This window comes from Balaenoptera ricei, chromosome 1, assembly GCF_028023285.1.
Source record: "Balaenoptera ricei isolate mBalRic1 chromosome 1, mBalRic1.hap2, whole genome shotgun sequence".
NCBI classification, from domain to species: Eukaryota; Metazoa; Chordata; class Mammalia; order Artiodactyla; family Balaenopteridae; genus Balaenoptera; species Balaenoptera ricei.
Genome location: NC_082639.1, coordinates 174,290,830 through 174,362,043, shown reverse-complemented (window position 1 = coordinate 174,362,043; position 71,214 = coordinate 174,290,830). Strand labels below are relative to the sequence as shown.

The following is a 71,214-nucleotide window of genomic DNA, read 5'->3' as shown; positions in this document are numbered from 1 at the left end:
TGTGTGCTCATTGAAGAGACAGAAGTCCACTGGCCTGGGATTTCAAACAGGGCCCGTTTGCAGGGAGGTTTTGACTTTCACTTTGCACAAGGAGCAGCGGAAGGGAGCTTGGCTCTGGCTTCCTGCCCTCCTCTGCTCTCCTCCCAGCCTGGAGGATGGCCCTCTTCTCCAGAGGATGACCAATCAGGACTGTGGGACGTGGCCTGCTGGTTGTCTCCGTAAACTCTACAACCGTGCTGCAGGTTAAGGGACAATCTTTGAAAAATAAACAAAATAAACAAATGACCTCAAACCTTAACTCCTCTAAGAAAATCCACCGTTTACCAAAGAGCTTGTGTGAATGGAGCTGGTAAGGAGAAACAAAGCTGAACTTTTAGTAACAACAGATTTTATGCAGTAACTAATGATGAGCAGGGGAAAGAACTGAGCTCCAGCCCCGTGAATGCAGAGGTGACTGGGTTTTAAAGGGTGAATGAGGCGAGGTGGGGCTCAGGTGAAAACTGACAAGGGTTGGGTCGGGCCAGCGGTACTGATTACAGTTCAAAGGCATGGCTCTCAGGTCCTTGAGAAAAACACTTCTGAGTTGTAGGAGGTTCATACACATCTGGAAGGGACAGAGGGAGGACTCAATGGTAAACCCTTTTGAGTAAGTGCTCTAAGTGAGACAGGCTGGGACCTGGGACCCTTTGCTGCAGTGCTTGCACCTGGACAAACATCTCCTCCAGCGACAAAATACAAAGAAATTATAAGAGACTAAAAATTACTGCATCCCTGTGCAATTGAGGCAAATTATGAACAAGATACAAAACGAGCAAAAACCCAGCAAAAGCAGGGGACCGCACATGCCCCCTGCACACAGCACCACCAAGGGGGTGGGCAGATGACCTAAGCCACGCCTCCAGCGCTACCCCAGGACCCGCTCCTACACTCACCCCACTCAGGGAGGAAGCAAGGGAACCTGTTACTTGTTTTTGCTCTCTGGTGCTGCAGCTCAAGTCTCAAGAAAGCCTTGCCCGAATTTCTTGCCTGGCCTCTTAATCAGTTTCTATCGATTAAGGAGGCCAAGAACAAAGGTCCGTAACGGAAGGAAAGGGGGTGAGAGGCCAGTCCTGGATGTTGGCTGGAACAGTGAAATCTCTGGCAGCAGGGAGCTTTCTCAGGCAGGCATTTTAATGGGGAGCTAGGGTCATCCTTGGGACTTGGACTGATGCGGCAAGAAGCCATGCTCATATATGGAATCTAAAAAAAAAAAATGGTACTGAATAAAGACGCAGACGTAGAGGATGGACTTGAGGACACGGGGAGGGGGAAGGGTAAGCTGGGACAATGTGAGAGAGTGGCATGGACATATATACACTACCAAATGTAAAATAGATAGCTAGTGGGAAGCAGCCGCATAGCACAGGAAGATCAGCTTGGTGCTTTGTGACCACCTAGAGGGGTGGGATAGGGAGGGTGGGAGGGAGAAGCAAGAGGGAGGGGATATGGGGATATACAGGTATGCATATGGCTGATTCACTTTGTTGTACAACAGAAACTAACACAGCATTGTGAAGCAATTATACTCCAATAAATATGTATTAAAAAAAAAAAAAAAAGAAGCCACTCTCGAGTTTGTTCAGAGCGCATAAGTTTCCACGGAGCAGGTTATGGGCCGAAAGTTCTGCAGTTCTCAGAGCGATCTGCCAGTAGGAGCTCCTAAACATTTAAAATCACCCATACTGCAATCTACCATCCACTTGCACTGTTCCCTGCGCTCCAATCACGCAACAAAATGGGCAGTACAGGGAGCGAAGGGGCAGTGGAGAGCCGGGTAGCGTGAGGGCGGGCGAGGAGTTAGGCTGAGTCGCAGGGCCCCGGGAAGAGGGAGAAGTAAGGCGAAAGTGACCGTTCCAGAGAAAGTGGGCAGCCAGGCCTCTGGTGTGGGGCCTCCGGAACCGCCCCCAAGGGCACCTGAGCACCCCAGTTCGCTCTCGGCCTCGCTTCTCTCGGTTACCGCCTGGCCCTTGGCGCCCAGTTAAGCGTCCCCTCCTTGCGCACAGCCAGTCCTTTCGGCGCGCGGAAAGGGTGTCAGGGCCGGTGCCTGGGCCAACTCTGGCTCCTCCCGCTCGTCTGCAGCCTTGAGCGCCCGGGCGCCCTCCCCACGCCAATCGCTGCCGAGTCCGCCTCAGACCCGCGCCCGCGATCGCTGGGTCATGGGCGCCGCCGGCTCGTCCGCGCTGGCCCGCCTGGGCCTCCCCGCGCCGCAGCCCCGGCCCCGCTGGCTCGGGGTCGCCGCGCTGGGACTGGCCGCGGTGGCGCTGGGGGCCGTGGCCTGGCGTCGCGCGCGGCCCGGGCGGCGCCGGCGGCTGCAGCAGGTGGGCACCGTGGCAGAGCTCTGGATCTACCCCGTCAAGTCCTGCAAGGGGGTGTCGGTGAAGGCGGCGGAGTGCACGGCCCTGGGGCTGCGCAGCGGTCACCTGCGGGACAGGTAGGGCCGGGCGCGGCGACAGTGCAGGACCTGCTGGGGAGGGAGGGAGTGGGGCGGGGGAGCTGGGGCCTGTACCAGGGTAGGAGAAGAGACGTTTGCCACGTGCGTGTGCTGGGCTGCTTGTTGGATCCTCTGCCTTTGATCCTGAAGCTGGAAAGGTGAAGCTCGTGTCTGGTGCAGATTTGGAAAGGTAGTGGAGGCAAGATGTTAGCGCAAGTTCCTGTGCCCGAAGACACAGTGAGGCCAAACAAACCGAAAGGTTGGAGTTTGGAGCAGAGAAAGGTTCATTGCAAGTCTGTGCAAGGAGACGGGTGGCTCAGGCCCCCCAAGACCCAGAGCTCCCTGAAAGGTTTCGGCAAAGCATTTTTAAAAACCAGGTGAGCGAGAGGGGTGTCACAGGGTATGTGATCAGCTCGTGCACAATTCTCCAACTGGCTGATGGTGAGGTAAGAGGATGGTGTCACAGGGGTTAACATCATCATTCCTTAGGCTCCAGGAGGCCTGGGGCTATGCGCTTCTGGTCATCAAGTAATTAACATCTTCCATTTGATGGGAGGTTGTCACATCTGTAAAACCATTCAGGAAATGTGCATCAAATACTGTTATCTAGGTACGTCAGAGAGGAGCTAAAGCAGAGGGTATGGGGGAAGGGCCTGTCCTGGGAAGGCCTCAGAGAGTCCTGATCCGTTACAAAGCCTCTGCCCCTCCCTGGAGGAGAGGCTCTGTAAAAGGACAGGGTCTGATTGGTTATCTCCAAGGCTCCTGCTAGTTCTAAGTTTTCTGATTCTTAGTATGAGCACAATAGTAGAAAAATAAAATGTTATTGGCACTAGTGGGTAGATGGGAGCAATGCTGAAACCAAGTCTTATTCAAGGACACTGGCTTTGGCCTTGCTGGGGCTTGCCCCTCACAGCTTCTGGTGCTGGGGAAGGTGCTTGGGAGACGCAGGAGGTGGGGGCCTGACCCACTTTAATACAGAATGAGCACAGCGAAGTCTTCCTGTGGAGAGAGGAGGTGGCAGGTGGACTGTGCGTATAATACTTGCCATTAAAACAAAAGTGTGGGGCTTCCCTGGCGGCGCAGTGGTTGAGAATCCGCCTGCCAATGCAGGGGACACGGGTTCGAGCCCTGGTCTGGGAGGATCCCACATGCCTCGGAGCAACTAGGCCCGTGAGCCACAATTGCTGAGCCTGCGCGTCTGGAGCCTGTGCTCCGCAGCAGGAGAGGCCGTGATGGTGAGAGGCCTGCGCACCGCGATGAAGAGTGGCCCCCGCTCGCCACAACTGGAGAAAGCCCTCGAACAGAGGCGAAGACCCAACACAGCCCTAAATAAATAAATAAATAAATAAATAATTAAAATAGCTTTAAAAAAAAAAAGTGTGTCCCCTCCCTCCAGAGGCAGACTGCTCCTCAGTGAAGAACTCTAAAGTCCCCACCTACACAGGGCCTGGCACATAGAAATTTCATCCTCCTCCCTCAGAAAAGAAAAGGCAACCTGTCATTTTTCTCCCCCCAAAGGTGAGTCCACAGACACATACTCATGGACACAGAATGGTGCAGCTGGATATCGGGAAAGCACTCTTGACAGAGAAGGATGCTAAACCCTAAAAAGAGTGAACAAGGAAGAACGGAACCTTCTTTGCTTCCTTAGGATGCAGACGCTTTCCTGTTTGGCTTGGATGGATTAGCTGTGGTCCTGTGTCTAGGGAGAGGGAGGTTTGCCAATTGGTCATTCAGGGAGCCTTCTAGACAGGCTGTTTGCTGTCCTGAGTTCACTCCAGGACACGTGTATTCTCTCTTCTCTGGACACTGCTGTCCTCTTAAAGAAATGTGGGCCCCCACGGCACTGAAAAACTTCAGCTAGCTGTAGAGAACTGTTGTGTGTGCAGACCATGTAACTCATGGGGCATTTTCCATCCCCTTTCACCTCAGATTTCTGATCCTGGAGAGTTTTTTAAGACTATAATTTCCTGAGATTCCCATCCCAGACCTACGGACTCAGAATCACCAAGAGTGAAGCAAACTCATGTGGGGGGTGTTTAAATCTCCCCAGGTGATTCTGATGCTATCAGGAGAGGGTTTTCTCTGTGACCATTAAGAATAAGAGCATTTTTCGAGCCTATTCAAGTGTGAAGGCTTCGAAAAGTCTTCTGACTGCTGGGAAGACCTCAGGCAGAGTGAAGAGGTAAATTCTCAGGATGCACACCCAGAGAAAATGGACTTGTGCTCCTTCCTTCCTCACGTGAAGGACTGAGGTTATTTCACAGAGAGATTCAGTTCTTATCTGTGTTTCCTCTTTTCATCAGAATAACTATTGCTTTCCCACTGCTCATTGCCACTACTTTGCTGTGACTCTTGCTTCCATGGAAAGAAAATATTTGTCCTTTGCTTTTCTGCTTCTGTGGGCATCTGAAAATAGATGGGACTGTATCAACTTTCCCTTGTTTTGAACAATAAATGCTTGGGATGGGGTGGTGTGGTATGGAGACTGGGATGAGGTGGGGAAAAACAATGGAATAAACTTTTATTCAATGGTTCATATGCAGCAGATGCTTAACTAAGTTCTTTCAACAGATGATGTAATTTAAGCCTCAAAACAATCCTGTGGGCTAGGTATTGTGTCCACTTTGCAAATACGGTAACAGTATCAGAAAGAATGAGTATCTCACCCAGGATCACAAGACCATTATGTGCTGGAGGGATTTGAACTCAGATCTCTGAGTGCAGCACTCACGGCCCTCCTGTAAAACCAGCATGTGATTTACAAGGGCAAGGATTGTGCCGAGGATCAGGAGACCTCAGGCAAAGTCACTTAACCTCTCTGAGCCTCATTTTTCTTTTCATTTGCAAAAGAGGTTGAACTTGATGATCTCCAAGACCCTATCAAATCTAGATTTTATTTATTAAAGGATAACTGAAACTCGAAAGCAAGATGGAAAGAACTCTGCTAAATGCTGTTATTCTCTCAACTTGAGAGTTCAATCACAAAACTACAAATAGTCTAGAATGCAGGAAAAGCCTGCCTTTATTTATTTCCAATTTGAATCTGTGTCTTTGGAACTGTTCTAAGAAGCCGAGAGCTTCCTCTCTAAGGGCTCTGTGCCTTAAATTTCTAGAGCGATTTTGCTCAAAGCCTTTAGCATATTTGTGCAAATGCTTGGCCTGAGAGCTCTGAGCTTTGAGCTCGTTTCAAGTCCATCCAGCAGAAGGCTAACACTGGCTGATTGGTACAGATGCTGGGAGGGCATGACTGCCCACCTTGACCTTGTAAACCCTCACTCTCCGCACCAACCATGTATGACTCGCCCGTTGATAAACCCAGCCCTTCATTTCTTCTGCATAGACTATTACCTCTTGGAGACATGAGTCTGCTAAGTTTATTATCCCAAGTGTCATTCCCTCCTGCCCTTACCCTCCAGCTCTCTGTGGTAGGGCTCCTGTTTTCCCCCCTTTTCCAGCTCAGTCATTCCTACTTCCCAGGCCAGTTTGCCAGTTTAGAGATGAGACTTTCCAGCTGTCTTGGACTCTGCCTCCTGAACACGGCTGTTGGTTGTTCAGGGCATTGCTGTTCTTTTGGAGACTCTGAGCTCTGGTCTCTGCACTGCTCTTCAAGCCACATACTCATGTTTTCTGTGTAAAACGAAGGTGCTGGCTTTCAGGGTTGCAGACGAGAAAAAACTGGGTCGTGAAAAAATCTACACTCCAGACATATCCTTTCTTTCAGATTGGGCAGAACAGAGGTCATTATTCATTTCCTGGGCATCATTTGTGTGCAAGAGGTGAAAAATATCATCATTCCGGTTACAGGGTGATGGGGGTGGCTGGCTGGGGTATGTTGCCGATGGCACCTTTGCATCTTTTATTGTGGTCTTCGTCCTACCGCAGTGTTGGGCTGCTTGCAAGTTGCCACTTGCCCCTTCCATTGCAGGATAAGCACAGAACCTCTAGCCACCACTTCTGCTACATCCCAGGGCTTAACCCCCAGGTGAGTATACAACAGGCAGGAGCTGGGGGCGTGGCTTGAGAGCCAGAGTGAAGGGCTAAAGTTGGGCGATGGATGGCAGGTGAGAAGACTCAGCCCAGGGACGGGGCTGACTGTTGGAAATAATGGGCCATGGCGGGGGGCGACTCCTGTCTGGACATGTGTCTGGTCATGTGCAGCTCTCAGGGCGAGCCTTGTCTCAGAGGGGGACGGGCCATGTTGGAAGTTCAAGTGCAGGCTTTGGTGGAGTTCATCAGAACGGGGTCATCCAGGACTCTGCACCCAAGGATGAGGCTGGAAATAAGGAACAGGGCCCAGGCCCGAGGGAATAAGGCTGTAACAAAGTAGACAGGAAATCCCTGGTCACAGAACCCACCCTCACCCGGTAGGTGAACGGGCTAGAGAACCCTGGGAACCAAAGATCCCTAGAAAGAAAAAGGTGGCCTCCTCAGAGGGTCGGAGACCTACGACTGCCCAGTATCCTCAGCTCCTGGGAAGAGTAGCCACGGCGGTTCCTAAAATGCCTTTGCACTCTCACCATCCCGCCGCTGTACCCTCGCACCAACGCACACGCCAGTGAGCCGGCTCGGGACCCAGCCCCTGTGTGCTGGCTCGGCTGCAAGGGAGGGAAGTTATCCAGAAGCTGGACAGGGATGGGTGCCTGACGGGGAGGTTCCAGAGCGCGGATTACCTGCCAGGGTCAGGAGGTGGCTTAGACCTGGTTCCCTGCGCTGCGATGATAGCGGCTGTCCTCACCAGGTTATGGTGAACATTCCATCTGGCTCCAGTCATAGTTTGAAATGTCTCCCTCCTTCTGGAAGCGGCTGTCCTTTTTATCCTGCTCACGTGTGGCAGGCCCCAGCGTTCAGTGGTGGCTCACTCATCAGAGCCCACAGAGTTCCTCACCCACTGCACTCGCTCTGTCTAAAATAGTGATGTTGAAACTCATTTCCCCTAGGGGTGGCACATTTTTCTTTTTTAGTCATCAAATCATTTGTGCGGTGTCACCCCAAAGACACGCTCTACTATCGATAAGAGCATAGCCAACCTAACCAGGTCGGCCTCCCATTCCATTCTTCAGCTCACCCCGCACCCCACTGTCCCCTTGGATGTGATACACAGCGTGTGAAAGCTGAGCCTAGAACGGGGGCGGAGGGAGGTGCTCTCTAGAAGGTGAGTGGAGTTCCTATCTAACACGTGATTTGCATGACTTTTTTTCTTCTCCAGCTCTATTGAGATATAATTGACATATAACATTGTGTGAGTTTCAGGTGTGCAATGTGATGATTTGATACACATATATATTGTGAAATGACTCCCATGATAAGGTTAGTGATCACATCCTTCACCTCGCGTAATTTCCGCTTTGTTGTTGTTGTTATGGTGAGAGCATTTGAGACTTTTCTCTCTTAGCAACTTGCAAGTAGACCATACAGCAGCGGTTCCCAACCTTTTTGGCACCAGGGACCGGTTTCGTGGAGGACAGTTTTTCCACTGACGGGGGTGGGGGTGGGGGTGGGGGATGGTTCGGGCGGTAACGCGGTCCACGGGGAGCGATGGGGAGTGATGGGATGGGAGCGATGGGAAGCAATGGGGAGCCGCAGGTGAAGCTTCACTCACTCGCCTGCCACTCACCCCCTGCTGTGCCGCCTGGTTCCCAACAGGCCACAGACTGGTACCAGCCCACGGCCCGGGGGTTGGGGACCCCTGCCGTACAGTATTATTAACTATAGTTGCCATAATGTACATTACGTCTCCGGAACTTTTTCCTCTTAGAACCTCTTTTTGCTCTTTGACCACCTTCACCCATTTCCTCCACCTCCAACTCCTGGCAACCACCAATCTACTCTCTATTTCTAGCAGTTCCCCCCTTTTTATATTTCACTTACAAATGAGATCATACAGTATTTGTCTTTCTCTGTCTGACTTATTTCTCTTATTATAACGCCCTCAAGTTTCATCTGTGTTGTCACAAATTGCAGGATTTCCTTCTTTTTTATGGTTGAATGACATTCCATTGTAGAGATATATTTTCTTTTTTAAAAATGGTGGTAACATTGGCTTATAACATTATATAAGTTTTAATGTGTGTATGAAGAAGAAAGGCTGTTTAGGGGTTTCCCGATCAGGGCCCACATGCCCCAGCAACTTAAACCCAGCAGAGGCTGGATTGCAACCGCTGGAGTCACAAACATTCAAGACCTTTCTCTAGAGTTTCAGTCTGCTTGGGCCATTAGTCGGTCAACCCCATCTTGTTCCACAGCAAAAAGACCTGGAAGACATTCCGCTTCAACCAGAGACAGGCTCAGGGAAGTCTCTGACCAAAGCAAAGACCCAAAGTAAGCAAAGTAGTTGCCCCAGCAGTTGAGAAGGTCCCTACACCAGCCTCACCAGAAGGATTTTCAGGACTGGGGATTTTCATACATTAGCCAGATGTTCTTTCCCAGGGCTGTTTGTACCAAACAGCCAAAGAATTTTGGACCCCCAAAATTTGGCTAGACCTAGATACTGTCTGGAAGAAATTGTTGGGTCCTGAGTTGGGGCAGAGGGAGGGTTTTGATGAAATAGAAAGCTAGAGGGAGGCTATGGAGAGGGTGGTAGAAGATTTTCTGAGTGTGCCCTTGTTTGTTTCTTGGCAGGTTTTGGCTGGTGATTAAGGAAGGTGGACACATGGTGACTGGCCGGCAGGAGCCTCGCCTCGTGCTGGTCTCCACTACCTATGAGGATGATTGCCTTATCCTCAGGGCACCAGGCATGGACCAACTGGTTTTGCCGAGCAAGCCACGTTCTTCAAACAAGATCCATGACTGCAGGTGCTCTGCTTGGGGGCCTCTGGGGATCTGTGACAACTGATTTCCCTTTAGGCTCTACCCTGCACTCTGCCTTGCTACACTTTGCATGCTAGATGATGAGACTGGTAAAGGAAATATTTAAGAGAAGTCTAGTCTATGTTGGGATCAAGCCAGTGGTCAGGTACGAGTGGGTGAAGCAGAATATTGCATTAAGGATATTTAGATTTGTTTTCATCAGATATGGCAAGACATGCAGATACAGAAATGACTGTCATGAAGAAAGAAGTCTTTTATATTCACAGATCCCTAGAAACAGGAGGGTTATACCATGCAGGGCCACATGGGGAAATACCAGGTCGGTCAGGAGACAGAGAGGGCAGGGGAAAATGTGAGCACGAGTCTTTATTCTGGTTTCTACAGGCTCTGGGAAAATTGGCTCTGGGGCAGAGGGGCTGTCCCCAGTTGTCTGGTACCTGGTCCTGGGTGATTAGAGCAGGGGACAGTGGCCAGAGTATAAAAGCACAACGGACGAGGTCGTTGGGGTGAGGGCTCTGGATTGGCTGGTCTGCCTATGAAAGCCTAGTGTTTTACTATCTCTAGGAATTGACTAGCCCTGGGAGGGGTAGTTCCTTCAGCATCACCAAGTCCCAAGATGTCAAAGCATCAAAAATATAAAAAGTAAAAAGTCATGATTAATACAAATATAGAGAGGATACAAAGGGCCAATCTTTAGGGTTTGTCTCCTTTTATTCAAGTAGGATGGACTTCTATTCAGAATTACCAGGCAGGCAAGGGCATTAGTGGAGATGTTACCACCTGTATCTCCTGATTGGAGATTGTGTTCCACCTGATTGGAATTGTATTGAATTGAACTTGAGGCTCAATTAGAGAAAATTGTAATGAATTCATATATTTATTTATTTATTTATTTATTTCAACTGTGCCTGGTTCATCTCAGGCACTTAAATAAATGTTAGTGCTTACATAGTTGATATCATCTTTATTGCATAGACCCTCCCTATCCATGAACGTGTTATCTTTCCCCACTTATTCATATTTTTTCCCCCATTTATTTATTTATTTATTTATTTATTTATTTATTTGGCTGCATTGGGTCTTTGTTGCTGCGCGCGGGCTTTCTCTAGTTGCGTCGAGCGGGGGCTACTCTTTGTTGTGGTGCGCGGGCTTCCCATTGTGGTGGCTTCTCTTGTTGCGGAGCATGGCCTCTGGGTGTGCAGGCTTCAGTAGTTGTAGCACTCAGGTTCAGTAGTTGTGGCTCGTGGGCTCTAGAGTGCAGACTCAGTATTTGTGGTGCGTGGGTTTAGTTGTTCCACGGCATGTGGGATCTTCCCAGACCAAGGATTGAACCCGTGTCCCCCACATTTGCAGTTGGATTCTTATCCACTGTGCCACCAGTGATGTCTCTATTTATATCTTTTTTTTTTAATGACTAATTTACTGAATTGTAGGCTTTTCGTTTCTTTTTTGTTTTTTTTTTCAAGCTTTTTATTGAAACCGTTTTCAGCTTGTTAGGAAGAAACATCTTAGTTTCAGATAGAAGTGGCCCACACAGTTGCAAGTTTTTACCTTAAACTGTTTCAGACAGGAACTTTTTAATTTATTTAATTTATTTATTTTGGCTGTGTTAGGTCTTCATTGCTGTGCATGAGCTTTCTCTAATTGCAGCGAGTGGGGGCTACTCTTTGTTGCGGTGCGTGGGCTGCTCATTGTGGTAGCGTCTCTTGTTGCGGAGCATGGGCTCTGGGTGCATGGGCTTCAGTAGTTGTAGCGCGCAGGTTCAGTAGTTGGGGCTTGCAGGCTCTAGAAAACAGGCTCAGTATTTGTGGCGCATGGGCTTAGTTGCTCTGCGGCATGTGGGATCTTCCCAGACCAGGGAATGAACCCGTGTCCCCTGCATTGGCAGGCGGATTCTTAAGCACTGTGCCACCAGGGGAGCCCCTACCCACTTATTTATATCTTATTTTACTTCTTTAAAAAGTTTTATACCCAATCAAAAAATGGGCAGAAGACCTAAATAGACATTTCTCCAAAGAAAACATACAGATGGCCAACAGGCACATGAAAAGCTGCTCAACATCACTAATTATTAGAGAAATGCAGATCAAAACTAAAATGAGGTATCACCTCACATGGGTTGGAATGGGCATCATCCGAAAATCTACAGACAACAAATGAGAGGGTGTGGAGAAAAGGGAACCCTCTTGCACTGTTGGTGGGAATGTAAATTGATACAGCCACTATGGAGAACAATATGGAGGTTCCTTAAAAACTAAAAATAGAATTATCATATGACCCAGCAATCCCACTACTGGGCATATACCCTGAGAAAACCAAAATTCAAAAAGACGCAAGTACCCCAATGTTCATTGCAGCACTATTTACAATAGCCAGGACATGGAAGCAACCTAAGTGTCCATCAACAGATGACTGGATAAAGAAGATGTGGTACATATATACAATGGAATATTATTCAGCCATAAAAAGGAACGAAATTGGGTCATTTGTAGAGATGTGGATGGACCTAGAGAGTGTCATACAGAGAGAAGTAAGTCAGAAAGAGGAAAACAAATATCAAATATTAACATATATATGTGGAATATAGAAAAATGGTACCGATGAACCAGTTTGCAAGGCAGAAATAGAGACACAGATGTAGAGAACAAACGTATGGACACCAATGGGGAAAGCGGGGCGGGGTGGGGTGGTGGTGGGATGAATTGGGAGATTGGGATTGACATATAAACACTAATATGTATAAAATAGATAACTAATAAGAACCTGCTGTATAAAAAAATAAAATAAAATTCAAAAATTAAAAAAAAAGTTTTACAATTTTCTCTATAATAGAATTGCACATCTTTTGTTAGATTCAGTCCTAGACATCTTATCTTTTTGTTCCTATTTTAGATGACAATTAAAAAATTTTTTCTGTTTATGTTTGGTAGTATTTATTCTTTGATCATTGGTGGAAATTTCCAGTAAAACTGCCTGGATTTTCTTTATAAAAATCCATTCAAGCTTTTATGTCTTCTTAAGTATTTTTAGTAAGTTATTTTGCTTTGTGAATTAGTAGATTACTAACTAATGTTAGTTCTATTGTACTCACACACGGAGATTCAGTTTTTTTCTATGGGGTGTTGATGATAGAACATTTTGTATCAGAACATGGAAGAAAGTAGACTTTGCATAAAATTCTGAGAGAACTTTTTTTTCTTTTTTGGCCACATCACATGGCTTATGACATCTTAGTTCCCTGACCAGGGATCGAACCTGGGCCCACGGCAGTGAAAGTGCTGAGTCCTAACCACTGGACTGCCAGGGAATTCCCAAATTCTGAGAGAATTGAAGAAGGTGGAATGGCAGAGGGATAGATAGAGTCTGCTGCAGGGGTGGGAGGGAGGAAGGATTAGGGGAGGGATAAGTTTCAGGAGTGGGAAGGGACACTGGATAATCAGTTTTCCCTTGCCCCACTGGATGCTTTCTACTTTTCAAAGTGCCCACACTAAGCTTATCTGAGTGGATGGAAGCTGAGGGTAGAAGTGTGTGCACTTATACACGAGGGCTGTGGTGAAGGGGTTGAGGGAAGTGCTCAGCCCAGGAACAGATACTTAAGGAGCTGGTGAACGGTGGGATCAGATCTGTGTGAAATAGTAGACTGGTGGGTTGAGGAGAGTTTTAGGGGAAAGGCTGAAGGCTCTGAGAGAGAGGACCATGAGATGACAGGGGGACCGAGGCCAAACAGCAGCTCCAAGGAGGGGGTTTACAGAGAAGGAAAAGGCCAAGAAACATCAGAAGAACAGCATGGAGATTTGACAGTAGGTGAGCTAGGTTGTCAGAGAATGAGGCGTGTGTAGCAGTCAGACCAGGACTGTGGGCCTCGGGGAGCGCAGGGTTGATTCCTGAGCCTCTCTGGGATTCCCTCACATACATCACATACATCACATACATACCCTCACATACATCACATACATCACATACATACCCTCACATACATCACATACATACCCTCACATACATCACATACATCACATACATACCCTCACATACATCACATACATACCCTCACATACATCACATACATACCCTCACATACATCACATACATACCCTCACATACATCACATACATCACATACATACCCTCACATACATCACATACATACCCTCACATACATCACATACATACCCTCACATACATCACATACATACCCTCACATACATCACATACATCACATACATACCCTCACATACATCACATACATACCCTCACATACATCACATACATCACATACATACCCTCACATACATCACATACATACCCTCACATACATCACATACATCACATACATACCCTCACATACATCACATACATACCCTCACATGCATCACATACATACCCTCACATACATCACATACATCACATACATACCCTCACATACATCACATACATACCCTCACATACATCACATACATCACCCCAGGAGCCTTCAAGCTGGGAGAAGCACTCACGCAGAGAGGTGCAAACGCTTCCTGTGTTACCTGAGGGCGGGTAAGGGAATCAATTTCCAGATCCTCAAATCCCATAGGTTCTCCCTCCAACAGTGATCTTAGCTGCAGGGGGCAAGTTCTCCTCTCCACCTCCCCTTTGTACAGATGAAAGGCTTGCCCACCCCATGTCTTAGTAGGGAGCACTGCTCTGGGAGGGGAAAACCTATGGGGCCCAAACAATAAAATATACTGGTGTTGCTAAAGGAGAATGTCTCCAGTGATGGGGTAAAGTCATTCTACAAGACAGCGGTTCGAAGTCTTTGTCTTAACGCTAAAATTAAGGAGCCTCTAATCAAATTTGCTGATAAATTATTAAAAAACACTTTTCGATGAATGATTATTAAGTGCCAAAGATCACAGAAGGGTTCAGAGGATGAGTGAAATTATTATAACTCAACTTCTTCCATTCCATCTATTAACACAGTGGATCCTTAGAGTTCTCATTATAAGGAAATAAAACTTTAAAAAACTATGAGATGATGACAGCTAACTGAACTTGTAATCATTTCACAGTATATGGAAGTCAAGGCGTTACGCTTTACACCCTAAACTTACGTATGTCAATTATGTCTCCATAAAACTGGGAAAAAAGTTAAAAATAATTTTTAAAATGTGGGCCATAAAATAAGACCGTAATCATTTATTTTTAAAAATAGATTGTTTTTAAAAATAGATATCAAACTAGCCTGGCATTTGGATTCCATTGCATGCTTTTAAAAGCATAATTTTATTTTATTTAATATAATTTATATATATTTATAATATTAAGACGCAGTATATAAATTATGATATAATTTTATTTTAAATGTTAATATTTATAATTCAATGGAAATTTAATCTTTCATAACAAATTAAACTTATAAAAATCATGGACAGACCTAGAGAATATCATACTAAGTGAAGTAAGACAGACAGAAAGACAAATATTATATGCTAACACGTATGTGTGAAATCTAAAAAATAATACAAAAGAATCTATATACAAAACAGAAACAGATTCACAGACATAGAAAACAAACATTGTTACCAAAGGGGAAAGTGAGGGGGAGAGGGAAAAATTAGGAGCGTGGGATTAATAGATACAAACTACGGTACATAAAATCGATAAGCAACAAGGATTTACTGTACAGCACAGGGAACTATATTCAGTATCTTGTATAGGGACTTCCCTGGTGGTCCAGTGGTAAAGAATCCGCCTTACAATGCAGGGGACTCGGGTTCGATCCTGTTCAGGGAACTAAGATCCCACAGGCCACAGGGCAACTAAGCCCACGTGCCACAACTACTGAGCTCAGGCGTGCTGGAGCCTGTGTGCCACAACTAGAGAGTAGCGCGCACCACAACGCAACTAAGACCCGCCGCAGCCAAAAATAGAAAAATAAATTAAATAAATAAATAATAAATAAATCTTAAAATAAATTTTGTATAAACTATAATGGAAAATAATCTGAAAAAGTATATATAAAACGGAATCACTTGCTGTACATCTGAAACTAACACAATATTGTCAATCAACTATATTTCAACTTTAAAAAAGAAAAAAGTTGACATGCCAACTTGCAATTCTGTGAGGGGTACATAACTTTTATTTTTTTGGGGACGCTCAAGCAAAAAAATCCTTGAAGACCATTTTGTTATCTGGTGGAATCTGTGTCCACCATATGAGGCAGGTGGTATATTATTATCTCCAATTTACAACTGGAGGCAGAAGGTCAGAGGAGTTTAATGATTTGCTAAAAGTCACAGACTAGAGATGGCATAGTTCCAGTTTTAACCGGGTCTTGCCAGACTCCAAGCTCAGGGTGCCTTTACCACACCACCGTTCTTCTCCCCTTCTGAAAGTATCCTAAATCCTTGCTACTCAAAGTGTGGTCCGTGGACCAGCAGCCTAGGCATCCTGAAGCTTGTTAGGAATGCAGAACCTCAGGCTCCAGCCCAACCTCCTGAACCAGAATCTGCATTTCAACGAGATCTGTGTGAGTTACAAGCCTATTAGGGTTTGACAAGCTCTTCCCTGCTCCCTCCCCCTCTGTTTCTGCCCAGCTTTGGCCCACAGACCACTTACTGGTCTTCTGGGAGAGTCAGGTCCCAGCAGCACAGCTGTTCCCTCTTGACCCCATCACTCAGTGTGTTGATGAAGAAAGTAACCCCACTGCTCTCTGTGACCCTTCCAGGGTGTTTGGTCTTGACATCCAGGGCAGGGATTGTGGTAACGAGGCTGCTCAGTGGTTCACCAACTTCTTGAAAACAGAAGCTTTCAGGCTGGTTCAGTTTGAAAAGAACATGAAGGGAAGACCATCGAGCAAAATTTTCCCTTCTGTTGTCCAGAATTACCAGGTGAGCTTGCAGAGAGCTGCCCTTCACTTCTGGCTTCCTTCTGGGCCCACAAAGAGCCTCTTTTGGGGCCTCAGTTAGGAAAGTGCAGTGATGGTCCAGGGGAGTGGTACTGAGCGTGATCCCTGGGCAGGTGTCAGGGATGGAGAGGGAAGTGGGTGAGAGCCTGGTGGGCTCTCCAGGATACGTGGAGGATGGAATATGGGAGGAGCTGTGGAGAGAGAAGTCAGGGGTGACTCCCGGGCAGATGGGGACTCAGGAGAGGATGGGCTGGGAGGCAAAAGTGAAGTTTGATTGGGACTAAATTCAGGTTTCCTAAAAGCACAGAAGCAGACTTTCTCCAAGTCCTCCCTTCGCAGCCAGTGGGGTGTGGTTGTTTCCAGGGCTGAGAAGTCACCTCCTCCTGTGTCAGCTACAGCCCCCAAACCAAAGCCTTTCATTCTGCCGTGAGATGAGATTCAAAATGCACCTCGGGGAGTCTCTCCTCATGATCCTTGGACGAAAATTTCCTTGAATGCAGGGGTTTTTATCTGCTGTGTTCAGTGCTATTTCCCCACCTAGAACAGTGCCTAATATACAGTTGGTGCTTAATAAATGCATGTGAGTGAACGGTGTTGATGAAGGAAATCATGGCTAGAGTATAGCTGATTGGCAGGAGACCCTTGCCCTGTCCGGTGATGTTGGTGATGTGGCAAGGGGCTCACTGCTGGGCGCCTGAGGGAAGAACAAGAGATGTGGCTGGAGGGTAACATTGGACCTGAGTCTGGCTGCTGCCTTCAGTGTGTGGATGAGGAGCCCCACCTGCGTCCAGGGTGGGCAGGAACCCTGACCTGGCCGTTTCCAAGCCCTCAGTGTCACCTATCCTTCCTGAGCACCACTCTCCCCTTCTGCGCTCAGGTGGTTTTGCTTCTGGGTTTTGCTCAGTTGTGCAGTTGGTCTGAGCCATTCCACGGGCAGCGAGGCATGATGGTGCTGTGTCCTTGTCACAGGTGGCCTACCCGGACTGCGGCCCCATTATGATCCTCTCAGAAGCCTCCCTGGAAGATCTGAATACCAGGCTGGAGAAGAAAGTGAAAATGGACAATTTCAGGCCAAATATCGTGGTGGCAGGCAGCAATGCTTTTGAGGAGGTAAGTGGTTTGCTGCTTTTATGCTTGATGCCCAGATGTGCTCCTTAGGCAGTGCCAAGTCAGACCCTCCGAGGTTGGCAGCTGGGGAGGCTCTCCTCCTCCAAGGATCACCTTCGCCTTGTGTGGAGTTGTTCACTTATTACTGCTGTCATCACCTCGCTGGCCTCAGGGGGCTGCTGTTCACTCTCTTCAGTGCTCAGGCCCCAAAGCAAGCAATGGCAACTCCACATTGGAGCAAGTCTGGGACAAGGTTAGAATGTCTAATCATAGCTCAGAGATAACTAATGGGAAAAAAAAAAGATGAAGAGAACAGCCATCTCTCCCTTTCCTATAGCATCCAGGGGTGCTCAAAGATTTGAGGCTTCTGGAAGCCCCAGACCCCAAAGTGGAGGCCAGGAGGATATAGGAGATCTGCCTGTGAACCAGGACCTGGGGACATTCCATGCTTGGCCTGATTTCTCTCCCAGAGGACCCATATACTCCCCTAAGTAGTTGAAACTAGAAATTTCCACCCTCCAAAGACTCAGCCCCTTGTAGCCGTAAAAGGACAGCCACATCAGAACCCAGTTGTAACCTGCGATCTGTACAAGAAATACATATAGCTGGGTGTTGCTCTGTAATAAGAAGGACCAGGAATCATATTAAACATTGGGAGTCAGCTCAACTTTGTAAGCACTGGAAATAACAACAAATACCATTTGCTGGGTGTTTACTGGGTGTCAGGCACAGAACCAATGAATGGCTTCATGCAAATTATTTAATTCGATCCTTAGGATCAAAGCCTACAGTCTGTGAAGTCTGTACTATTTTCTCCTTTTTAATAAGGAAACAGAAGCTTGCAGGTGTTACACAGCTTGTCAGGCGTGGAAGTGGTGGCTTTGGATTAGAACCCAAGACTTGCAACTCCAGCTTCTGAGGAGCGGAGGTCATGGTTCCAGTCTAGAGATTCCAAGTAGTTAACTCTGAGGGGAGAGGCTCTTGAATACCTTATCAATTCTTTGCTCCCTTGGGTGAACACACTTTTTTTTGTGTGAGTGAAATGTGCCCCTATGTGCTGGTAAAGGTTGCCTTTTAGGGTAAACCTTTGCATGGAGGCTAGTATAAATCCGTGCACATGGAGGTACTTCATATTACTTGATAATGAAAAAAATAGCAATGTATACAGAAGTTGTCTACTTGTTGATATTATCCTGTTGTTTGTTATCTAATTTCTTTAATTTCTCTCTACATTTAAAAAAAATGTTTCTTAATTGATCATCTCTCATGGGCCAGGCACTGTGGTCCATAATAAGGGCCCTGGATATAGAGATAAAAAGATACAGATCCTGCCCTTCAGAATTTCCCAACAGGAGAAGAATGGCCAGGAGGCAATGACAGCCCAGCGTGAGGAGTACTTTAATGCACATGCTTAGCAGGTGCCAAGGATGCTTAGAAGTAGGGATGCCTAAATCTGCCTGGAGAAGGGGGGTGTGGGGTCAGAGAGGGGTCAAATCAAGCTACCCAGAAGCCATGCTGTGTAGTTGTGTGTGCTGACGAGGGGGAGTGAGGGTCATGGTGGGTAAAGGAGGCCACCAGTTGGGAGGCCTAAAAGCACGACAGGCCATTACATTAAGGGTGCCTGGGAGCATTTCAGAATCATAGGGACACTGGGGGTAAAGGAGAAGTGGCAGAAGGAGGGTGGACCTGGAGCTGCCTGAAGGCCAGCATGCCGGGGAGTTTGGATTTTATACTGTGGTAATGATTTTGAATGAGGAACTAATTATTGTTTGCATTCATCCAAGAAATATTGCCGAATTGCATGGTATTATGATTTGCACGGTATGACTCTGGCCACTCTCTAGAAAGTGCATGGAAAGTTAGGGAAACTGAGGCAGAAATATCAGTGCCATGCTTCATCCCCAGAGGGAGATTAGCAGGACTTACCTGAAACCTGCATCAGAATCGTGATATGCCTGTGACTGTGTCGGCAGCACCATCCCAGGTGAATCTTGGGCAAACAGTGCCTGAGGAAGCGTTGATTTAGGAGAGGTGAGGGGGCAAGGGTTACGGAGGGGGTGGGAGAAAAAGGGGTGCTGACATTCTCAGACCATCAGCTCCTTGAGGGAAGAGACTTGATTTCTCCCTAGGAATAATCTATATTTGGTGTGACCTGAAGTGGATAAAATTTGAGGGTGCTCTTTAAGAAAAGAAAATATCAAAACCAAAATTAAGTGCAGGGTCTCGAAAGGGTCTGGGGCTTGAGGCTCAAGCCTCATTAGCGAAATTCCCAGTAAACCCACCTATTTCTCCCCTGTTCTCCTTTCCCATGCTGATGAACAGAGGGTACAGAAGTATGGACTCATTAGACACTTGTTAAACACCGAATGAAATTAGACTCAGTGTTAATAATGCAAGTTACTAAAGACTGATTAGAAATTAGTCCAGGAAGCAAAAATTCTTGCACAGGACTCCTGTAACTGGCCCATTCTTTTCTGAGAAACTTTCTTTTAGGGAATACAATTTTTCTTGATTTGTCTCCCCTGAAGATAATAATTTTAGTTTAAGATCTTGAACCAGAGGAATAAGAAGAAAAGATAATCCCATTCCTGGCTAAAGAATTTTTGCTTTTCTGTAACTTGTCAACTAAGAATTTTTGCTCACCTCTAACTTGTTAAACTGAACCTAAGGCTGATGTAAACCTAACCGTATTCTCTTAGGCAATTTGAGCGGGTGGAGTCTTTTTTTTTTTTTAATGTTAAGTGACCTTGTTCTCCCAAATCCGTTTGTTTAGTCCCGCATTGTGATGGATGGGCTTACAGAAATAGTGCATAAGGTAGAATACTCTTATTTGAATAGAAGAGTCCTCTGGAAATGCACATTAAAAACACTTTACTATAAAATGATGCTAATGTTGCTGATTTATTCTCCCTTAACTTAAGAAGACAAAGCGTTAAGGGCCTGATGAGTTAACCTGTCTACCTGGCACCATCACACAACTATAACCCTTCCAATTAGTGGGATTCTGTTAAATATTAATGTAAAATGATAATGCAGGTAAATATTTCATAGACCAACTAATAATAAAAAATATAGCAAACCTAAGCATGGTACAAAAATTCAGGCCATTATCTATTGCAGAATCATAGAGTGATAAGAGGATGCATTGTGCAACATTTACTCTTTGTGACCCAAAGCACTTTGTACTTTTACCGTGTAACTCAGAATAGTAAGCAGATTTTAAAAAGCGGCTTCCTTTGGTCCAGTGTAGTGTGTTTGAATTCTGGGAACGTAGAGCAATCAAGTTTGAAAGTAATAAGATTGACCAATGCTTCTTATCTCTAGTTGACCATTTCCCATATACACCCTGCCCTCACACGTGTAGCCTCCCCCATTATCAACATCACTCACTAGAGAGATACATTTTTTTTTTTTTTTTTTACCAAGGATGGACCTATACTGACATCATAATCACCCAAAGTCCATAGTTGACCTTAGGGTTTACTCTCGGTGTTGTACGCATGTGGTGGTCTGCAGGGGCTTCCCTCATCCCTTTATGGCATGCCTTTCAAGTAAGGGGTCCCTGTTCTCATCTGGGGAGCTTTTCTGACATCCCCACTTTGATAGGAACCTCAAGCAAGGACCTCAGGTAAATTAGTCCTGATTTAGAAAAGCTAACATGATGAGCACATGGGAGACAGGAGTCCTGGGTGGAGGGACTGTATTACTATACAGTCACATTCCTGAAGAATTTGCCAATGGAGTTAGTGCCTTTACTTAAGGAGATCTCCTTATACATTTGCTTTTTTTGTTTCCATCTCAGTAACTCGAAATATTTGCCACAGAGACTTTTAGGGGCTGAGAAAGAGAGAACAGAAGCATGTGAAGCCAAACCCTAGAGAACTTCGGCCCCTCTCGTATCAAGGACAAACTGGAGGACGCTTCTTGGGGCTTCTGTACAGCCTCACAGAGCCCTTTCCATCACTGCACCCACGCAGTAAATGAAACACCCCTGAAAGCCCGCAGCAGGAAGACAAGTGGACTTAGAGTGGGAGGGAATGCGTAGAGATCAGCTTGGGCTGTGGTTCCCACACTGGAACAATCCCCATCCCGGGTCCCAGCTGCAGTCTGAGCAGAGGAGCTTTGTAAAGCCCCCTGGTGACTCTGGCTTGAGCCAGGGCAGAGACCCTCTGGCCTGGGGTTTTCCTTGGGAGCAAGGTGCTAATCAGCAGGAGCTGCACGTGGCTGGAGACCAGGAGGGCCACATGGTCCTTCTGTCTCTGTGAGCTTGACCTTAACCTGCTTGAGCATCATTTTCTGATCTTAAAGTGGACAAGTTTTACTAAAGGATTTTAAAGGTTCTTTGCAGCCCTAGAGTTGTACAATTCCTGTTGCTTTTTTCTTCTCTCTGTTAATGTGTGAGTGTGAGTGTGTGTGTGTGTGTGTGTGTGTGTGTGTGGTCAAAAAGGTACTTTACCACAAAGGTCTCTCAGACCCCCTCTCTGACATGACCTCTTTTGTTGGCTTTTTTTTATTGAAGTATAATTGATTTACACTGTTGTGTTAGTTTCTGGTGTACAGCAAAGTGACTCAGTTATACACACATATATGTATATATATATTCTTTTTCATGTTCTTTTCCATTATAGTTTATTATAAGATATTGAATATAGTCCCCTGTGCTCTACAGTAGGACCTTGTTGTTTATCTATTTTATACATAGTGGTGTGTATCTGTTAATCCCAAATTCCTAATTTATCCCTCCCTCCCTTTCCCCTTTGGTAATCATAAGTTTGTTTTCTATGTCTGTGAGTTTATTTCTGTTTCGTAAATAAGTCCATTTGTATCATATTTTAGATTCCACATTTAAGTGATATCATATGATATTTGTCTTTCTCTGTCTGACTTACTTCACTTAAGTATGATAATCTCTAGGTCCATGCATGTTGTTGCAAATGGCATTATTTCATTTGTTTTCATGGCTGAGTAATATTCCATTGCATATATGTATCACATCTTCTTTATCCATTCATCTGTCAATGGACACTTAGGTTGTTTCCATGTCTTGGCTACTGTGAATAGTGCTGCAATGAACATTGGGGTACATGTATCTTTTCTAATTAGAGTTTTTCTGGATATATGTTAGTTGGCTTTTTTAAAAACAAACACTAATGTTGCACATACTATATTCCAACTTTTAAAGAAAAGTAAGTTAACAAACACGTTTTAATCTTCCTAACAATTGCATGAGGTCTATTTCTCAAGACTCGCCTCACTGTGATTTTTCTTGTTTATCCGTGGTCCTGAATGCACAAGCCCTTGAGTATGTAAGATCTTGTTGAACTGAATTCAACAAGGGGCAGGGATTTGACCATTGAATTTTGTTCATCATATCTTACCCACCTCTAAGTATGTTATTTTTCAGATCAAGGAGGAAATAAAAGCCTTCGATGACAATAGTACATGGGTATTCCCTTTGAGCAGGTATGATCGCACAGACATACACATTTGAACATCACAAGTAAGGAGTGGCCATGTGCTTTACAAAACAACCCTAGAGATGAGCCCATCGAAGACAGATGTTGAAGCAGAGAAGGTATTGTAGAGGCGGGTAGGAGTCATCGGATGGACCCACCCCCTCATACACCCAACCCTTTCCCTCCATGTCCTCCTGAAGGCTGAGATTCACACACCTGGACCCAGATGCTGAAGAGCAGCCGAGGCTGCTGCCCTTGGGAATCAGGGCTGGCGGCTGCCTCTCCCAGACTCTGCTGTTGGTGGGTGTGGGACTCCCAGCATCTCAGTCAGAAGCTGAACCCCAAGGGGAGACTAGGATCTCGTACTGTCCATGAAGCACTGGAATCCTCAGGACCCTAACCTCCCTGAGAGGAGCCTGGCGTGTGGATGGGACACAAGCAGCCACAACAGCCCCGCAAAGTATCCCTCCGTGAATACACATCAGAGAGAGAGAAAGAGCCACATCTCAAGGTCTCTCCTTTCCTTTTTTGTAGCCTGTTACTGGTGTTCCGAAAAGTAGGTGACCCCTCCAGGGAACGGAAGCTAGCTTTGCTGGCTTTATCCAGCTTTGGGAAGTCCTTCCCTCCTGCCTGGATTTTCCAAGTCCAAGTGCCTCCAAAGAGCAACTTCCTCCTGGCACATTTATTATGCATTTAGGTTAACAGAAATGAAATCTCCTGTAATTCTGTAGGAGCATACACCAGCCGCTGTGAGGATGAAGTGATTTACTTCTTTGCACGGGGTTGCTCAAACACGGGGTCAGGAGAAAGCCTTGAGGGCATCTGGAACCAGGGCTGCAGAGAAGTAGAAAGCTTCTTGATGATTTAATTCAAGAATCTTTTTAAGATACAGTTAATTTTTTTCTGATTATAAAAGTAATTTTTTAAAGTACCACATCCTCTGTATACAGTTAGAAAAATACAGAAAAATTTAAAGGAGTAAAACTCCCTCACCATCCTACTGTCAAAAAGTAGCCAGCAATAACATTTTATTGTGTTTCCAATATTGTTTGTATGATATTGTATAGATCATTTTGAATTCCACCATTTTCACTTCATGGCATGTGGCAAACACATCTCTTATCTTTACAAATTCCTCATCAGCAAAGTTTTCATAGTTCCATATTAGTGCATCACAGAACTATGCAATAACTTATTTAGCCATTCCTGTATCATCGGGCATTTAGGCTATTTTCCATTTCCCCTTACATGGATAATGAACAGCTCTGTAAAACAGTCTCTGTCTACATTTCTAAATTTACTCTTCAGAAATGCTGAATCAGCACTTTAAAGGCGCTCCATATACATTGCCAAATTGCTTTGCAGAAACCCTGCACCAATCTATATTCCCACAAGCTCAGTGGAAGTATGCCCTTTTTCTTGTACTCCTGCCAGCATTGATGCCTATAATCTTGACTTATCTGGTAAGTGAAAAGTCACGTCTCATGTAAGTTGGTGATTCTCAGTGTATCGCATCCAGTGTTAGTCAGTCTGTGAAGGAAGTTTGACCATGAGGTCGAGTTTTACTTCGGCTAAGGAAACATTTCCTGCAAGTTCATATCATAACCAAGATTCTGGAACATTCCTGTTGGCAACAAACATTTATGGAGGGCTTCCTGGGTGCTAATCTCTGAGATGGATGCTAAAATTACCAAAGTGACCTCACTGTGTCTGCCTACAAGGGTCTCAGGATGAAGCAGGATGTAGGAGAAGGGCTGTGGTACTGGGAACATAACCATGTTATGTTTCTCTGGAGCCCAGAGAGAGGAGCATGCAGTTCAAGGTATGTGTGTGTATAGGGATCTCGTTGTAGGAAGAATGCCATGGGGTTTCTTTATAGGGAGATTCGAACAGGACATTAAAGAATATCATTTTGCTTGTGTACCTTAAAAATAGAGAAGCAGATTTTGGTTTGAGACAGCTTAACTGTGCGGTGTAATGGGAAATATCTATTTGGTCTTTGTCCCCTATTCCTGTCACAGCTCCTAAAACCCTTGGAATTTCCTGACTGACAAGGGTGATAGAAACGTTTTTTGTTAATAACAAGCCCCTTTCAATCACACCTAAGTTTATGGTAATGAGGTGAGTGTCAGGATGGGTGAGGCAGGTCGATAGCTTCAGGAGGGAGCTTGGTCACCAGAAAGACCAAGACATGATTACAGTGTGGAACTTTCAGCCCCACCCCAGACTTCCAGGGAGCGGAGAGGGGCTGGAGGTTGAGTTTAATGATTTAATCAATCATGCCTAAGTAATGAAACCACCATAAAACACCTAAACGATGGGGTTTGGAGAGCTCCCTGATTGGTGACACATCAGGGTGCTGGGAGGGCGGTGCATTTGGGGATGGCACAGAAGCTCTGCCTGTGCCCTTCCCCCATACCTTGCCCTGTGCATCTCTTCCATTTGACTGTTCCTGAATTGTATTCTTTATAATAAACTGGTAATTGTAAAGCACTTTCCTGAATTCTGTGAGCTCTTCTAGCAAAATATGGAACCTCAGAGGGGGTCATGGGAACCCTTGATTTATAGCTGGGTGGTCAGAAGTATGGGAGACTTGAGACTTGCAGCTGGCGTCTGAAGTGGGGCAGTCTTGTGGGACTGAGCCCTGAACCCATGGGGTCTGTGCTAACTCAGAGCAGTTAGTACCAGAATTGAGTTAAATTGTTGGACAGCAGTTGGTGTCAAAGAATTGCAGAATTGGTGTTGGATAAGACACCATGTATTTGTTGTCAGAAAGAACCTGAGAAACTTTCTAGACTAAAATGATTTTTTTAAATGTGTTGTTGGGATTATAATGCTTCGTATAAAAAGTAAAATGAAAAAAATAAAAGAAACATTTATTATAAAAAGCAAATAATACTATTTAAACTTGAGGAGCCTTCCAAATATATTGCTATAAATATATACACACAGGTATTCATACAGATTTTTTTTACATAGATGGAATCATCCTACATGTAGTATATATATCTAGGTGTGCTTTTTTCCCTCAGCAACATCTTGAACATTATTCAGCGTTAATAAATGTAGATTCACACCCTCCTTTCTAATGCCCAAACAGTAAGTCTGCATGCATATAGCCAGCCTCTAGTAGGTGACTTTCTGAGCCTATGGTAATCTTGTCCAGTCATTGATACCAAGCCAGAAAATTACTTAAAGATTTCTAGACAAAAAAATTTTTTTTAATTTACTTATTCATTCCTTCGAATTATCCTAACATAGCTTAAAACTTCTTCTAACAATTGTGTGTATGGCACAGTATACTGGCTACTGATGAGTAGCCATTAAAGAATCAGGGGTAGCGGAAGGAAAGCACCATTCATGTATCTGAGATTTGGGAGGGGAAGGGCTCAGGTGGTAGTAGGCGAGCAGGGCCTGAGGTGTAGGTGCCCAAAGGCTCTGTAGCTGTTGGTCTGATTAGAATTGCTGATCTGATCTGTGCTCTTCAGAAGAATTCCTTTGTAGACCACGGAACAGCAGACCCACTCAGGCTTTTGCCCTCTGTCTTTCCTTCTTACTTTCAAATGTCTTGTCTTTCTATGGTTAGTTGGTTATTCAAGAGCTTACCTGGGCCTACATTCTCACCTGGCACTCTCCTCTCTCTCTCTCTATATATATATATATATCCATAGAGAAAGATGGAATATATAGATATATATCTATTTCCTCTCTACAAATATATGTATATATCCATGTATACATGTGTATGTGTATGTATAGCCACAAGTATATATGTATATAATCATAAAACATATATATAGAGAGAACCATAACATATATAGAGAATGATGGATAAATATTCTCTCTATATAGCTATTACCTCTCTCTAAATATATGTATATAGCTGTGTGTGTATAGCCATATGGAGAGAGAGAGAGAGAGATTAATCTCCTGGCGTACCTTTAGTGTTTTTCTGGGCACATGCCCGTATGCACTCCAGTGAAGGTCTCCAATAAACAGACCTCCTCCCCTGTGCTGTTCTGTGTGTTCCTCACCAACCACTCCAAGCCCTTCTTTTATGTCTTTCTCTGGATGCTTCTTGTGATAGGAAACCATGTAGTCTTAATTTAGTGTTTACATAATGCCTGCAAATTAATAGTAAATTCTCAGGATTCTTCCACAAGCTGAGCCCTTTATGTATAGTACTTTCCCCTTTCTCCCTGCTTTCTTTCTTCCTTTCCTTTCTTCTTCCATCTCAAAAACTCCATGGTTTTTTCTGTGTTCGTTCTAAATGGCCTGGATTTTGCCAGACTGCAGAGAGGCTGCTTACCAGCAGGGGGAGCTGTAAACTCTTGGAGCTGTTTCTGTGCTTAGGGAAGACACCTCGGGTGCCTAGTAGAACGTAACGGAAAATTTAATTTCCTATACTATTTAATTTAAATTTATTTTTTCAATAATTTAAAATGTATTATTATTTTCTCTAATAACATAATTAATAATTTCATTTAAATTAATTTGCTTAGTGCATTTTTTTTTTTTACTGCAAATAAGGCTTTACACAAAAATGCTGACAATCAGATCAGGATGGGTGATGTTATCATATAAACTGATTAATATTTTAGGAGGTAATTAGAACTGGCATTTGGGGGGCTTCATACAATTCATATGAAAACGGGTAATTTGTTATTCTAAACTGGGTACTTCAGTTGTGTAATAGCGTTGAGCAGATTAAATGTCTTGTTAAAGTAGGAAACCTAACTGAACTTTTCAGACTTCCTGCTTTATATCACACTCACGAGGCCGACTTTCCACAGATAACGTTGTTTTGAAATATGAGATTGCTCAGCCCTTGTAAAAAGAAATTGAACGTTAGCGGGGGTGGGGGGCTACTTGGAAAGCTGACGGGGGGGCGAGGTTCGGCCCGGGCTGCCTGATGGGCTCACGTTCCTGTGGCCGCAGCGCCCCCGTGTGGCGAAGTGCGTCCAGCCTTTTTAGCCGCTTCCAGGCCAGGGTACCACAAGACCCATCACTTCCCGAGGCAGGAGCTGTTATTACTGGTCATATTCCACCTTCCTCCAGGAGGTTAGCTAGGCACTACGGGTGTCCTGCAGTTTTGCGTTTGAACATTGCTTGTAAAAAGTCCTGGCTAGGCTATAGAGATTCCATTTTACGTAATGTGGGTTTGCCTTTTACAACAGTTGCATAGTTCACCCCTCAACGGGTTGTTTGGAACGCGGAGTTTATTTCCGCACAGAAACAGTTTCATAAATGATGGTTGGGAACCCAGGGCATTCACAGAGGCCTCCTTACTTCAGTCATATCCCGCAGGAGATTTCTGAGTTGGGAAGACCCAGTTAGGTACTGGACTTCCTTTGGTGCCTTGGCTGAATCACCCCTATAGGCCCTGGGGGGTTAGTGTATCCCTGAAGGAGGACCCTAGCATGATTGGCGCCTGGTCATCAGTGGTGAGGGGGAAATGTTACATGAGAGGCCCCACGCCCTGATCTGCCCTGCTTCTGGCGGGGACAGACTGCTCTCCTCTGCTGTCCCTGGGGGAGTGAGCCCAGCGGGTGAGAGGACTAGATGCCTCATTGCCTCACTTGGAGGCTGATTTCTCACCAAATCCGTTAGACCCACGGTCTCCGAAAACCTCACGTGGGTTGAGATCAGGAAACAATTTTTCAAGGGTCATTTTTTTTTTTGCATCTAGTTATAAGTACTGTTGGTTTTTGGAGCCTGGAGTGAAGCCCCATTCCCCGATGCCTCCCGCCTCTCCTCTGGCGGCCTGGACAAAGGATTGTCCTGTGAAATTCAAGCTTTGCAGATAGATGGCTTTCCTGTTAGCAAGAGAGACCTGTAACATACCCTCCTCGTATATATATGTATATGTATGTGTATATATGTATATGTATGTGTATATATGTATATATAATGTAATCTGTATAACCTCCATATATGTGTGTATATATGTATGTATGTATGTGTGTGTGTAGATAGATATATAGATAGGTAGAGTTAGAAGCTGGGTGTTTAAAAGTCCTGCTTCAGAATCAGAAAGGTTTTCAAACCTAGCTGCTGCAACCCTGAGAAAAGTTTTTAATCTCTCTTTGCCTCCTTATCTTTGTGTAAAAATGAGACCATAAGAGTACCTCCCTCAAAGTCGTGAGGTTTGATAGAAGCCCTGAGGCAGATGTTGGCAGGACCTACCACGGTTCAAGGGTGGGAAAGCAAAGCAGGGCCGGCGGCCGTGACTGGCCAGAGCCGGGGGCAGGCTGCCGCTCTGCGGAGGTGGAGGTGCTGGATGGATGAGTCTCAGAACTGACTTTTCTTGGGTCATGTCCCACTCATCAAAGAACCATCAGATTGTAACTTGGCTTCCATTGTAGCTTAGCAAAAGGAAAGAGTGGGCAGTCTTGCAAGCTTTCCGCTTCTCATTATATATCATTACCTTGACCTGGAGTTGTTTACGGTCCTCATGGCAAACTACCCCCTAGAGAAGATCTATTTTTGCTGTGCTGAAAGGGGCAGGCTCCTGAGACCAAGTCAAGGGCTAGATCCTGGTCTCACCAACACACTGCCTCCATTTAAGTCCTTTTGGGGGAATACTTCGTGGCATCCTCTTGCACTGCTTTCTTCTGCTAGCTTCATAGGACCAGCCAAAGAATAAACTGCTATAAAGACTGTTGAAGCCTTAATTCAAAAAATACCTTTTCCTTTTCTCCTAGGACACCTGGGGTGAACTCCTCATTGGCGACGTAGAAATGAAAAAGGTCTTGGCTTGTCCCAGGTAAGGACTCTCTGGGGCGCGGCATGCTCAATGGTTCTTAACTGTCCCCTAACCCTTTGTTATTGTGTGACAGGTGCATTATGACCACGGTGGACCCAGATACCGGAGTGATCAACAGGAAGGAGCCACTGGAAACCCTGAAAAGGTAGAACATCCACGTGTCCAGTGTATTTTTATATTATCCCCATCCTTTGAACTGCTTATGGCCATAGGTGCTCTGTCTGGGCAACTTTCTGCTCTCTGCTCGTTTTGTGTCTGTTGTTTAATGTACGTGAGTACTTGTGGCTTTCTCTTTTTTTTTCTAGATGGATCTTCGAGTGCTTTGGACAAATTTTTAATTGTATAATCCTACATTTTGCAATTTTTGTCTCTCTCACATCAATTTTTAATAACCTTTACATGTGTATTTCCAAATTAAGACCTCGAGTCATTTTATTTTTATTGCAACTCACATTTATTTGATAGAATCAATAGCAAGAATATGAGAATTGTTGAGGAAGCCTGGAGTTCAGGGCAGGTCCATTTTGAGATTGTACGGGCATTTATTTCCATGAGTTGTGAAGCTGGAAGTACACATGCAAACAAAGTATTTATTTTAAGTAACACGTACAAGTTTCTTCTTTTGGGCTCAAAACGAAGCCATAGAAAAGCTGTTTAGACTCTCAGGATACTTCTAGAAAAACCAGGATTATTTGCAGTTTGACTAATTGCCAAGACTTCTCTGTCCACATTTTAGAAAAGGCTTGCTGCTTATTTATACAGAACCTGAGAATGAACGCTTGAATTCCACTGAGAGCACTTAGATTATTTCCTCTGTGTGCCTAAGGGTGAATTTTTGCTTCTTTCAGCTACCGCCTGTGTGATCCTTCCGAGAAGCCAATTTACCAGTCATCCCCACTTTTTGGGATGTATTATTCGGTGGAAAAAATTGGAAGCCTGAAAGTTGGTGACCCCGTGTACCAGATGGTACAGTGACAGATCCACTAGGTAAAGGGCAATCTTTGCTTCTGGAATGCAGTGCCTTGAAGCCATGGCCACAATTTCTTGTGTTAAGATGCTTTTACGTTTTGCTACTTTAACTCTTGGGAGAATGAACAGTTTGTGCTCTGATCTTTGGAGCTGGAAAATGCCCTTTATTTTTATTCCCCGCAGCAATCAGTATTCTTGCAGCCTCCTCCACCTCACTTTCCCATCCAATTATAAAATGTGGATGCAGGAGCCCCAGCAGAAAGACAGGTTTGGGTCCCAGTTCATTAGGGAATATCATGAAGGAATAAGAAAGTGAAGGTGAGCGGTTCTGGAGAGTTCTGTATTTATTTTTTGTGTCTGTGATAGAAAAGTGAAGGGGAAATGTATAGACTATTCAAAGTCAACTTGGGGGAAATATGTTAAATCAAATGCTTGTTATCAAATGTATTTTTAAAATATGATTTAAAGTGTTAAAAAAATCGGTGCAACAAGGTCCCTGGATTCTGAATCTTAAGGAAGAAAACAGTGTTCTCACGTTGAGTTCATTGGGCCAAATAAAATTCAGACTCCTGGAGCGTAATGCCTACCCCCCAAATTATAGGAATGAGAAAGTCAATCAGAAGACCTCAAATTGAAGATTATAAGTAACTCTTCTCATAAAATCCATAACCCCGATCTTAAAGTCCCTTCATCTCCAAAACTCTTGACCATTCTTCTCTTTAATTCCGACCTGGCTTTCACACCTTCTTGCCTGACCATCCTTCAGGACAACGTGGCACAGTGGTTTAGACAGTCGCGATCGATCCTTAGGCAGACTTGGGTTTATAATCCTAGCAGTTCCCTTTCCTAACTCTGTTGAGTTATTTAATCCCTCTGTCCCTCTAAGCCTCAGTACTCTTACCTGCAAAGTGGGATTAAAAATAGTACTCACCAAAACAACCAAATACAAGTTATTCTGAGGGTTAATTCATATGAAGTTGTAGCATTGCATGGAAAGTGGTCCATACATATTAGCTACGATCTTTATTGTCATCTTTGCAACAAGTACTCCATGTAGGGCCCAGTCTCAGGTGCCATAGTGAATAGAAAGATGAGACAGGCTGGGCAAAAAAGAAAGAAACTTCTCCTGGCTATGGTCAGGCATGTACATAACCATATTACATCTTTCATATTACATCATACATACATGTTACATATTAGATATTTCATCAGTCTGAGGATGCCTATTTTCCCCACGTCTTAAAACCTCTGAAATCAGAAAGCTTCTTATAACATTTCAGGGTGTCTTCTAGAAAAACCTTGGTGTGCACAGAATAATGTATCTTAGGGTTGAGGTATCTTGGATTTGCTGAAATACAGTAAATGCTGGAGAAAAAAATTGTGAAAGTCCCAAGTGCCTACTATTTCTAAAAGCATCTGGGGAAAACGGACCCAAGCCTGAGTCATCTAGCTTGAGTGGAACTGATCCTGTGTCCCTGCTGGTCAGGCCACCGTTCACAAGACCTGGATGGGTACCTGAGCCAATATCTTTCACATGTTGTCTGCATTTGAAGGACCCAATGGCCTCTGAGGTACCTTAACAGTTAGCGGTCCTCTGTATTGCTCAGTCTCAAACCTCCTCAAAATCAGATCCTGTTGTGTTGCAGTGGACGGAGGTGAGGAACACCTGTGTTTCACTCACATTCAGCCGTTTCCAATCGTCTTAGCTCCCAAAGCCCTTGTGTTAGAAAGCCTAAGATAATGTGTTATCTTTTGTAGTCCTTCTAGGGTCTCTGTGAGATAGATGTGATAATCAGCATTTTCAGGGGCAAGAAACAAAGTCTCAGATAGGTCAGCTGACCAAAAGGAGGCTTGAAGCCTATTATAGGTTCTTGAAAGTTAGTTTGCCGGTAAAGGTCACTGTGGAAACTGTGTAAGTCCCAATCATGATCAAAACGGTGCTTTTGGAAGATCGTCCTGAGAGCCATGTGTGGAATGGACAGGAGACAGGTGAGAGGGGAGGGGAAAGGCCAGGCAGGGGTGACAGCATGTGATTTAAATGGGGTGGAGATCACGGGCGTGGAGAGGCAGGGTGGCGTGCCCAGATGCTCAGCACGACGTGGGTGCTATTTGCCCTTTGGTCCTAAGCTCCTTTTCAGCTCTTTTAAATCACTTTTCAGCTTTTTTTATCACCACTCCCCTGCCAAACCCTGAGCGCTTCCTGATGGCTCTCTCCTGCTTCTCTGCTCTGAACTTTCTTCTACCCCATGAGCGCCCTGAGTGCCAGCCCCTCAGAGTCCCATCCGGGGAATGTGGTCATCCCTGCTGCCCACCCCCGCAGGGCACCGAGAGGTTTCCTCTCTGGTGGGCATTTCTGTTGGGCTTTACAAATAACAACGTTGCTCCCCTACTTTGATTGTGAGCCTACCGTAGTTTCTGATTCTGGAGGGTCTCCTTTATCCAACAGGTTGATTAAAGCCATTAAGAAAAATAGCTGTTAATACTTGCACCAGGGTTACTTGAGTTGTTTTTTAAATCCATTTAAAATATAATTATACAAAAGTTTATCTGTTCCGTTATAAATGCAATTCATATTCATCACAGCAAATTTAGAAGACACCAGAAATGTAGAAGAAAAAATCACCCATTGTTACCACTTGTAAATTTTATTTTGGTTTGTTTTTTGTCTGTTTAAGGTAGCCCTGATCTATAGTATATCATGATCTGTATGATTATATATCATATATAATGCAGATATATATTATATATAATTTATATATATACAAATACGTATCTGTCGACTGAAGAAAAATACACAACCTAAAAGTTGTGAGTTAAGTCTTATTGGGGGATTTTACTGAGGTTATAGCCTGGGAGACAGCCTCTGAGCTAGCTCTGAGGAACTGCTCTGAAGAGATCAGGGAGAAGCCAGAATATATATGAGTATTTTGCTGGGAAAAAAAAAAAATGTAGTCGAACTTCAAAAGATGACTGCTCATCACAAAGAGTACACATCTCAAGTTAATGATTTGAGTGCTTTTCTGCCTGTGGGAAGGTGCAAGAGTCTGGGCTCATTGAAATTATTCCTTAGTTATGCACCTTAATGCTCTAGGGCCAGTATTCAAAGCACAGAACGCTTTCTGTTTTTCTCCATCCTGAATTCTCCTCAGGGCACACCTTCCTTGGGCTTCTGCAGCTGCTGATGGCTTGATCCTCGTAGAACCAGAATGGTGGGCAACATTTTTTGTTTACTGGAAGGGCAGGCAACATTCCCTGCCCACATATCATATGATATATGTACACACACATATATATGTATATCTATGAACTATGAGCTTATGAATATGTATCTATGAATTACAAACTAGGTATCATAAGCACTTTCATAGTCCTCCAACCTATTAAAATGTCATTTTTTTAAAAATAAATTTATTTATTTATTTATTTATTTATTAATTTGGCTGCGTTGGGTCTTCATTGCTGCGCGTGGGCTTTCTCTAGTTGCGGCGAGCGGGGGCTACTCTTCTTTGTGGTGCGCAGGCTTCTCATTGCGGTGGCTTCCCTTGTGGTGGAGCACGGGCTCTAGGCGTGCGGGCTTCAGTAGTTGTGGCACGTGGGCTCGGTAGTTGTGGCTCACGGGCTCTAGAGCGCAGGCTCAGTAGTTGCGGTGCGCGGGCTTAGCTGCTCCGCGGCATGTGGGATCTTCCTGGACCAGGGCTCGAACCCGTGTCCCCTGCATTGGCAGGCGGATTCTTAACCACTGCGCCACCAGGGAAGTCCTAAAATGTCATTTTTGACGGCTTTGTAACATTACGTGACACTGTTTAAACACCATTTTACAGTATTTGATACTCGAACTATATCCAATTTTGTTATCAGTAATATTGTAGTATATGCCGTTATATGCAGAGCATTTTAAAATTGTTTTTCTATAAGGTAGGTTTCTAAAGGTGGAATTATTGCCTCGTGGGGTGTAGGCATATTTTTTAGCATCTTGACCAATTGCTTTCCAAAGGGTTCTTCCCATCTGCACCCTGACCTGTCATATGAGAGAGAGATCCCTGGCTCTGGGCTTTGCCGAGGTAATTTGGTACAGGACATAGTTTATATTTTGTGCATTTTAACCTCAATAAGTGACTGGTTTGTGCATGTTTGAGTTATTTATGACTGGTAAGAGAAACAGCCAGATAAGTAGAGATTCTTACAATTTTTTCAGGTTTCAGCATCCCGGAGGCACTGATCCAGATTTTAATGACCACAGCAGCACCACCTGGGCAAATTCTTATTACCCAGCCTGTGACCATCTTTATCGTAGAAATGAATCTCTTTTTGGAGTTAACGGATGCTCTGAGTTAATGCAAGGAAAGTATGAGAGGTGATTTGGGAATAAGAACATATGTAGATTTTAGATAATGAAGACTTTTAAAATAAATAAAACTGCCGATAAAATTAATGTTATGGTAGCTACTGCACGTCTCCAATCCCTGACATTAATATTGATGAATAAAGAAAGTCTAAAGGACAAAATAATGCCATTTGCAGCAACATGGATACAACTAGAGATCATTATATGAAGTGAAGTAAGTCAGAAAGAGATAGACAAATACCATATGATATCACTTATATGTGTAATCTAAAATATGGCACAAATGAACCTATTTACAAAACAGAAACAGACTCACAGACATAGAGAACAGACTTATGGTTGCCAAGGGGGAGGGGGTAGGGAGAGGGATGGACTGGGAGTTTGGGGTTGGTAGATACAAACTGTTACATTTAGAATGGATAAACAAGGTCTTAATGTATAGCATAAGGAACTGTATTCAATATCCTGTGATAAACCATAATGGAAAATAATATAAAAAGAGACTGTAAAAAAAAAGTTTAAAGAATCAGCTAAAAAGCTACACAATTTTTTTGAATGTTTATATTTTATTACCCATCATTCTGTGTTTTAGGAGACATGAGAAACAACAGGTTTCCTAATATACCTTTACATGTTAACATACAAATTCCTATTAGTGACATGTTAACACACAGATTCTTACTGATTGGTTTTTACATCGCTATTGAGTCCTGTTGACTTTTTGCTTGTGTGGTTTTGACCCCACCATTATGGAATTGGGTTTTATTTGAGAATGGAAATTATTCTGTAGACTTTGCTTCTATATTTGATTATGCCTCTATTAAGCCAGGTAAAAGTAATTGTAACTGACAGATACACCAAGTATGAATTCCAAGTACGATAAAGAAGAGAATGGGATTTGAAAGAGAATGAAATTTTGACAGTAGGAGTAGGAGGATGGAATCACGAACCTATTCTTTTAGATGCCAGTGATTTTTGAACTATTGGTATGAATAGAACAAGAATTCTCACTGATGTAATATGAGAATGAATGAACTCACTTATAATTTTGTGGTTTCTTTAATATTAATAAATGTGATTCTCAATTGTACTTTTTCTTTGGTATTTCTGAGTCTGCTTCCAGGGCTTTTCTCATTTTGTATTAAAGCTTCAGTCACTGTCATTCGTTGTTCTTTACCCTTTCTGATAGACTAGCAGAGATGCAGTAGGACTCCACAGATGTTACCTCCTGTCATTGGTGGGGTAGGGCCATCATAACCTACACAGATAGCCCGTCTGAGGCGTGATGGCCAGTGACGGCCCAGGGACTGCCTGGTGCCCTGTGAGGAACAGCTGTTGCTTCCTTCTCCACTCTCCTTTGCTGGGGTCTGGGACTGAAATTCACCTCCACTGCCAGTACCCTGTGAGGTAAAAGTGTTAACTTAGCTATATCCCTGGGTGAAGTTTGGAAATGATGAAATTGAAAAATCATGCTCACTTTAAAGTCAACCGTTAAAGTAGAGAAGCAACTTTTTTTCCTGTTAAATTTCCGAAGAGAAATCAGGGAGGGAAGTAAACAGAAGTAAACAAAATTTAGTGCCCCTGAGCTGCCCTTTCTGTGGAGCATATGGAGCTCAAGTCCTGGCCGTCCTGTGCTGTGTTGCTGTTCACTCTGTCCCCCCAACCTGCCCCCCGCCACCCCGCCACTGCTTCCCCTCCGCCCCCCCATGGTGCACATCACCACCAGTCAACCTTTCTTCTGGGGAAGCTAGATTCATGCAAGGCCCTTCTTCCTCCAGCTCATTCCTGGAAGAGGCCAGATCACTGAAGAGCCCTAACGCCTGAAGCAGTACTGGCCTCTGTGCTCTGAACTCAGTTCCTGGATTTCACAGGAGTGGGGAGGGAGGGCATACCTGGGGTGGGAGGAGGAAAGAAAGGACAGATATACTCTGTTTAGGCCTAAATATTTATGGTGGGGAACAATGTCCAAGGACAGATCTTTGCTCAGCACTGAAAGGCCCTGAGGTGTGTTGCCATCTGGGGAAAGAGGATTCACTGTCCTTTGGAAACTGACCCTTCTGTGATGTAAGGCACCCTCTGTCTGCATGGATGAGTTTGATGAGGTCTTGTACCATCCTGGCCCGTGTGCTGAGCTTGAGCCTGAGAACAACTCTCTCCTTGGCCAAACCTTACTCAAGCTCCTCTGAGCCCTCTTCTCGCCTGGGCTTCCACCTTGGCTATAGCCTTGTCAGACCTGCCTAGCCCAGTTTTAACAAGAATCCTGCTAAGCCCAGTTTTTGAGAGAGTCCCTACCTTTGATGTCTCCGCTTGCTTAGTAATTTTTCAGCCACTCACCCCCTCACTGTGCCCCTTGGCTATACATCCCCAGATGTCTTTGCTGTATTCAGAGTTGAGCCCTATTGTAATGACCTCTATTAAAATAGTTTTATTTTTCTAATTGACATATAACATTGTATTAGTTTAAGGTGCACAACATAGTGATTTGATATGTATACATATAAATGAAATGATATGTATACATATAAATGAAATGATATGTGTGTGTATAAATGAAATGATATGTGTATTTATAAATGAAATGATATGTGTATGTATAAATGAAATGATATGTGTATGTATAAATGAAATGATATCTGTATATATAAATGAAATGATATGTGTATATATAAATGAAATGATATGTGTATGTATAAATGAAATGATATATGTGTGTGTAAATGAAACCACAATAAGTTTAGTGAACATCCATTACCTCATATAGTTACAATATTTTTTCTTGTGATGAGAACTTTTAAGATCTAATATCTTAGCAATTTTTAAATATACAATACAGCATTGTTATATATGATCACCATGCTGTACATTGCATCCCCAGGACTTATTTTTCTTATAACTGGAAGTTTGTACTTATTGACCACCTTCACCCATTTTGCACACCCCACCCCTATGTCTGGCAACCACCAATCTGTTCTCTGTATCTATGAGCTTGGTTTTTTAGATTCCAATTATAAGTGAAATCATACTGTATTTGTCTTTCTCTGTCTGACATACTTCACTTAGTATAATGCACTCGAAGTCCACCCATATTGTCACAAATGGCAGGATTTCCTTTTTTTTTATGCTTGAATAATATCCCATTGTATATATATATATACACCACAACTTCTTTCTCCATTCATCAGTCTATGGACACTTAGGTTGTTTACATGTCTTAGTGATTGTAAATAATGCTGCAGTGAACCTGGGGGTGTAGATGTCTTTTCACGATAGTGATTTTGTTTCTTTTCAGATGTATACCCAAAAGTGGAATTGCTGGATCATTTGGTAGTTCTATTTAAAAAAATTTTAGGAACCTCCATATTTTTTCTCAAAGTGGCTGTACCAATTTATATTCTCACCAACAGTGCACAAGGGTTCCCTTTCCTTCACTTTCTCCCCAAAACTTATCTCTTGCTTTTATGATCATAGCCACTTTAACAGGTGTAAGTGATATCTCATTGTGGTTTTGATTTGCATTTCCCTGATGATTAGTTATGTTGAGCACCTTTTCATGTACCTGTTGCCCATCTGTATGTATGTCTTCTTTGAAAAAATGTCTATTTAGTTCCTCTGCCCATTTTAAAACTTGGCTTTTTTCTTTTTGCTGTTGAGTTGTATGTGTTCTTTATATATGTTGAATATTAACCCCTCATCAGAGATATGATTTGAAAATATTTTCCCTCATTATATAGGTTGCCTTTTCATTTTGTTAATGGTTTCCTTTGCTGCACAGAAGCTTTTTAGTTTGATGTAATCCCACTTATGTATGTTTGCTTTTGTTGCCCTTGCTTTTGGTGTTAAATCTAAAAATCATTGTCAAGACAGATGTCAAGGAGCTTACTGCCCATGTTTTCTTCTAGGAGTTTTATGGTTTCAGGTTTTATTCAAGTCTTCAATCTATTTTGAATTGATTTTTGTGTATGGTGTAAGATAGGGTGGGAAGAGAAGTTTCAGTTTCATACTTTTCCTAACACAATTTATTGAAAAGACTATCCTATCCATTCCGCATTGTTTATGCTTGGCTCCTTTGTTGAAATTAATTGACCAGATATGTGTGAGTTTATTTCTGGGCTCTCAGTTGAGCAATTCCATTGATCTATGTGTCTGTTTTTATGCCAACTCTATACTATATTAATTACTATAGCTTTGTAATATAGTTTGAAATCAGGAAGTGTGATGTGTCCAGATTTGTTCTTCTTTCTCAAGATTGCTTTGGTTTTTCGGGGTCTATTGTGGCTCCATGCGAATTTTAGGATTGTTTTTTCTATTTCTGTGAAAACTGCCATTGGAATTTTGATAGGGATTCCATTGAATCTGCAGATTGCTTTAGGTAGTATGGTTATTTTAACAATATTAATTCTTCCGATCCATGAGCACAGAGCATCTTTCCATTTATTTGGGTCTTCTTCAATGTGTTTTAGTTTTCAAAGTACAAATCTTTCACCTCTTTGGTTAAATTAACTCCTAGGTATTTTACTCTTTTTGGTAAGTTATAAATAGGATTGTTTTCTTAATTTCTCTGATAGTTCATTGTTAGTGTATAGATATGCAACTGATTTTTGTATATTGAGTTCGTGACCTGCAACTTAACTGAATTCATTTATTAATTATAACAGTTTTTTTTTTTTTTTTCCTGTGTGGAATCTTTAGGGTTTTCTAAGGCAGCTGGACACTGTGAAAGCCACGTGGTGCCTGCCTGCTCCTAGCTACAGGAGAGGGATCTGCCCGCTGCCTGATTTCTAATTTCAAAATTATATTTTGTCCTGCGAATTTTTTTGTTTATTTTAGGTTAAATAAACAACCCACTGATAAATGGAATATTTATAAATGGTATGGAATATTTATAAATGGCATATTTCCTGCCATATCAATAAACAAAGGATGTCACAGTCATCAACGATTGCAACTCTCCAACGTGAACCTGTGAGCCCTGAGGAAACTCAGGGCTGAAGAGGATCCCTGCCATCTAGCAGCCATCAGACTGCAGTCACTCCCTGCGGGGAGCCCTGAGGAAACTCAGGATGTAAAAATACAGGATCCTGGCCCAGATAGCTGAGGTGCATATCAAAGGAATGATTTCAGTGAGCCCAGTCTCCTGCATCTGCCCATACATAGAAAAGGGGTAAATTCCTTAACTTGAGATAACTGGTTTTCTTTAATTAACAATAATCTTATGACGTTCCACACTACCTGCCCTTTGTTGCCAAACTCCTATGTATCCTTGGGTGCCCCCTCGCCTCCTCTGAGCAGTTTCCAGAGTTATCTGAACCGCTGTCTCCCGGGCTGCAGTCCTCATTTTGCTCCAAATAAAACTTAACTTGCAACTTTCACCTTGTGCATTTTTTTAAGTCAACGCCACAAATACGTAAATAAATAAACTGCTCACTTGTAGCGATCATGGGGGAGGGCACGTCGCCTAGCAGCCAGCAGGCGGCGGAAGTGGAGGCGGCGGCGGGCAGTAGACCGCGTAGAAGCCGAGCCACCACCTCCCACCCGCAGCGCCCCAGGGGCCAGGCCTCAGGAGCAGCGCGCGATACTCCGGCCGGAAGGAGATTCGGGAACCGCCCTCCCCTCGGACGCCCGGTTAAGGGCGGCGCCTCCGCCCGCAGCCCCCGGCGGCGGCCGCGCTCCTGCCTGGCTTGTTGGGGGTCCCGGGTGGGCCCCGCTGGAGTCCCCGGCGCGCCCGCGATCGCTGGGTCATGGGCGCCGCCGGCTCGTCCGCGCTGGCCCGCCTGGGCCTCCCCGCGCCGCAGCCCCGGCCCCGCTGGCTCGGGGTCGCCGCGCTGGGACTGGCCGCGGTGGCGCTGGGGGCCGTGGCCTGGCGTCGCGCGCGGCCCGGGCGGCGCCGGCGGCTGCAGCAGGTGGGCACCGTGGCAGAGCTCTGGATCTACCCCGTCAAGTCCTGCAAGGGGGTGTCGGTGAAGGCGGCGGAGTGCACGGCCCTGGGGCTGCGCAGCGGTCACCTGCGGGACAGGTAGGGCTGAGCCCGGGAGCGGGGGAGGCCTGCGGAGTTCTTCCCTTACAAAGAAAGTGGGAGCTGGCGGGGGTCGGGAGAGAGGCAAGGAAGAAGAGAAAAGGGGGCCGGCCGTCACCTCCCAATAGCAGACCCAGGGTCCCGATCTGCCTTCCGGCTATGGCTTGCGCCCCAGAGGAGGTGCGGCATTGGTCCCCAGGTGTCAGCCGGTGCGCAAGCAAACTGACTCAATTCCGTCTAGCGGAAGGGGCGAGCTGCACAGGATTGGTCCCCGCCAGTTTATTCTTACTGTCTCTTGAGAACTTGGGGAAACTTGGAGCCACGGATCCAAACCCTCAAAGAGCTCACCAAGGTGGAGCACATAATCGTAATCACGATTAAAGTTTAAGATTCTTGCAGCTTAAAAAGTGCTATTGCATACTTTATTTTCCCTAATTCTCTCTTGCACCCTTTTATGGATAAAGAAACTGAGGTTCAGAGCCACACAGCAGTGGCATCGGGACTCTTGTTTTCTTTAGCACACTGGTGCTTTGTAAATAGGGGTTTTATTCATGCCCTACCTGGGGAGTCTCGACCTGTGTGAATTCCTGGGGTTCTGCGAAGATCTCAAAGGCCCAGAGCAAGCAGCTTTGTCCTATTCTGGGTCTGGGCTTGGCCTCAGTGTAAGGCTGCACTTCAGACTCCTTCCCAGACCAGCCCTCAGTTTCTGTAGGTAACACACAGGACTGATGAGGGCTGTAACTTTTCCCCCTTCCAGTTCCCCAGACAGAGGGCAATTCGTGACACAGTGGAACCGTGAGCTGTTTTTGTCAGCATACTATCAAAAAGTGTGATGGAGAGAAGCGAACAAAGGCTTGCAGTCCGAGGTGGTAAATTGACTGAATGTGACAAGTGCCAGGGAGCACAGAGGAAGGAGCACGAGAAACTGGGGTGGTCAGGAAGGACTTCATAGCTGGAACTGAAAATGTGGTATATACACACTTTGGAATATTATTCACCCACAAAAAGAAGTTCTAATACATGCTACAGCACAGACAAATCTTGAAAACATTATGTTAAGTGAAATAAGCCAGACACAAAAGGACAAACATTATATAGTTCCAATTATATGAAATACCTAGAACAGGCAAATTCATAGAGATAGAAAGCAGATTAGAGGTTGCCAGGGGCTGGGGAGAGAGGGGAATGGAATGGGTAGTTATTGTGTCATGGGTTCAGAGTTTCTGTTTGTGATGACGAAAACGTTTTGGAAATACATAGTGGTGATGGTTGCACAACACTATGAAAGTATTTAATGCCACTGAATTGTGCACTTAAAAATGGTTAAAGTCATATTTTTTTCACGTCCATTCTCTGTTGTTGGAAATTTGGGTTGTTTCTACTTTTCGGCATCGTGAATAAGGCTGCTGTGAATATTGGTGCCCAAGTATCTGTTTGAGTCCCTGCTTTCAGTTCTTCTGGGTGTGTACCTAAGAGTATGCCAAGTATTTTATGTTGTGTATATCTTACCGCAATAAAAAAATTAAAAAGAAAAAGAAAGGCTGGCATGTGTGAGGGCACAGGTGGTGAGACTGGCTGGGAGGGTAGCCGGGTGATGAAGGGCCTTGCCTGCCTTGCTGAATGAAGAGTTAGAGTTTTATTCTGAAACCAGGAACCACAGGGCGGCGGTGGTGGGATGTGGTTTGCAGAAGGGGGTGACATGATCAGATTTGTATTTTAGAAATATCAGACTACCATTATTACTAGGAAGGATTACCAGAAAGAATATTCACGTGCTAGTACCAAGGATTTGGGACAGGGCAGAGCTCTGTCTGTATCCAGGATGAAGGGTTGATCAGAGGGTGTTCCTTCTGGAAAAGGCTTACACTAACTTTATTTTTCTAGCATAGCTGAACAACTCAACCACGATGACCTGCCAGAGGTGATGATCTAAAGTATCTGCCATAGTTTTTTCTTATGTCTCTGGATTCCCAAAGCACAAGCTCACTTCTATCATTGTAATCATTCCATTCAGTGTGAATGGAAATGACCAAAATGTCAACGTTTAGCTTCCTCAGTAGCTGAAAGGTCCCCTCTACAAACCCATCATTTTTTTACTGGAAACAGTTCTTTCTATTGCTTTTACTTCTCCATTTATCTTTGTTCTGGGAAGTACCTCTAGACCTTGAGTACTGGGCCAAATAATATTGTCCATATTAACAATAGGCCTTTTGGCAACTTGCAAAAGTCACAGCTCTGAACACTGAAACGTTAATTTTTTTTTTAAAGTTGGGGGTGGATTTGGCAAAGTGTAAGCGGCATTGTTGGCTGTTCAGCTTGACTCCACCCTCTGAGAACAATACAGCAACATCTTGTTATTGCCACCAGCAGGAATGCCTCCTTGTGCCAGGCACCATGCTTCCTCGTCTTTCTCCGAGATAGATTCCTATCATCTCCTTAGGGCATGTTTATGAAAGTGAGCAGACTTTCTGGCAATTGAGATGGACGTATAATTAACCTCTTTGATTTCAAGGAGCTCAAAACGTTCTGCAGATATTTTGTCCGATGCACGAGTGATTATTAAACACTTTGAAATTAACTGACAGATTCAGTCTTGCTGGGCTGATGAGCTGGTGGACAGGCAGACAGACTGACACGCACACACACATTCACACACACCAGGCTTACAGCAAGGAAATCAAAGATGACAGTGCATCCCTGAAACTCCCCCAGAGACCGGCTGCCTGTCCTGGTGGGCCATGCTTACCTTGTGTTTTGAAAATGGCAGGTTTTGGCTTGTGATCAACAAGGAGGGGAATATGGTTACTGCTCGACAGGAACCCCGCCTGGTCCTGATTTCCCTGACCTGTGAGGGTGACACCCTGACCCTCAGTGCAGCCTACACGAAGGACCTGCGGCTGCCCAGCAAGACACCCACCATAAATGCAGTGCACAGGTGCAGGTAAGGAAAGGATAGCTCTTAACCCTTGCCTGAGTATTTATTCCTGCAGTTTTGGGAAAATGGGAAATGTGGCGGAAATCCGGAGAAACATTGTCAATAATTAACCATTGATTGCGAATGTACCCTATGTAGGGTCAAGTCCTCCACATCGTGATGATCTAAAAGAAGGTGGAAAAGGGGAGCAGCTTCAGAAATGTGTGTTGACGTGGGGCAGAGAAACATAAAAGACTTATGTAGAAAACTATGGGATCAAAGGCATATTGACACGTCAACAAGAGAAAAATAACACCACCAGAGGATAAAGGACAAAAATGGGGTTGGAGTGAGTGGGGAGAGGGTCCTGGAAGAGGTGAGGTTAGATCAATGTATTACCCTAGGATCAATCTCTGTGTTGCCTGGAGAGACTGGGAATCTTCGAAGACTGAGATATGGCGGGAGTTGCAAATGGCTATATGACCCGTGATATTTAGTTTAATGAAAGGAAGTTCCAAAATAGAAAAGAAGACCTGCAACCAGAAGAGTGTTCTGACCTGCAGATGCCCAGGGGTCCCTGTAATAGTGAGAGTGGAGATTCAGCCAGGAGACTGCTCTGTACAGAGTGTCTTTCCTCAACATCAGAAGGCCCTCAAGAGAGCAATTATTCCAGGAAACTAGCTCTGCTTTTAAGAAATCATGTCTAGAGTTCATTTTTTTAATCTTATTTCGGGAAAGTTAAAATATGGTCTAATTATATTCTTGTTACAGTTTCTGCATTCTGAATGAAAATGCCACGTGAATGCTTAATTAGTCCACAGCCTATCATAGAAAATAACATCACATCAAAAAATGTAGTTACTTGAAAAATGTCTAAAGACCCCCAAAAGTTCGTAAAATGCAGAACTAATATGATTTCTGTAATATCAGAATTTTAAACATAATAATATGTTTTCATTTTAATTTGATGGTTTTTCTGATTATAAAAATAATACATATTCATTGCTGAGAAATTGGAAAATACCAAAAAAGGGAAGAAAATGAAATCCATCTGAGATAACTATAATTCATATTTTGACATATTTTCTTTCTGTCTCTATGGCTAATACTTTAAAAACCAAATTGAAATAGTACCAAAGAACAGTCTTGAATATGGTTTATATACTTAAGTGTACGTTGAGTCTTTTTTCAGATTGTTAAAAAATCTTCAAAAATACCATTTTCATGTTGGTGCAATGTTTCATTCCATGGGTATCCTCGAATGCATTTTAGCACATCCCATGTTTATACATTTGGATTGTTTTCAGTTTTTTCCAGGTATGAAGAAGAATGTGATGGATAACTTGGCATAAATCTCTGTTCATATCTCTTATTATTTCCTTAGGGAAAAAATTTTAGCAGTGGTTTTGCCAGCGATAGGAGTATGGCTCCTATAGACTTTTGATATATGTTGCTCAATTGCTTTGCAGAATGGTTATACCAGCTATACATTCACCAGCAGTTTATAAGCATATCTGTCTCATCTCATTCTGACCATGATGTTCAAAAATATTTTGCCATTTTTGTGTTAGAAACGGTAATTTCTTATTGATTTAATTTGCATCCATCATTGTCTGAGGCAAACTTTTTTTTTTTTAAGAGAGTTTATTTTTATTTTTATTTTTTATTTATTTTTAAACTTTTTTGGGTTTATTTTTATTTATTTATTTATGGCTGTGTTGGGACTTCGATTCTGTGCGAGGGCTTTCTCTAGTTGCGGCAAGTGGGGGCCACTCTTCATCGCGGTGTGCGGGCCTCTCACTATCGCGGCCTCTCTTGTTGCGGAGCACAAGCTCCAGACGCGCAGTCTCAGTAGTTGTGGCTCACGGGCCTAGTTCCTCTGCGGCATGTGGGATCTTCCCGGACCAGGGCTCGAACCCGCGTCCCCTGCATTGGCAGGCAGATTCTCAACCACTGCGCCACCAGGGAAGCCCTGAGGCAAACTTTTTAATATGCCTATTGCAATTTGTATTTCATGTTTCTCCGCATTCTGGTTCCTGTTTGTCTGCCGCGGTTATGTTACCAAACGCACGTCTGTGTGCCCGATGCACAGTGAGGCCAAGCAATACCAAAACGTCGGAGTTCGGAGCACAGACAGCTTTACTGCAGGGCCGTGCTAGGAGACGGGTGGCTCATGCCTTAAAAAGCCCTGAACTCCCTGAAAGCTTTCAGCAAAGCCCCTTTCTAGGAAAGGTGAGGGAGGGCGTGGTTAGTTGTTGCAAACTTCTCGGGGTCACATCCTTTGTTCTTGAGGTCAGGTCACGGTCAGGTCATGATGTTCCTACAAACCTCCACCAAAACAAACGTTAGCAAATACCAATCAGAAACGCGAACGGGAGAGACTGAAGCCGGTAGAAGCTTTCACCTTAATGGCAGTGTGCATATACTCCAGTTGCTGAGGCCTCCATGGAGACGGCTGCGACCATTAGGTCCAAGCCTGGCCCTGACGGTGGGGGGGCCGTGGCGGGGGTGCTGGTGCCCTCAGCCTGTCCCCGGTGCCCTCAGCTCACCCACCTGCTGGAGGCTCTAGGACTTGGAGGGCTCCAGGGAAAAGGAGAAATCCGCCTCCCACCACACCCCCTGCCCCAGGACCGCTCAGTGTCACCCCCATCCCCGAGGCCGGGCGCTAACAGCTGCGCGCCTGCCCTGTCCCTATTTCACGAGTGTGGCGCCTGCAGCCCTCACTGCCAGCAGCTCCAGGGCCTCAGGCCCTCCACGGCCCGCCTGCTGGCTCCTGGGGAAGGAGTGGCAGGGACGGGACGTGGCGTCGGGCTGACCACAGGCAGCTACTCAAACCTGCTGGCCCGGCCCACTGAGCATGCCTGGCCCCTATTACAGTTGGATATATACCCATACTTTCTTGTGGTTAAAATTTTTTTAAATTTAATTACTGGTTCACTTGGAATTATGTGGAAACTTTTTTCATGGTCCCATACGGGCTTTTGGTCCATGCCCCAAAGACTACACAAGGTCACGTTTGGAAATTGCAGAATCAGAAAGCTTAGATTAGGGTAAAGATGCCAAGGGCCCTTGGGACTCAGGTTTCCTTTGACAACCCCCAAACTATTAGAACTAATAAATGAATTCAGCAAGGTTGCAGGATACAATATTAACATACAGAAATCTGTTACGTTTATCAAGTAGATAAGAAACAAGGATTTACTGTATAGCAGAGGGAATTATATCCAATATCTTATAATAACTTGTAATGGAATATAATCTGCAAAAATACTGAATCGCTATGCTATATACCCGAAACTAACACAATATTGTAAATCAACTATACTTCAAAAAAAAAAAGCGGGGGCGGGGAACAAGGCTTGAAACTGCGTCTTCATTTTGGGCTTCCACATGGTTCAGAGGCAGGGCCACGCTAAAATGACGTCTCCTGATAATGAAGGACTTCCAGCGACATCATAGCCTGGTGCAGCCTTTTGGATATGTGTAGGATATGGTAGGGTGTCCAGATCTTCAAATGCCTGTTCTTTGCCCCCAACCCCTGCAGAGTGCAGGGCCTGGAGATCGAGGGCAGGGACTGCGGTGAGGCCGCGGCCCAGTGGATAACAAACTTCCTGAAGACGCAGCCGTACCGCCTGGTGCACTTCGAACCTCACATGCAACCGAGAAATTCTCACCAGATAGAAGACCTGTTTCGACCCACAGACCAGGTCAGAGGAGCATTCCTGGGCTTTGGCCTTTGGTGTGTCCTATAGAAGACAGGCTCCCTTGGACGGCGGAGAGCAGGGCGGCATGTCTGCTGAGCTCGGCTCTGTCACTTTGCCATTACTTTTGTCACAAGCAATTGCAAAAAGTAAGGTCCTTCCACTAGGAGCACCATCTGTGTTTCTTGATTTAGGGGACTCTTGCATTTTTGCCTGAGAGCAAAAATTCCTATTTACAGAAACCTTCTGGTGCCAACGCAGCTTCAAAACTGTTCTAGGCCAGTATCTTTCCCAATCCATTCTGTAATTGCATGTGGAGTCCAACCTTTTTACACTGTGATTGCAATGGTGTGGCAGCTCACAGTTGGGCCGATGCGTGTGGGTATGGAGATCCACAGATTTACAATGACCAGACTGACCCTTAAAGAAATCAGGCTGTAAGAATTCATCATGAGAGTAAAACATACAATGCTATGTAGCGCCATTGCCACGGCCATGCTGAACATTGATTTGCAGGTTGCGTGAAAAATAAGTATCTGTGGAATCAGTGAATATTTTTTATCACACAAAATGAGGCCATCAAACCTTAACAAAATAAATGTGTGAGAGTTTGGAGGATGAGAAAGGGACAGCTCTAAGATTCTGAGACCTTGTTCTCTTCACTCCATCATGTAATTCCTGGTATCTGCAAGGCTATTTAAAGCTTCTGAATCGCTGTGACTTTTCTGTAAATAGAACTAGAGAAATACTTAGAAAGATTGTGTGGGGAGGTGGGGCGGGGGAGGGGTGGAAGGTTCCAGGAATCAGACCCATGTGACCTCTGAGAAATGCCTCCGTGTGCCTCACGCTATAACAGCTCCTATTTTCTCATCAGATCCCGTACTCAGACGCCAGCCCCTTCTTGATCCTTTCTGAGGCATCGCTGGCAGATCTCAACTCCAGGCTAGAGAAGAAAGTTAAGGCAACTAACTTCCGGCCCAATATCATAATTTCAGGGTGTGGTGTCTATGCAGAGGTAACGTTATACCTTTCTTGCCCCTTTCCTTGGATTTAACTTTTTTTTTTTTAAAGGTATGAGAGTCTTTGATGTTGGATTAGATTATTCAGAAGGATGCATTATGTATTGGCTCTGTATTATGCAATGATTCAAGTTTTCAATTTCTTGAGCATCTGATCAGTACAGACTTCTGTGTGGAGGATACAAATATAAAGGAGGCAGAGATGCTGGCGTCAAGGGGCAGTTCAGGGTCTGAGACTTCTAAGGAGAATTCCAAGGAGGCAGGTTAATTTTGAGCCCAGTGTACTTAGCATAGAATACATGATCTGTGTGGGCCACAGAGCAGGATGTGGAAGGTGGCCTTCCTGTGTAGTTGAGAGCTCCCTTGGGAAGACAGTCATTTACAGCAGGGCTGCTGTGGGTGGGTGGTGGAGGGACACTGTCCCCAAGCTGAGATGGCACTTCCCTAAAACTCTTCCAGTGCCACCTTCAACCTGAGTGAGATGGCTCAGCCAAGGGCTACCCCACGGCAAGAACCCAGACTGTACCACAGCCCACAGGAGCTCTGAGCATTCTAGGGGCCGGGCGTTGGGTCAGGACATCTGGATCTGAATCCCCCTGCTTCAATAAGTGGCCGTCTGACCCTGGATAAGTCCTGGAACTTTCTGAGACCTCTGCTTCTTGCATTTATAAAATGTGAGTAATTTCAGCTGACGCCTCCCCCAAAAGCTCCAAGACCTAGAAAGTGCCCAGAGAGGTGGGCAGTGGTTTCATTGCTATAATCAAAGTAAAGAAGCTTGGTTCGGGCCATCGGTCCCTCCCTGACTGTGGCCCCCTTTAAGCTTCCTCCCTTCCTGGCTTTGGTCTTTGTGTCACGGTTCACGTGGAAGACATTTCCTACCCCACGGTCTGAGATGGGCAGATGAAGATGGGATAAGTTAAGAGGGGATGGCCCAGAGTAGGACCTCAGATTTAGGAGGTTTCTTTGAACTGACTCTTGTCCTAGAAGGCTTTCTGTCTGATTCTGAGTGTTCCCTAATTGGGATTCTTTCATATTTTAAGTTGGATGTTAATACAACACTGCAGCTGAGCTGGCCTCATTTTCTGGAATAATGTTTCACGCCTCACACAATGGGTTAGTGCCCCTGTGTACTTTGCACTGTGAATAGACCTGTAGGAAAACCAGGATTGAAGAAACAGTTGCTTCTCCGAAGGAGTTGACAGTCCAGGTGATTAGAATGTGAACAGGTAGTTACAGCCACGTAAGACAGGCCAGGAAGGTGGTGAGCCGAGCGTGGTAGGTGACCAGCCACCCAACTTTTTTAACACACACAGGAGAGGGGGGCGACTGGGCAGTATGGGCTCAGGCTCATAAAGAATGGAAATTTATTTCTCACGGTTCTGGAGGCTGGAAAGTCCAAGGTCAAGGCACCTGCAGATTCGTGCAGGTGTCTGGTGAGGACTTGCTTCCTGGTTCATAGACGGCTGTCTTCACTCTGTGACCTCATGTGGTGGAAGGGACAAGGGAGCTGCCTGGAGTCCCCTTTTTTTTTTAAAGATTTTTTTTAATGTGGACCATTTTTAAAGTCTTTATTGAATTTGTTACAATATTGCTTCTGTTTTATGTTTTGCTTTTTTGGCTGCGAGGCATACGGGATCTTAGCTCCCTGACCAAGGGTCGAACGCACACCCCCTGCATTGCAAGGCAAAGTGTTAACCATTGCCAGGGAAGTCCCCTGGAGTCCCTTTTATAAGGACACTAATTCCATTCACAAGGGTACCACCCCCATGACCTCATCACCTCCCAAATGCCCCCTTCTCCAAATACCAACACACTGGGGATTAGGTTTCAACATATGAAGGTTGGGAGGACACAGACCCTCAGTCGGTAGCAATCTCTGTCTCTACTCATGCCCTGGTCTGTGTTTTTCAAAACCTTCTCCACACTGAGGACCCCTTGACTAACATCTTTACACCAGAACTCTCCTTCTGCCTTCTCTGTATTTCCACTGGGGTATCTCATCTCAGATTCAGGATGTCCAACACCGAGGGCTGAATTTCCACTCCCAAGTCTGCTCTGCTCAGCCTTGCACATCTCAGTGTATGGCAGCTCTGACTTCTAGCTGCTCAGGCCCCAAAGTGGGAACCACTCTGTGTTCTTCTCTTCCTTCACCTCCCACATTCAAATAATCAACAAATCTTGGTGGCTCTGGCCTCTTGCCATGCTCCTCCACTTCCTCTCTGGGCCAAGTCACCACCCTCTCTTGTGTGGTTTGTTGCAATAGCCTCTCTTCACTGGTCTATCCTTGATTGACCCCCACCACCATACAAGGTCTATTCTCATCACAGCTAAGGTCAAAGTCATCCTGTAAATATAACTCACATCATGGCCTCCTTCTACTCAAAGCTCTCTCTGTGTTCTCCATCTCTCTTCAAGTAAAAAATGGGATCCTTATAATTGCTATCAAGGTCCTATGTGATGCCACACCCTCCTAGTTCCAGAGCTTTACGTCCTGTCACTCTTCCCTTCTTTGTCTCTCTGCCCCTTCCTCCCCCGGGACCTTTGCTCTTGCTGGTGCCTCTGTCTGGCATGCCTTCCCTCAGGTATCTGTGTGGTTCACTCCCTTACCTCTTTCACTTCCCTGTTGAGGTCTTCCCTCCCCTTCAGTGAGGCCCTCCCTGATCACCCTATACCCTGCTTGGCCTGCATGCCCTAGTCCCCCCCAGCACACATCCCCACCGGACACACCGTGTTTACTGGGAGATTTGTCATCTGTTTCCCCTACACATGCTTTCTGAGGACAAGACTTGACCATCGTTGTCCTCCCAGCTCCTAGAAAAACACCCAGCATGAATTCTTTGCTAAGTGAATGAATGAGCCGAGGTTGGCCAGGTGACGCAGAAGGAAGAAGCACTGAGGGAGGGGGCACAGGAGCAGGGCTGCGCTGGCACGGAGATAACTGCTGTCTTTTACAGCATCGGCGCTCAGGGAGGCGGGTAGAGAGCCAAGGTCCTTGGTGTCAAGGGGTATCCCCTTCGGAGGAAGGGTCTGGAAAGGATTTTAGGCAAGAGAGTGACAGAAACCAATTTGCATTGTGCACGTCTGCCTGCGGCAGGGATCTGGAGACGATTCGGGCAGGTGGTGCCGGGTGCAGTGGGCTAAGCAGACTGTCCAGAAGCTGAGGACCCGCACGGAGGCTTCTGGGAAGTGAACCCCCTCCTCATTTCAGGACCTGCCTCTCATGGTCGTGGTCCTTCTCTGCATCCCTTCACACCCATCATCTGCTCTCCTCACCCTCACTTCTCAAACCTTCACTTCAGCCCGAGGCTGCCCTTCTCCCCTCCCTCGTTCAGAGACCTTTTCCTGGTTTTCATTGCCCTCCCCTTGGACCAATAGGTACTACTTCTGGAACTTTCTCTCCCTGGCTGCACTGCCCTTGTGCCTTTGCTGTTTCTCCTTGTACTCCTCACTCAGGTAGGGGCTTCCAAAATTTCTGGCCTTGACTCTTCTCTTTCTCTACCTTCCCTTGGTGATGACACCCTCTCCTGCAGCTTCACCATCTGTCACCCTTAGGTGGGTCCTTCCCAAGTGTCCAACCGTGGATTCCCCCTTGCAGTGTGGGCTCACATTTCTGACTGTCTGCTGGGAGTTTTCATATGTTCTGTGGACCTAGCAAACTTGTCCTTATAAGCTCCCCACCCCATACCCCCACCTCCCCAAACTCCGTCTCTTGACTTCACAGCTTCTATCCTGGCTACTATATTCCTTCTTTCACCCTGGCTTAGAGCTTATAAGTTACCCCTGACTCCTTCTTCTCCCATGTTCCCCTCATCCCCGGCCCCATCTTCTCCCTTTCTCTTCTCAGCCTCCAGCTAGATCACCTTTGTTGTCTCAAGTCTGGACCACTGAGTGGTCCTGGATGTTGTCACAGCCGAGCCTCTCAGAGCACCAGAGTGATCTCTTCTACTCTAAAAGTTTGTGACAGTCAGTGTTGCTGCCTTGCTCAAAAGCCTTCAGTGGCTCCCCAGTTCTCAAAAGTCCCAAACTGCCCACTCTACCATTCTGGTCCCTCCATCATCTTGCCACACTTTGCTTTCCCAGCCTTTACTTCCAGTAAAAGCTCCAAGCTACAGACTGGACTGAGAACCTAATATATTCTCTTATCTCCTGCTCACCCCAAGTCTTGCCTCTTGCCCCACTTAGAAACTCCTGGTCTTCTTTAAAAGCCCAGATGAAAAGCCACCTCCCCTGAGAGGTCTGCTCTGATTGCCAGACCTGTAAGAGCTGCTTCTCTTTTCCAAAGCCACACTGTGCTGTGTCTGTGCCTCTCCATATCCAGCTTCTCCTGTTTCAATTTCTTGTCACCTCAAGATAACATGTTCCGTAGGAAGATTTTCATGGGCCCTTCTCTAACGTTTAATACGGTTCTGGGCCCATAGTGTGCCTTCAACATGTAAATAGTTTTCTCCTTTTCCGCCAGTTTGCCAAATAGATACTTTCCTGATGGTGGAATTTTTAACTTATTTATCTGTGACTCAATCCCCAACAGTTTTTATTGCCTATAAAAGGGGCTCTGTAAATATTTCTTTAGTTAATAATAAATTAATTTCCTAACCAGAACCTTCATTTCTCTCCTTTCGGATCTTTTATGTTTTTTTGTGACCACAGTGCCTCCTGGTGGAGGAATGTACACAGAGCAGGCTGGGTTGCTCTAATCCGAGGTGCCCAGCTTTTTGGACTGTTGTGAAACATGCCGTGAAGAGACTCATTTTATGATTAAAAAAACAAAAACAAAACCCTGCAATACACATATCAAGAATAATACACACTGTCAGAGTTAAAATTCTGAGCCTGGAACTTTCTCTCTGGCTTGTGATCAACAAAAGATTGGGCAGGTTTGTTTTAACTCATGGATTCCTGTCTTTGGCTCTCAGGCACCTTCTCTGTGAGGGTAAGAAGGTCAGGACCACAATCAAATGTCCTTCCTTCTTGTTATTGCCTGAAGTCCCCTCACCCTTCTTTTGTGCCTCTCAAAGTCTCCACCCTGGAAGACTCAATTCAGATCCTACCTTTACCTTAAAACCTCCCCTGCCCAGAGCAGCCTAAAAATCTCTTCTTCTAAGCCACCGGCACCATGCTTGTCTGCAAAGTTCAACCAGCACCCAGGGTGCTGTCTTGTAAAGCTTTTTCTCAAATTTTCTGAAACTTTTAAAAGGAATATTGACCATTCACTTTTCACGTGCGTATGTTCTATCTCCCCTTCTGGATTTGAGGGACACAGTCCATTGATTTGATTTGTCCTGAAAAGTAAGCACCAGTGACCCAGGCCGTAGACAAACCCCCCAGGAGGTTCCTGGGCTGGAGAGCTTTGTGAATGCTCCCGTGGAGATGCAAAGGGAAGTAAAGCTACTGGCCTGCTCTGGATTTGTTCCTATCTGGCCAGGGGAGCTACAAGGTAAACAGACACAATGATTAAGGACATTCATCCACCGTAGGCCAGCACGGAAGGGATCTGATACAACCTAGAGTAATCCCCCCTCTCCATACCCTCTCCTCTCTTTCACCTGCTCCCTCCAGCAGCCCAACCCTGGCCTTCCACACCACCTCCAGTCAAGTGGGGTCAGTCAGGGAGGCTTCCTGAGGGAGATGAGTTTCAATTCCAGCTTTACAAGTGAGAGGAGAGGGAGCATTTCATTTCAGGGTAAAGAACCAACAAATCAAAGGCAGAGGGAGGGAACAGGGAGGCGTGATGTGCAGTTGGCCATCTTTGATGGAAGTGGCTTCATCAGCTGTTGAATCACGCAAAGTCCCTACACGGGTGGGTCAGGGCTGGGGATCCGAAGTGCTCACATGAGTTACGTGCTTTGTCCCCAGGACTCATGGAATGAGCTTCTTATTGGCGATGTGGAACTGAAAAGGGTGATGGCTTGCTCCAGGTGAGGTGCATGCACTGCTGCCCAGGAGACGGAGGGGAGGGTGAAGATCGTCTGCTTTGCCCCGTGTATGATGCCCTGTGTGTGTGTGTCCAGGTGCATTTTAACCACGGTGGACCCGGACACGGGCGTCATGAGCAGGAAGGAGCCTCTAGAGACCCTGAAGAGGTAAGACTAAGCGATTTAACATCTCTGCGAGGAAGCAGGGGAACACCATGCAGGTGTATTCTTGAAGTGGAAGGGGGTCCTGGTGACTGGATAATTTGGGAAACATTCCTGGGTGCTTTGGTCCCCAGAATGCCTGCTTGCACAACTCATTTTATTTTTCATTTAGAATTCATGATCCGAACACACCAATTACAGTGCAACAACAGAACATGGTTTAGATGTTTTGGCAAACTTTATTATGGACTGAGTATTTGGTGACATCACAAATTCATTAGGTGTGATAGGGGCTTTCTGGTGCTATAAGAAATGCCTATATGTTTTAAGAGAAGCATGTTGAAGTATATAGGAGTGAAGTGATGTGATATCTGGGGTGTGCTGTCTATTATTTTAGCAAAAGAACACATGGAAAAATGTGTCAAATCTTGATAAATAGAATCTGGGTGATAATTATGTGGGGATTCATTGCACCAATTTTTCTACTTTTATGTTTATGTTAAAATTTTCATAATAACAATTTTTTTTTTGGCCGTGCCGCATGGCATGCGGGATCTTAGTTCCCCGACCAGGGATCGAACCCCAGTCCCCTGCGGTGGAAGCGCAGAGTCTTAACCACTGGACTGCCAGGGAAGTCCCATAACAATTTTTTAATGAAAGACAATGACAGACAATAAGTTTAAATTGCATGGAATGATATTTAAGATAAGATTCATTTTAAAAAGCTGATTACAAATTAGCATATATAGTATTGACTTTTTTGTTTATTTGAGTTTCCTTTTTTAAATATATAAATGTGCCTGAGTAGCTAAAAGCCTGGCAGGCTGTAAACCGAAACATTCATGGCTAAAACAACAATTCATGATTCACACACTTCTGTGCTGTTACCTGCCAAATCTACGGCCGGGATATTGCTGAAACCCTGAAATGCTCGTCTTCACTGGTCCCTTCCATGTTGAATGCAGGATCACAGGTGGGGTGTCAGGTCTCATCTCTGCAGCCCCTGAGACCCTTGGCTTTGACCCTGACATGCGTCCTCGGGTATCACTTGCAGGGGGGAGGGGGAAGGCAGGGAGGATGGTGGCCCCTGCTTTAGGCAAAACCCTGGGAGACTTGAGGAAAGAATGCAGTGGAAGTTTGGTCATCTGACATCAAAGCCCTCATGAAAGAGCACATGAAGGGCTGGTTATGCTTGGGCTTGTGTGACCAAACTTGTTCCCCTGGAATGGGAGTCTCTTTCATTCCATCTCTCATCAAGCTCATGGCCCTCTTTGGACCAACAATCTAGTCTCCTTGGATTAGCACCCACCCCTCTCTGCTAATCCTGCTGTCCCAGAAGCTACTAATCTGGCCCCCTCCCTGGCAGGCTGAAGCCTGGGGCAAGGGGCTCTGTCCCAAACAGCATGTTGCCCCCAGGCATGAAGCCGGCACCTGCGGTCCATGGAGACCAGCGTTGTGCATCAGGGCCAGGCTACAGCGAGGTAAACAGCTGGCCTTCCAGGGGCCAGGCCACATGGCAGAGAGACGGAGGTCAGGAGCAGGCTCAAACAAGGTGGGTTGGAGGGAGGTTGGGAGGCGAGGTACAGAGAGGAAATCTTGATGTGAAGGGCAAATGGCTGCTTTTTACAAGAGTCCCCACCGTGGGTTGTGGATTTGTGGGAATATTCAAAGAGGGGGCTACAGACCAGCGTAAGACGAATCCCATCATTTTGAGGGATGTTGTGTATATCTCAACATCCAGAACAACATTAATTTTCTGTAAAAAGTTAATACGATGGAACACTTAAGATTTGTAAATTTCACTCCGTGTAAATTTTATCCCCTAGCCACAAAGTTAAGAAATTTTAACCCTAGGAAATGATTTTCCAGCTGAACTGTTTAGAGGTGAAATTTACCGAAGTCTGCAACTTACTTGGAAATGGAAAAAAAGTTACGATGGACTGATGGATGGATAAATACGTGATAAAGGAAATATAGTAAAATGTTATATGTAGGGTCCGAATGGTTGGTAATTGGATGGTCTCTTTAAAATTCTTTGAACTTGTTTGCCTGTTTGAGGATGGTCACAATATAATGTTGGGGAAGAGTTTACTAGACGTGGTGGGACATTCCAGAGAGGAGTGGTTCTGAGAACCGGCAGCGATAGACTAGCGATTCCTCGGAATGTTCTGGCTCACTCACCACGAGAACAGATCAGAATTTGGTCTTCCCACTTTCCTGCGCCCGCAGAGGAGCTACACGGAGGACGAAGGCAGGGTGGACCCGGGAAAGCGTTCTGTCGTGGGTGTTGGGAGCCCTGGTTCTACCAGGTAGTCCGCAGGCCCCACTCTGGCTCAGGCCCTGGTGGACAGACCTCGATGGTTCTGTGTGCAAACCAGACAGGTGATTTGGGGAATTGACTGTCATCCTTTTTTTTTTTTTTTTTTTTAATGTTTATTTATTTGATTTACTTGGCTGTGCCAGGCTTTAGTTGCGGCACGTGGGATCTTTGTTGCCGCGTGCGGGATCTTTTTAATTGTGGCTTGTGGGATGTAGTTCCCTGGCCAGGGATGGAACCCGGCCCCCTGCATTGGGAGCACGGAACCTTAACCACTGGACCACCAAGTCCCCGTCATCCTTTTTTTTTTTTTTTTTTTTTTACATCTTGTTCTTTCTCTCTTCCCAACACTGTGCTTGGAGTCTGGCACTTTTCCCTCTGGATTCACCAAGTGCCTGTGTTTGGGCCAGTCCTCGGAATCTTCAGTGCCTCCCCCCAGCCCATTGGGAACCTGTGTTTATAGAAGGAGGATAATTGAGCCCAACGCAGAGCCAGGGCAGGCAGGCAGGGTCTCCAGGAGCAGTACAGCCCTCCTGGTCTCCTGCAGGCTCTCAGGAACCATCCCAACCTAATTTCTCCTAATACCCCAGGAGATGGGTGCCAGCCTAGGTGTCTTCTCCTGTATCTTACTGAGATTTAAATTGCCATAGATGCAGTAATTTATGTTCTCCCCAGGACAGACGGCCATAAATCGGGAAGAGAAAGGCCCCGGCTGCCTGACATAAATCACAGAAGCTAAGCAAAGTGGTGTCAGGAGAATCCTCCCTGCTCTCCGGCTGTCCGGCAGGATGCTGGGAGCCGCACTGCCTTCCCTCTTCCTGGGTCCCCCGTGCCCAGGGCTGTGCTGCTTTGGGAATGCAAGTTCTCAGCAGGGAGACCACTGCTGAATGGCTGTGGGCCTCAGGCCCAGCGGAGCCTCTGTCTGGGAAATACTCACAGCCCGCGGCACGGTGGAGGCTGGTCTGCTGGCTTGAAAATATGAAGAGGGAATTATTCTTTTCTTTCTGAAGGGAGAGTGGCTCCCACACTGATCCCACAGGAGTGGTGGGGGTCTATCGCTGTTGCTTTCACTAGAAAGAATAAAGCTCATTTGTTCTGTGGATGCACTAGTTTTGTTGGATGCAGGAATACTTGGACAATGAGGGCGTTCGCTGCTCTCCGCTTGTGTTAGGCTGTGCTGTGCCGAGCTAAAGACAGAAGGATTTGGTGGTAGTGATCCCGTGGAAGGAGACAACCGCCCCCCAGCCAATCTGGCTCTATCACCTCCCAGTAACTGTGTGACATTGGCGAGTCAGCTACGTTCTTGATGCTTCAGTTTCTTTATTTGTAAAAACTGGGCTAATAATACATCTCCTGGTTCACACTCCCCCTTGATCAGAATAAAGCAATAAATACTGTTTTTTTAATACATGATAAAATACATAACGACCATGTAGGCTATGGTTATTGATAATCTCAGCTTATGAACTTGACACCTTCTGACAGAAGGAAAATCCTGGAGACACTTCTTTCCATTTTCTGAGGCTGCATTAAATGCAATGCAGCCCCACCTGCTCAGCCTTTGGCTCCTCCTCTCCGTGGTGTCTTCACGGTGCTGTTTTATTCCTGGTCTGGCCGTATATAGCAGGTTGGGAGGTCCCAGAAGTGGCCTGTGCCCCTCGGTGGGGACCCAGCGGTGATCAGAGACCCTGCCTGCAAGTCAGGGTCTGGGCATTGACCAGTAAATGAGTAAACCAAGCAGCCCTCACCGGTGCACAGCACTTTATAGGTAACAGTTTCCACTCACACCGCGCCCTAAAGGATGGAGACCTCTGTTTAAGGTAAACAAAACGTCTTGTGTCTCCCATTAGAGTCAGTCGTGGTTTGCTTCATATTTATTGAAAGAGAAAATGCACTAAGAAAGGCGCTTTTAAATGGCTTTGCAATTTATTAATCCCATCGTCATCAACAACAAAATATATATATATTTGGAGAAAAAAAAAAATCATAGGAGATCCGTGTATGAGGTAATGCCGTGTTTTCCGTCTCTTGAGCAAGGTTGGGTGTGCCCGTGAATTCACAGACCGCTGACAATACCGCCGCAGCCCCACAAGGGGTCGCCGTTGATCTCGTTTGTAGAGTCTCCCCCCGTAGCCCTGCAGGGACGCGGTCAGCAGGAGCGCAGATGGGACGGAGCTGGGGGCGGCTGGCAGGACAAGCCGGTCGCCTCGCCCCTGCGACTGTCACCTGCGTTTGTCCCTGCCCCCCCCTCGAGCAGGTTAAGGTCCTGGGCTGGGAGGGGCGACTGCTTCTGTGGGTCCTCCGCTCCTAAGTTACCTGGGGGGGAGTAAGTGTGTGCCTGCGTGGCTGATGCGAAGGGGCGGGGGAAACCGGCGCGTGGCCGAACGTTCGCGTCGGAGAATAAATATTACCCCCCTCAGCTCTTCTCAGGCCTGCGCGTGTACTCAGGAGGTATAAGGAGGACCAGGGATCACATCCCTGGTGGGAAAAGTCCTGACTCTGGAGTGAGCCAGACCTCAGTTCCGGCCCCAGCCTGACCACTTAGATCTGTGATCTTGGGCAAGTCCGTCACTCCTCTGAGAGCCCCCCTGTAAAGTGGGGACGATACGCATTCCCACATAGACTTGTTGTAAGGATTAAGAGATAATCTGTGTGACGTTCTTCATAAACTGTCAGTGTATGACGCACAGAACTCCAACTCTCAGTTCCCTCCCTGAGATAATCAGAGCCTCAGGCTACCGAGCTGGCAGCAAGGAGAAATCCCAAGCCATAAAAGTAGCCGATCTGCCCGGATCCTGAAGGAGTCACCCTCCAACAGACACAGATACCCAGATGTCCTTGGTATTGCATGCTGACAGAGGAGAAGCAGGCTAGGAGAGGTGCCAGCTTCCCAGGGTCCAAGGTCATTGCAGAGACCTGGCTACAAGACCGGCTGGATCAGCGGCTCATGGTTCTCATGCGTTTGTTGATTTCTCCATTTGTTCATCCAGCCTTCTTTGGAGTGGCTACAACGTACCAGGTGCTGTACCAGGCTGTGGGCATATAGCAATGACCAAAACCGACATGGTGCCTGCAGCTGGGGAGGAGCTGAGGGTCTCCAGAAAGAAGGTCTAGATTTGACCCCCTCCATTTTCTCATTAGCCACTTCTGATCTGAAGAACAAAAGTAGGATTGATTTGTTGCAATAGTTTTTTTTTTTTCTCAAAGCACAGTAGAATGAAAAAAAAATGCTTGCCATCAAAATGTTTTAAATATAAAAGTGATGTAAAATTGGAGTTAGCCTTTGTTATAAAGCAGAAACTAACACACCATCGTAAAGCAATTATACTCCAATAAAGATGTTAAAAAAAAAATTGGAGTTAGCTTAAATGAGAAACAGAAGGAAAACATTCTCCCGGTGGAGGTGGGGTGAGGGAAAATCTTGCCATGTCATTCACACACATCTCATGTACACTCTTCCTGGGGATTCTTGCGTTTTCTGCCCGACAGAGATATGATACTACTTCTAAGAGAGGATTTTACTCACCAACACATTCATCTGTTCAACAAATGATTGTGGGTCACCAGTGACATACAGTGCCCAGCACTGGGTGTGAGTAGTACAAGGGAGTTAGTTAGTCACATTTCCTGCTCTCTACGGACTCTCTGTCTTGTACAGTAGAACAGATAGACACGTGCCCTGACACAGCAGGACACGGCATGTGAGTGGCAAGGGGCAAGCAGAGAAAATTGAGGATGGGGAAACCACTCCTGGCTGGGAGATCCTGGGCTTCCTTCCTAGGAGAGGTGGCATTTGAACTGGACCTTGAAGAAAAGGTAGAATTCTAATGCTTGGGTAATGGAGGGAGGGGATCCCACAGAGGAACTACCGAGCCAGGAAAATGCAAAGCAAGGTGAAAGGACATTGAGGAATCCAACAGAGCACTGCAGAGGTGCACAGAAAGGGCAGAGGGTGACAGGTTTTGAAAAAGCTGTCTGGGACCAGGTCAAGAGCCTTGCATGCCAGGCTGAAGACTTGGAATGTTATTCCTCAGGCACTGGGGATCCATTGAAAGTTTCTGAGCCTTGGAGTGATAAGACCAGAGCAAAATTAAGAAAGTAACGTAGGGTAGTGTTAAGAGTGAATTGAAAGTGGAGGAGGAGAGAATGAGGAAGATTGGTTGGTTAAGAAGTTATTATAGGGACTTCCCAGGTTCGATCCCTGGTCGGGGAACTAAGATCCCACATGCTGTGTGGTGTGGCCAAAAAAAAAAAAAAAAAAAAAAGAAGTTATTATAGTCATCTGAGGATGCTTGAAGGGAGATTGTGACAGTGGGAGAAAAAGTGAGCAAATTCAAAAGATGTGGTACAGGAAGAACCTCAGGACCTGGCAGCTCTGGACAAGCTGTGGGAAGTGAGGGAAAAGGTATAAAGGATGACTCCAGGGCTCTGAGCCTGATAGACCGGTAGGACTGTGGGTCTGATGATGGACATGGAGAGATGCCAAGGAAAAAGGGAAGTGATAAAGTATGTCTGAGCATATCGAGTCCCTAACCTCTTAATGCTGAAAAAGGGAACATTCCAAGGAGAAAAGAGGTGGGAATATGGCCATTGGTTTGCTTTGGTAGTTTGTGCATTGGGTGGGCAGTTTACTGTACAACCTCAGGAGGCGCTGTTATATTAGTCGGGGTGGGAACAGTGCTCGCTGGAGCTGGGCAACCCGGCGGCCTTGTGTGGGGCGGATTCTTCAGCCGAGAAGAAATCACCTGCTGTTTGAGCTCTTGCTTCTGGTTGCCTGTGACTCCTTGTGTTCTTTCTCCTGTTGCAGCTATCGCCTGTGTGACCCTTCTGAACGAAAGTTATATGGAAAATCACCTCTCTTCGGACAGTATTTTGTTCTGGAAAACCCAGGGACCATCCAAGTGGGAGACCCTGTGTACCTGCTCGGCCAGGAATAGGAATCATATGTCCTGGAATAGCAGGTGTCTTTAAAAAATGTCCTAAAAAATGCCAACACTTGAAGCACAGCATTTTGGACCTGACACCTCAGCATTTTCTTTCGATCTGTGATCTCCAAGTTTTTCGTCTTTTGGACTCTTCCTTGTGTCTCAGTGCTTCCAACATCCCAGTGCACCAAGTGAAGAAAGAGAGTTTTGATAACTTAATAGGACTTCAGTAAGTCATTTAAATGACAAGGCAGGATTCTAAAAATCGCTTGTTTAACTGTGATTGTGGAATAATTCTTTCTCCTCCTTCTCCATTCACCTACCCAGAGGGCTATCTTCCATCATCTCATTGCTACTCTTTAGGGAAAGAGGAGAGAAGAGAAAGAGTAAGAGTGGGGGAGTGAGAAGAATGTTCTGGAATCTTTTAGTACCCCATGCCCGGGGCATGCAGTGGAAATTAAATAGCTCTCCGAATAAGGCTGGACTGTCACTTCACTCTTCTCCTCAAGCCCTAGACAAGCTTTTAAAAGGGCATAAGGAGCCTGACCTTCAGGAAACACTTAGGATGTTCACTTTCCATAGATCATCTTGGATCTGGCACTGTTGTCTCTCAGACAGTGTCCATGAGGATTTGACGGATCTTCATAGCATGCAGTACCTCTGGGCTGTAGGACAGCAGAGATGTCAGGGTAGAAAATCAACTCATGAGAGCAGCATTGCAGTCAGACTCTGATATGCAATATGTGGAAAGCAAGACAAAAACTTCCTTGCCTTGAAACGGAGCATCAAATATATCCCACTGGTGAGCCCAAACTTTTCCCAGTGTATGAGAGTGAACAGTAGCACTAAGTAGGGGAAGCACGCTTGCCTGATGTGGTCTGTTTGATGCTGTTTGATGTTGAGATGCTGTTTGATGTTGCCCAGGGAAACGATGGTGCCCGTCTTAAGAGCAAAAAGAAATAGTCTGAAAAGGACATGATGCCACCTAGTGGCATTGAATGACAGGTCAGCCTTTCTCAGCTTTTCAGCTGTTGAAGAGAGGGAAATTTAGGGATGGGTTTTAGTTTTCTATCCTAGAAAATTTTTTTGAAAGAAAGTGGGGTACCCTGCAGGTACTCTCTGTTTCTCTGCTGTGGGCATTTGGTTCTAAAAGCGTGGCTGTGCTGTCACGGGGTCCTTCTGGATCTCGCTGGTGCTATCAACTCAAGACTGCTTGCTCCTCCTCAAAATCAGGGTGAAAAAGTTCTGAAGTCCATGGATGAGAAGAAACGTGATTGTGTGATTTGAAATAAACGACTTTATTTTAGGTTTTGAATAAAACCTTCCAAAGGTGAAAAAGAAAACATATGCCAATTCACTTAAAAACCAATATCTGATTTTTCTCCTGATCAGATTCTATAACTCTAAGATCTGATGAAGTATATCTTTTGTTGCCATTTTGCCCTTTGACTGTATTAGGAAGCTAAGTCATGAAAAATGTGTTTCAAAACTGTAAATAAATGGAAGTTACTTTGATTACTTTCAGATCGTACTCACTTCTTGGCAGGAAGTCAGACTTTGAAAGCTGACCGATGTGAATGGGCAAAACCAATCACCCTGTCACCTGACACATACACAAAGCATCCTCCGGCGAACGCCCGTCTTTGAAGGGCTGTCAAGTAAACATGCTTTTTACCAAAAGCTGTGCATGTTTCACTTTGGTTTTATAAAAGAGGTTAGTAATCATTGGAACCAAGCCTAGCTCTGAGGTAAAGTTCCAAGGTAACAGGTGCACATATGTATTCTGGTTGGTGAATTATTGCAATTTGTTTTTCACACACTTGGCGTGAAGTGCAATTAGAATAATTAATCAGTTAACCTTGGCCCATCACCTTCCCCAACAGATCCACTTTATGCTGAAGCTACAGATAGATTAAGGCAAAAATAAGAGTTCAGCAGGTGGCATTACTAATGGGACCTCGTGAACCCATGGCAGAATGCACACAGGATTTAGGAGACCACGTGAACGTCGGTTCTCTGAGAGCAGCCAACAGTTAGGCACTGATGAGAAACTCAAGGTTGGTTTGGTGGATACCCCGAGATATTTATAACCAGTGGCAAGCTGAATGCCTTCGACCTGAACTTCTAACCCCTTGTCAATCGTAACAGCCACTTCCCCAGGGGCTCAATCTGTTTCCAAGGCCACACTCACGCAGACCCTGTCCTGTGCACTGCAGGGGACTTCTCCGGTGGAAGGAGACTCTAACCCTAACACCTCCCTCATTTGTCTGGAGTCTCCTGCTACTCAGAGTGTGAGGAAGATTCCAGTTTAGAGACAGAGGTTCCAATGACCTCTAGAATCTCAGAGTAGTTGCCAAGCTTTCTGTCAGTGAGATTTAAAAGCCATTTACTTGTGTTTATTTTATATTTAATGAGTTGGTTAATGCCAAAGGCAGGGCTGATGTCTGGTTTATTTTGGATACTGAACCTCTGCACACAATTCCACTTGAAATATCGGGTCAGGAATATAGACCGTCGCAGGCCCTCAGAAAGGTCTCCTTATAGCTGCAGACGATGGACATTCAGGGTCAGGCCAAAACATCCACCGTCGTTGTGTGTTTCATTCTGGGTGGCAACGTCTCGCTGCAGTCACAGCGGAGAGCTACAAACCCACAGCTGGAGATCTTGCAAAGAACCACGTGGGAAAGAGCCTAGGCAGACTGCTTAAAGGCTCACTTTCCCAGCTGTTCCCCAGAAAAAGCGAGAACGTCACAAATGGGAGAGAGAAGCAGCAACTTACACACAAGGGCAGGAAGAAATCGGTTGGTGTGGGGGGCGGGGGGGCTGATGGAAATTAGGCAGTTGTCCAGCAATGAGAAACACTCTCCTTCTGCCCTTAGTGATACGGGGTGAGGAGATGCCCTTGGGGGAGGGCTGCCAGTTTGCCAGAACTGTGTGCAGAGGCCAGGCGAGCTTGACTAGCCAAGCGTGACTTTGAGAAGCCACCTATGAGGCTGTCACCAACAGTGACCGCAGGCAGGTGCCCCCAGAACTCTGAGAGTGTGACAAATGCAAGCAATCCGTGGTGGCCGAGAGCAGATATGTTAGAGTCACTCAAAGATGCCAGAGTGGCTCTCAGACCTGTTGATAACATAACACTGCCCTTCCCTAAGTTTTACTGGTCCAGGGTGTTCTGAAAGTTTGCCTGCAAGGATGCTCCTAAAAAAAGAATTCCATGGACCAATACCTTTGGGAAGTCCTGCACGCCTCACTCCTCCTCCAAAGGCCCAGCAGCCTGTAGAAGGTTCTGGATTGACCTGCAGTGAAGAATTCTATTTGCGTTTAACACTGCCCTCCCTAAAGGTCTATTTCTGGTCATCTTTTGGGAAGCCCTGCATTGATCTCTAGAGGGAGCACCAGCCGGGGGTGAGCGGTCGTGCTTAGCGGGAGAGGTGTGTTCGTGGGAAGCATGAAGAAGGTAAAGGGCTCCTGCCACGTGGAGGAGGCCTCTCTGGTGGTTCCCTGTCCTTTACCTTCATTGAGTATCTTAGACGGTTCTTCCCTGTGTCTCCATCTTAGACGGTTCTTCCCTGTGTCTCCCTCATGAAGTCCACAGCCCCTGATTCTTCCCCTTCATCTTCTCTCTCTAGCCCCTCTACTAGTCCCTGACCTGTATCTTCAACGGTTCGGACTCCATCCAGTCTTTGTGGAGCTTGGTGGGATCTAAGTCAAGTCCAAGTTCAATGTCTCCCTTTGGCGTTTGCTGGGAGTACTATAAATAAAGTATTGTTGTCATAATTATTTCTGATTAATATTTTTACACCTAATAAAGTCTCAAAGGGGGGGGGGGGGCGTTTACTTGGTCTAGGGGAGGGGCACCTTCCAGATGACTTGCCAGCAATTAAAGCAGCTTGTTAGTCGGAGGCCCAGGATGGCCGAGGACAGCTGGAGAGCTCTTCTTTGCAAGCAGCTCTGGTTAACATCAACCAGGAAAGCTCTTTGTAAACACATGAATAATTGATCGTCCCGCGCTCACATAGCTACCGAGGATCTGAGCCCGTATGACTCATTTGAGAGCCATCCCTGTCGTCTGGATGCCATAACATTGGAGGAATGATGATCGTTTCTTGGAGATTCTTCTGTGGCCAGAGTTGCCAAGACCAAGGCTGTAATGGTTTGTTATGATGACCTTTGTTATTCCATTAGGCTCAATTGCTTTAAAAAATGATGTGTGCATACTTTCGGAACGTTTTTACCCTTTACGTTGACCTGACATCATAGTTTATATTACAGAATGTATTAATGACAGAGGAGTGTTTTCATGTCCCAAGGACAAATTTTAACAACCATAATCTGCCCTTAGTCATCATAAATATAAATGTATTGGTCAAACAGATCTCGTTAATGTGGCCAAGATAAATGCAAGCCTATATTTTAAGGCAGCTGAAGTCCTAGAGAATATATTTGGAGCTTTTTGTGGGGCTAAGAGATCTTGTATAGTGCTATCAGAAGGCTGAGAAAATTAACGTTTCCCCCTCTAGTTTGGCGTTGGACAGATATTAACGTCTTGGGGATGTCAAGTAAGATTTCTCACATAGTTTCTGGACACCATTAATGCCTGGTGGGGTGAATCTTAGTTCTTAAAGCGGTACTCTCATTATGCTCCCAGGGCTTTTGAAAAGAAAGAAAATACAGATTTCAAGTCTCAACCATGTGTTGCTCAACTGTATTTCCCTGTATCACACTGTGTCTTAAAGTTTTAATTATATTAATCCTCCTGCCCCAACATCTTGTTTCCTGTGGGAGGAGGCCCTTTTCCACAGATGTGTGTCTGATGTTTTGCATATTCCAGTTGGCAATCCATATGTTGGCAGATAGTGTTCTGGGCGTGAGCTGTAGGACGGGTCAAATACTTTTCCTCTTCGTTACACTACGTTCAGAAGTGTGGGCCTTTATTGGCAGTATCCACGTTTCAAACTTTTCAGGCAGAGAATAAATGCTTGTTTTAAGAAACCCTTTTTAATCATGTTTTTATTTTGAACCATGAAAATGTGTTTCAGGCAGTAATGTCTCACATGCTACTCTCTGAGCGTGCAGACTGTTTATAGGGGTGAGTTCATCTCCCCCAGATTCGGTAAACATGGTACCATCATTAAACTCCATGTGGATTACAGTCACCTAGCAATGATTGATGAGCACTTCAGATAAAACCATTTACCCTTCTTCCCTTAGAGGAATCTTCTGAGAAGGATCTTCCCTTCTCAATCTGCTATAGCCTTTGGCAAAAGCACATATTGGGCTTTGGAAATGTGATTTTTTTTGCCTGAAACTTTTCTACAGGGGATTGGATTATTTTCTAAATTTATTGGTGTGAGGACAGTGCCATGATAATCTCCTGTGTGGTCTAAACTTTTTGGTCTTTTTAAAAAGTGAGGCACTTACCCCCATGTTCGTAGCAGCACTATTCCCAACAGCCAAAAGGACAACCGAAGTGTCCATCGACAGACAAATGGGTAAACAAATGTGCTATATCTGTACAATGGAATGTTATTTAGCCTTAAAAAGGAAAAAAATTCTGACACATGCTACAGCATGGATGAACCTTAAGGACATTATGCTAAGTGAAATCAGCTAGTCACAAAAGGACAAATACCGTATGATTGTACGCATACGAGGTATCTAGTGTAGTCAAATTCATAGAAACAGAAAGAAGAATTGTGGTTGCCAAGGGCTGGGGGAGAGGGGATGGGAGTTATTGTTTAATGGGTGCAGGGTTTCAGTTTTGCAAGATGAAAAGAGTTCTGGGGATGGATGGTAGTGATGGTTGCACAACAATGTGAAAATACTTAATACTACTGAACTGTACACTTAAAAATGGTTAAGAGGGTAAATTTTAAGTTATGCGTATTTTACCACAATTTAAAAATAATAATAAAAAAGAAAAAAAAGTGAGGCACATGAAAGGCTTGGAACTGAATTAATCCAAACTCTAAGACCCCTTCCTGGAAAGCCAGCCCAGGCTATAGCTGCTGACAGCGCCTCAACCCCACTCAGGACATCAAGAACTCTTCTTGCTGAGGCTAAAGAGAAAAAGAAATGGAAATGGAATGTCTTTGAACTTGATCTTGATTGAGAGTGAGATAATTTAACCTCAGGCTTTCATTTCTTCTTTTTACTTCTTTGGATCTTGTAAGGGGATTAAATTTTGGACCTGGGACTCCCTGGTAATTTGACACTGAGAAGGTTAAATTCAAGTGTAGAACATCGTATTGTTGGCATTTCATTTTTGGGGTACTTTTATGATATCATCAATTATGATATCATGATTTTACTGCCTAACCTCTGATAGGCTATGTTGGTCAATGTAGCTTGAAATAATTTGAGATGGAAAATTGAAGAGAAACTACCTTTTTCTTCTTGACTATAGAAAGGCCTTGAAAAACATAATGTATTTCACTGACCCAACTCAGAAACTTATAGGAGAAAAATCCACACTGCCTGCCCAGGAAGATCTATAGTGGAGCAGTGGCTGGTTTGGGGGTGGAGGTTGATTCCCTCTCTGAAGATGTGGTACCCCTTCTGGTTGACCATAGGCATAATGATTGAGCACAATGGGTTCAAAGTACAAAAAGTTGAGTAATTTGGGGGCAGAGATTGTAACTTCCCTCAGGCTGCTTGAGTATTATAATCACACTTATCCCCAGTGCATCCAACGAAGGGGCATTAGTTAGTCTTGGCCCCTTCCCACTTCCTCTCATTCGCCTTCTCAGGAGAGAAGTGATTGGTAAACTTGGGGGTAGCAGTTGAGTTCTGCTTCTCCACCCTCTTCCTTCCTGGGATCTGCCTGCCTTCAAGCTGCTGGAACTCAAGTCTCCTTGGTTCAAGTGGTGAGCTTGGCAGAAAAACCCCTGCCCTAGTCGGGAGAGACCCGTAACAGTCCAGTGCTGTCTGAGGCTTGGTGGATAAATTTTAAACTGAGAGAAAAAAAAAAAAAAAAAGAAATTCCATTGCCTCTATATTCCTAAACCACACCCTCCAGCCTAGCCTTTATCAGTAATAAAACAGATAATTTGACCTCAAAAAAAAAAAAAATAGGACTTTTCATCTGAAACTATGTCCACACTCTTAATTGTGCTGTGCCTTTGTCAGGTGCCATGAAGTCTGCAGAGAGAGTTCATCCACTGCACGCTATTTAATCCTCCTGACAATCCAGTGAGGTGGATGGATGGGAAAGCCTTTTGTAAGCTGTTTCAGTATTGCCCTTAGCTGTTTCACACTTGCCCTTAGCTGCATAACTCAATGTCAGGGAGGTTTGAAAAGGTTAAGTAACTTGCCCACGTTATAGGTGATGGGCTAGAACAGAACTCAAGGCTTTTGATTTCTGGCAACGTGCTGCTAAAAATCTGTTAGCAAGAATTCATTCAAAGAGCGGTAGTATCTTCAACTGGAACCTGGTTTAATCCTACAGTCTCGTTTTGATGTATTTGCTTATGACTTAATGAAGGGAACTTTAAGACCGGTGTGTGTAGGCTGTAGTGTGTATGTGAATCACCTAAGAATTTTGCTCAGCGTGACTATTCCTGTATCTGACCCCCTGATATCCCACAGTGGCAGGTCTGTGGTGGGACCTAGGAATCCTCAGTTTTATAAGAGCCCCAGACTCTTCTAAACTCTTAACTGATTCCCTGCAGGCTAAGTTCTCACTGACACCTTCTCACCCTACCTTAACGTTGGCATTCTCTTTAATGGTGTGTAAAGAAATACTGGAGGGACAAATCCTGGCTCTCTTTGAGAAATGGAACTCACTAGAATGCATTGTGGTTTAACATGACGCACCCACGTTGGGCGATGTGCTCACGCTAATCCAAACACGCATCCCCCAGCCCTCAGAGGACCACAGAGCACCCACATCTGGATGCAACAGAGGACCACCTGTGCCCTGAAAGAGAGCCGAGCCCTGAAGACACAACCTGGATGGACCTTCGCACAGCTGGTTAACTCTCCAGGTCAGTAACTAATCCTGAATTAATTAGGCAGGAACCGGCAAGGCTTGGGGCAGAACAATTGTGTACAGACGTGTGACAAATGCCTGCGTGGGAATGTATGCGTGGGGGAATAATAAGAAAGTATGCTTTGTCAGAATATTTGTTTCTTTTAAAAATCAATTTGTGCCTTTTAATGAATCAGCGAGTAAGAAGAAAGCCCAAAATACAGCATTAACAGTGCAAAGAACATGGGAGTCAATGGCATGGTTTTTTTGTTTGTTTGTTTGCTTTGTGTTAATTTTGTTTTCATGTGCGAGACAAGGTAAGGATTAGGAATGCTGATGAGTGATTGCCACATTCTCTAAAAGCTCTGGGAGATTCTGTCAACTGGTTTTCCTCTCTTTCTACCTCCCAGCTAATATTCAGAGGAAACTCTTTTCATGTGAACTGGAAAAGATGAATTTCAAGCTTCATTGAGAGCTTGAAAATCTTAAATCCTTCTTGAAAATAACCTGCCTCTCAGGAATCTTTGGTCCCCAAAATTAGAAACCTTCTTTCTTGGGCTGTGGAATGGCTGCATTATTAACTATGATTATAGAGTCTCTGAATGGAAGGATGTAATAAATCTGAAAGTATTTGTTCTGCTTTGTGACTAAGCAAAACTGTATAATATTAAATCAGATGTTGCTATAAACATATGAAATGGCACATTTTTTTTTTTTTCCAGCTTGGGGCATTGTGGCATGAAGCTGCTGGGAATCTAAAAAGAAATGTTTTTACATTCTTGGATACTGAGTCTGGTTTCTGCTAGGTTTTCTTCTTTCTGAGCATGAGTGCTAAATAACAGTGTTTCCGTTTAGAGCTCTGTGTTTTCCCAGAGAGTTAGCAAGGCTGAGTAGAGGTGTTCTTACCCTTTTCAGACTGTTCTATGGGGTGGAACGGAAGACCTGGGCTCTGTGTGTGTGTATGTGTATATGTGTCTGTATGTCTGTGTGTGTCTGTTAGGTGGAAGGGATGAACAACATCCTAGTAACCTGGCATGTTTGGGTTGGAAGGAATCTTAGACACAAGCTAGTTCACAAACCTCCTCAAGACTCTGGGGAAAGCTGCGTTGTTGCCTCTGGTAAATGGTCGTACTGGCCTTCAGTTTCCACTTCAAAGTGGTGGTAATATCGCTGTATGGGGCACAAAACGATGAGAAAAAACTACAAAGAAGTCATGACATACGGAGTGTCAAAAAGTGATTATAGTTTTGCTTGTGCTGGTGCTTAGGGGTAATTTTTCTTTCCACAGTTTCCAAGTATATTATTTTTCATAATGAAGAAAATAAATTTGTATTAAAAACAAAACTGTAGCCTCACAACGTTTTAGTATTTAATAACCACCCTTCAAAAGATGACTTGGCATATTGATAGCATTCTACAAACTGTTTAGAGCCACACCACCTAACACAGTAACCATTAGCCACGTGGGGCTTCT

The 71,214-nt window shown here is 45.1% G+C and overlaps 2 protein-coding genes across 3 annotated transcripts; both read left to right on the top strand.

The window, feature by feature from the left end:
* Positions 1-1,843: 1,843 nt before the first annotated feature.
* On the top strand, positions 1,844-35,847 carry LOC132354057 (mitochondrial amidoxime reducing component 2). The gene is made up of 8 exons (XM_059905647.1): positions 1,844-2,470; positions 9,092-9,265; positions 15,986-16,148; positions 17,135-17,275; positions 29,433-29,494; positions 29,568-29,639; positions 30,343-30,481; positions 34,659-35,847. The coding sequence occupies exons 1-7, from the start codon at positions 2,196-2,198 to the stop codon at positions 30,467-30,469; spliced, it is 1,014 nt and encodes a 337-aa protein (XP_059761630.1). The 5' UTR covers positions 1,844-2,195; the 3' UTR covers positions 30,470-30,481; positions 34,659-35,847.
* A 4,466-nt stretch (positions 35,848-40,313) lies between these two features.
* Positions 40,314-63,271, top strand: MTARC1 (mitochondrial amidoxime reducing component 1). Of its 2 annotated transcripts, XM_059942158.1 has the most exons (7): positions 40,318-40,821; positions 43,589-43,762; positions 47,280-47,442; positions 48,311-48,451; positions 54,309-54,370; positions 54,464-54,535; positions 61,654-63,271. In XM_059942158.1, the coding sequence occupies exons 1-7, from the start codon at positions 40,547-40,549 to the stop codon at positions 61,781-61,783; spliced, it is 1,017 nt and encodes a 338-aa protein (XP_059798141.1). In that variant the 5' UTR covers positions 40,318-40,546; the 3' UTR covers positions 61,784-63,271. The 2 variants fall into 2 exon arrangements, with proteins under 2 accessions (XP_059798147.1, XP_059798141.1); XM_059942164.1 differs by lacking the exons at positions 54,309-54,370; positions 54,464-54,535; positions 61,654-63,271 and adding an exon at positions 48,915-49,133 and having other exon boundaries at positions 40,314-40,821.
* The last annotated feature ends 7,943 nt before the right edge of the window (positions 63,272-71,214 follow it).

What these genes read in the sequence shown, in the direction of transcription:
- LOC132354057 (XM_059905647.1), top strand. Translation starts at nt 2,196, where the DNA reads ATGGGCGCCGCCGGCTCGTCCGCGCTGGCCCGCCTGGGCCTCCCCGCG. An exon ending in AGCGGTCACCTGCGGGACAG is followed by an intron (nt 2,471 to 9,091) that starts GTAGGGCCGGGC and finishes GTTTCTTGGCAG; the next exon opens with GTTTTGGCTGGTGATTAAGG. An exon ending in AACAAGATCCATGACTGCAG is followed by an intron (nt 9,266 to 15,985) that starts GTGCTCTGCTTG and finishes TGACCCTTCCAG; the next exon opens with GGTGTTTGGTCTTGACATCC.
- MTARC1 (XM_059942158.1), top strand. Translation starts at nt 40,547, where the DNA reads ATGGGCGCCGCCGGCTCGTCCGCGCTGGCCCGCCTGGGCCTCCCCGCG. An exon ending in AGCGGTCACCTGCGGGACAG is followed by an intron (nt 40,822 to 43,588) that starts GTAGGGCTGAGC and finishes TGAAAATGGCAG; the next exon opens with GTTTTGGCTTGTGATCAACA. An exon ending in CCTCTAGAGACCCTGAAGAG is followed by an intron (nt 54,536 to 61,653) that starts GTAAGACTAAGC and finishes CTCCTGTTGCAG; the next exon opens with CTATCGCCTGTGTGACCCTT.